General features: G+C 38.4%; 2 protein-coding genes across 5 annotated transcripts; both read left to right on the forward strand.

The window, feature by feature from the left end:
- Positions 1–2,216: 2,216 nt before the first annotated feature.
- GJE1 (gap junction protein epsilon 1) lies at positions 2,217–3,156 on the forward strand. The gene is given in 4 exon segments (XM_075089735.1): positions 2,217–2,340; positions 2,343–2,394; positions 2,762–3,058; positions 3,060–3,156. Coding segments are annotated over 4 exon segments (570 nt in total).
- A 4,776-nt stretch (positions 3,157–7,932) lies between these two features.
- Positions 7,933–52,770, forward strand: VTA1 (vesicle trafficking 1). Of its 4 annotated transcripts, none has more exons than XM_075087787.1 (8): positions 7,933–8,140; positions 22,023–22,117; positions 25,297–25,424; positions 26,079–26,154; positions 31,079–31,190; positions 40,902–41,078; positions 42,918–42,998; positions 51,628–52,770. In XM_075087787.1, exons 1-8 carry the CDS (start codon positions 8,032–8,034, stop codon positions 51,771–51,773), a joined length of 924 nt encoding a protein of 307 aa, XP_074943888.1. In that variant the 5' UTR covers positions 7,933–8,031; the 3' UTR covers positions 51,774–52,770. The 4 variants fall into 4 exon arrangements, with proteins under 4 accessions (XP_074943888.1, XP_074943889.1, XP_074943891.1 ...); XM_075087788.1 differs by having other exon boundaries at positions 7,939–8,140; positions 40,905–41,078; XM_075087789.1 differs by lacking the exon at positions 7,933–8,140 and adding an exon at positions 8,338–8,611 and having other exon boundaries at positions 40,905–41,078.
- The last annotated feature ends 19,319 nt before the right edge of the window (positions 52,771–72,089 follow it).

Here is a 72,089-nt window from a genome sequence, read left to right on the forward strand (position 1 = left end):
CAAGTATTCTTTGAAGTACATTTTACAGTAGGTTTGTAAAAGCAATTCACATTTTAAAAGAATTAAATTATTAAAATTTTACTGATATTAAACATTTGTCCAGCATGCTGAGCCAATTTAGTAATTTCATAGTAATGTGGGAACATTAAAAATTGCTTTTGGATTATAATTAAGCTCCATATGTATTATAAGCAGAAGAAAAACAATTCACTGTAATCACAGTTATTGTATTTTTGTGAAGGTTAGTCACACATCCTGAGAACCACAGTATTTTATTGCAGATCACATACCACTGTGAAATATTATTGCTTTTGGTTCGTTCAATATACACAAACCTCAGCATTCTCTCTATGCAGTGGAGCAGCAGATTGCATTAAAAAAAGTTTAGAAACCCAGTCGTAGTGCTACTAAGACAGCACCTTTTACAGTCCTCCAGGAGATAAGCAGACATTTCATTCACTGCCTGAAAAATGACCTGCGGTAAATAACAGGCACTTATTGAAGCACTTCCACCTTCTTCGTAATCTAGCTGCTTCAGCAGATGTAGAGTCCCTTAGAAGGTTCCCCTTACAAAGCATATTCCGATGTATTACAAGAGTTATTCTAATCATGCCATTAATACAGACCTTTTAGAGCCACAGCAGCCAAATCCACCCATAAAAATGAACCCCGATTCCCACCTCTTCCCTCCTCCTGCCTATGTTTCCGTGCCTGTGAGCATACATCACAGAGTGTGCAATGCTTTCTGTTACATCAGCTTGAAGTCACACTGCAACCAATTACAAGTGAATCTCTCTCATGAGTTTAGAGGCAAAAGAGTAAATGCCCCTCATCGGATTTGGTGGCTGGATTTTACTTCCCTGTGCATCTTCTTCAGCATGCCGAATTAGCTACTGCGCACCAGTGACTGAATGACGAGCTACCTCTTCCCCTCCTCTGGTTTCCCATCTCCACCCTTCCTCTCTCCACCTCCTCATAAAACTCCCACTAGGCTCAGATTAATGCGTCGAGGTGTGTCCCTGCAGCTGTTTACCAGCAGGAGCGTCTGGCGCATGCATGAGCTCCCATGCATAGCTCTTCTGGAGTTCTTGCCTTTGTGCATATGGAGTATGCTGGAAAATTATTAATAGCAATTATTGCCATTAAGTTATTTGTAGCAATGTTGGAGAGGTTAATATTATTTAACCAAATTTCTTTGAATTCAGAATCTTGGACCTACAGCTTCCAAGTTCGGTTGCATCCTTACTTTTTATTGGACTTAGTGAAAAATAAGTTATGAAGCTCTAGATGGGGTAAATTGAACCTGTCGGCAGCCCAGGAGGCTGCCGCTGCACCCCAGCTCGTGGGGTGCGGGCTCCTGGGACCGGGATCTGACCGGGACCCTGCCGCCGGGGCCGGGGCCGGGGCGAGGCGGCGCGGCGGGGGGCCCGCTGGCGGGGCAGGGCTGGGGCGATGCCCGGTACGGCGGGAGCCCCGAGGCGGGGCGGAAGGCCGGCGCAGGGCGGCGGGGCAGGGGCGGGGAGCCCCCGGCTGCGGCGGGGCGGTGCTGGCCGGGGATCGCCGTCTGGCGGCGGCGGCGGCGCCCGCCCGGGGGCAGAGGACGGAGGGAGCCGGGTCGGGGCCGCCTTCCCCAGGCACGTCCCCCGGCTCCACGCGGAGCTCCTCGGGGGGTGTGTGAGCAGGCGGGGGCGGCCCCGGGGCCGAGCGGGGAGCCGGGAGCGGGGCTCCGGCCCCAAACCGCCGGGGATCCCCGCTGCGGAGGAGCGGTGCCGGCCGCCCCCACCCAGACAGGCCCGCCGGGAGGCTCAAAATGCCCCCCTTCGGGGAAGATGAAGTTTAGTTTGCGAGAATAAGCAGCGCGAGGTTCGATGACGGCCTTACTTTGCCGTCACCGACATCACGTAAATCGAATCAACGGCAAAACGAAGGGACTCTGGGTCGGAGCGCTCGGCTCCGTGTGGTGCGTTCTGCAACAGCAGAATACAGCGAAACAAATTAACTCATTTGTGCTAGACAAATGAACGTTCCTATAAAACTGCTAGCAACAATGAGGTGTTCTAAGCCGTTATTTGTCAGAAAGCTATTGCAGCCTTCGTAGGGAAATGCTCTCCTTTTAAAACAAGTAGAATAAAGTATTTTGGATGATGAAAAAGAGCAAGTAGGCCTCCAACAATAATGCTGTTCATTTTTGTTTTCGTGTTGAATAACCCTGCGATATGCAGCTCAGGCCACCAATGGTAACTGGCCAATTCCACGCTCTTTTCTTTGGCTCAGTTCGTATGTTTTTCCTTGGGGTTTTGGGCTTTGCTATTTATGGAAATGAAGCCTTGCATTTCAGCTGTGAGAGGTTAATCTTTTCTGTTACAACCAGTTCAGGCCTGTAACACCTTAGGTAATTCTCTTATTGCAGAAATCCCATGCTAAGAAAATAAACTGCAAAAAGTAAACATATTTGTTCCGTGTAAGAAGTCGTGACTGATGGGCTAATTATCATTTCACTTTTCCATCAATATTTTCCTTTTAATAACCTTTAATCTGTGACTAAATACGGAGTTGTGCTTTCAATCTTTCATAACAACCCTCACGTTTCAGAAACCAACTGAACTTTTCAAATTAAAACATAACAGTGATTCTACCTTTGTTGTTATCCAAGTGTTTATACATTTGTTACGTATTAAAAACAGACTTGCAATATGTGCACGTTTTAGCTGCCCTGATGCAGTTTTAAATGATCAGACAACTACATTTCTGCTACATTTTGGGCATTCTGGGCGTCACAGTGGGTGATTCTACTGGTACCCAAAGCTTTTTTTCACCTTCGTGCTGCGTGTAAGAGCATCAAACAGGAAGATCTCCTCCAAAAGTCATTCTACACCGGTTTTTATATCTTCTCTGTTTTCTTAAGGATTACCCTTGAAGCTGTGGCTTTTTTGTTTCAGATTCCGCTCTTTGGTTTCAAAGTGAACGCAATCCACATGTATGATGTAGAAGCCCTTGGAAAAAATTTTAGCATTACCTGGTGCCTGGTGTCAGAGTACTTTGAAAAGACAATTTTTCTTTGCAATGTACACATTTACTGTGATTACAGTGGTCTCGCGTGTTGCTGGAATTATTGAGATCTCATGTAGAAGGCTATGTTTCTTAAAAACTCGGTGATGTCAATCACCCCTAGTCATTTATCACCCTGTCCGCCTGCAGTTCTCTTACAATGATTTCAAGCTATAACAAAAAACATCTCCTCTCCTCCATGAAGTGTTGCAGAAGAGAACCACACTCATGATTACTGCTGCAGAGTAGCCACCTGACGCTTATTGCTCACCTTTTTGTGAATTCCACCCCATTTTGTGAATAATCTTTGTTTCCATGTAAAGACAAAAGGCAATAAGATTCCCAAGAGCAACACATTTTCATGACCTGCCACATACCTCCAGAGCAGTGTCTGTGTGTGAGGAGGAGTTTACCTGTATATCTATTTTCATTCACAGCTCTTCTGAACACATGCAACTGGAGTGAGTAAGGTTACAGACCTGCCAAGAAAAACTATTCCAATTTCTTAGATGTTCCTATGGCTTGAGAGTTAAGCAGTGACGGCGGATAATCTCTGGGTACCAGAAAGTGTTCAAACATTTTCCCAAGCAGTGCTACTGTTGCAGCCTGCATCTCAGACCTGCATCTTAGGCTGTGGTGATGACATATCCATCAGTATCAACCTTGCAGCAGCCCAGCTAATGTCATCTGCTAGCTGTGAATCTCCTTTTAAAAGTGAAAGACTAGCATAGTATTCTTTGTGCTGACTGGGCTGCCTTAGCCTCATAATGTTTTGGCTTAGGATATTATTACCAATTTTGTATGATCACATTTTGAAGGAGGGCTTTGTGACTTAGTTTTGTAGTAGAGGCTTAAAATTGTCAAAAGAAAATCTTGGGGAAAAGCCTCTTCTGGGTGCAGTCACGCCTTGATTTCAGCGAGAGTTTTGCCTGTGTGTGACTGTAGAATTGAGACCACAGAACTTTTTGCTGTGTCACGCCTAACTTCTTATTGCTCTGACTGAAGTCACTCGAATAACAGTTAAAAAGAAGTCTGCGTACTAAAATTGTTCAATGCAATAAGTGTATCTGGATAGTTTAGGTCTTGAACTTCATATAGGTATCAGATGTTAGCCGGTGTAACAGTTTCTTCTTAAGGACTAACAGACATCTTAAACTTAGAAGTGATTTAATTCCTGGTGCTGAAGTGAGGTACTGCAAAAAAAAACCAAACAGATTTCAGAACTGGAAAGAAAGATGGAGGTAGTTTCCCCTATAGAATATATACAAATAGCAATCACAACTATTAGCTATTTACCATTTGTTTTTCAAATACCCTCAATTTCTAGGAAAAGAAATGGAAGGTTTCTTCCTCTTTCATTATTTTCTACGGCTACTAAATGGAACAATTTCTGTTCTGAATCTCATTGAAACAAGAAACTCAGACTTATCACTACTTAACAGTGCTGCAGGAACCAGCAAAGTCAAAAGGAGTCTATCAGCATCTTTGGACACAGCTTGAGGCCTATAACACTGAGGGAAGAACATCTTTTTTTAAGTTTAACTTATGTGAAAAAAGCACAGTATAGGCAATATTCAGCATAAAAGCATAAAAAGTTGAGATCCTGGTGACAGTGTTTGGGACCTTTCAGGAATATTTGAAAAAAAATCTGGAAAATTTACTACAAAATCTTTGAGCACCAGCTGTTAGTTAAGCAGTCCCAAACAAAGTTGGATTATAAGAGCTTTGTAATCCTCACCCACAAAATTACTCCTCTTTACACATATGGAATTGATTTATTTAGTTGTCTTGGATTTGATTGCCTCCGGGCCACTTAAATCAAAGTGGGTCACAACTAGATGTGTGATTTTTTTAATAAGCTGATCAAGAACAAGATGATAAATTTAAATACTTCACTGTATTAAAGCATTAATGTTGTGCTATTGTTTCCCTATGGAAATAAATTATATGTTGTCTTAAATATATGTCCAGTCAACCCTATCAGATTTGTGCAACATTAAACTAGTAATTTGATATTTACAAGCATTACAAGAGGAATAAGAATCACTGTGCTAACTTCTCGTTTGCATCATATACCATGTGCTTTGGTCGATACACGCTTATTTTTTTGTTGTACACATCGGTACCCATCTGGAATTATTGTTTGCATTTTAAACTTGTAATCTCAGGTAAAAATATTTTTATTTAACAATAAAATACAATCTATATATTAATACTAAAAGGAAGAATTTACTTCCATGTGCTAGGTACAGTTGTAACCAATTGTACTCAAGTCACACTTAAACAGATGTTTGTATAATAATAATAAAATGGCTTCATCATGACCTTGTCAGTATTTTCCCTGGTGCTTAATATCTCCGTTGCTTGTTGTTCTTCTGTAGATTTCAAAGCACTTCAGAAAGGTCAGAGGAGTGCCAAACCCCCCAGCCCCTCAGTGGACCTCCCTGTTACTATAAAGAGCCTTGCAGAGCCAGGAGTGGCACGGGACTGCCTGAGGACCCCTGAGGGGCTCTAGGAGCTGGATTACCCACCACCTTGCCCTTGGTGGTCAAAATCTGGAATGTATCAAAACATGTTCTTCTTCCAAATCAGATACAATGCCCATTTTTTCTGTATTTCTTCTGAAATTAAAATTGTCAAATTCCTCAGTTTCAGTTTTTCATTTAAAAACAAGACATGTGTTATTGCCTTTTAGTGCAAATGTTTTTCTGTGACTGATTCCATCATTAGTTTCTGGAACATGTTGATGGAGATATTATGTCCACGTAAAGAAACCATTTCCCCATGGTTGTCAACACTTCCCTCTCCTGTATTTGCCATTTGTTTTCCTGGCACTCGTTGTATTCTCAGGTGTCTCTAAACTTTTCTCTCTGCTAGTCTTCCAAACTCCCACCACTTTTGTCCTCATCTACGTTGCTTTCTATCAGCTTCCTTCCACCCTTACTCCCTCTGAGATTTATAACATGCCTGCATGTGTTTTTCAGCGTTACACTGATTTTAACTCAAATGCTTAGCAAATATTTGAGATGATCCTGAAAGCATTTGTTGCCATTATGAACGGAATTACATAATACACTTGGGGATTCTTTGATTCAGTTCTATTTCTTTACACAGTGAACACGAAGTCCTGTCTCCCAGAACACAGTAGGTAGCATTTTTGTTGCTTACATCAGGATCACATTATAAGTGTTTCTTTGACTTTTTCATTGTTTTCCACTGTACTCTAGCCGCCTTATATTCACAGACACCACTCAAAGAAATCCCCAGCTCATACGTTTGCAGTCGGTTTTGTCTCTAGCCAGACATCATGCCCATTTCAGTTCTCGCTTAACAAGTCATAATTGTTCCTGCTATCTTCTTCAATGAAACGAGCTAAATACACCCAGTAAAGTGACATGATTACCTTTACATCAAAGGTATAGTTGCTCTGGGCCAGCCAACTTCTAGTACATCACCATCACATCCCAGTCCTATAACCACTCCTTGTTCTGTTCCTTTCTTGTCTTCCTTTCTTCTGTTCAGCCATCATTTTCCTTTCATTCTCTTTACAGCACTTTCCCATGATAGCAATGAGACAATGCAGCCACCTCTCCCAACATGTGCCTCCCTCCTTTCTTAATGCCCCGGAGCATTGACATTCTCCTGCCTTCCAGACGGCCATTTTGAGACCAGGAGGAAGTTTTGGCAACCAGGCCATTTAAAAGAAACTTTAAAAAGACATTTAACTGTGCTGTCAGAGCGAGAAGACGACAGACACTAAAATAATTTATATTGCAATTTGTTAGATCCATCTGAAACCATTTTGCTTCAGTGGTTCCCACTTCTTTTGCTGTTCTTATCCCCTCTCAGCAAAAAGAGAAATCCCTGGAGCTTCCTCTGAGAAAAAGTTCTCGCAGGATCACCACTTCCCAGATGTGTACGTCCCAAGGCTGGAGGGCTTCCAGATGGCTGCTAGGGAGCACCCCAGCCAGGTGAAGGGCCATTGACCAGCCCGCTGGTCACACCAGGCTGCTCCAGTGAGCGGCAGCGGGCCCAGGGGCAGAGGGCTCGAGGGCCGCCCGCGCCCCTGGGGAGCCACAGGGCAGCCCAAGGGGAAGGTTTTTCAGCCTGAAAAGGAGTTTTACATGCAGCTGTACCTCCCGGGGGAGGGTGCAAGGGAAGGGGCAGGGGGTGGCCGGGCAGGGCTGGGGCCCCGACACTATCCCCTGGCTGGGCCCGGGAGTTACCTAAAACATATATATTCTTCTTGGATGAAATGCAATAGCGCAGGAGTCGTTAGTAGTTAAGAAAGGATCACAGTTAGGAGTAGAAACTAACACCTGAGAATTTTAATAAGGTAGTAAATAATGCCTAGGCCAGATAGGAGGGTATTAGCAATGGATGCCTCACTAAGTGGAACGTCCTACACACTAACAGTGGAGACATCCTGCCACAAAGAAGGGTGTGAAGATAAGGGAAGGCCAGATGTGAAGACATCAGTTTAAAAAGGGAACACCTTGGCCCAGAAGGTGCTGAATAAAGTAATGCCCTCTCTTTAAAACACCCAGTGTTAAGGAGTTTTATTCCTGGTTTTCAGAGATACAGGGAAGTCCCGGCTGGCCCGAGGTCCCCAGGGCCCTCCGCACAGCGGCTGTAGGACGCTTTTCAAACACTAACGAGCCACGCAGGAGACAGGTGAAGCTGTACGGTCCCGCAGACGGGCAGACGGGCGGGCGGACAGACCGGTCATCCCGCCCGGCCGAGGCGGGTCGAAGCCCCCAGAAGCCGCCTGCTCCGTCTCCCGCCCCTCCCGTTCAGCAGGGGGCGCTCTTCCTGGGCGCACCGCCACCGGCAGCAGCCCACCGGCTCGCGCACCGCGCAGACGCTCCGGCGTGCCGTGCCGTGCCGGAAGCGGAAGCGGAAGCGGCCGGCCCCAGGCTCGGGAGCGAGAGCCGCCGTCGGCCGCCCGTTGTCGCCGCCTCCCCTCGGCTCGCCGCCCGCGCTATGGCGGCCACGGCGCTTCCCCCGCTGCCGCCGCAGTTCAAGAGCATCCAGCACCATCTGCGAACGGCGCAGGAGCTGGACAAGCGCGAGCCAGTGGTGGCGTATTATTGTGAGTGAGGCGGCCGCAGCCCCGCCCCGCCGGCCCCGAGCCCGGCCCGCCCCGCCGCTGTCCTTGTCTGGGGGCCGCCGCCGCCCCCCCGCCACCAGCCGCTGCACCGGGCGGGGCGCCCCTCCCTCCTTTCTGCCTGGTTGGGTCGCGCGAGCTGCCCGTCCGATGGGCGGGCGCGGGGGGTGAAGTCCCCCCCCGGGGCGGAACGGGGTGCTCACGGCTTGCTCCCTCGCTGCCGCCGCTCCAGCTGCCAGCCCCAACCCGTCTTCCATGTCCTCGATTTTTGCAGACATAAGCCTCTTTGCAGTGGTAGTGGATATGCCAGCAGCCCAAAGGCGTGACTGTGCGCACGTGTGTAAAGTCAAGTCTGTGGGATAGTCCTAACAAGTATCGCAAAAAAGTAACGTTCGAGAGTCTTTTCGGAGTTTTTCTCCTGCTGAAAAGACCTCCTTCTTTCTGTCCTGTCTCTGAGTAAGCAGTTTGGGCTGAGAGTCTTTATTTCTCTTAATAGTGTCCATGTTATTTTCTCTGAGGCTTTGTCACTTCTTCAGGGCGCTCTTAAGAGGGAGAGTGGGTTGCTCTTCTATTGCTTGTTTCACTGGAATGAATATAGCAAAAATAATTTACTGCAAATCTTTCAAATGAACATGTAGATTTTCCAAGCTAACGTATGGCTTCTAAGCTAATTGTTGTCAGGGTGGTCAGTGAGCCCTTCTAAAAGGGTTTCCACAGTTAATTGAGAAACGGAAGCCTGTTGTTAGTAGTCTAAAATTCCTGTCACAGTTAATCACCACACTTGGAAAATTTTGTGGACTAGCAGATCACCAGAAGTGTGCATTTATGTTGTTTGTATTTTTCTTGAGATGTGGGGAGGTCATTTGGGTGGTTTACTTGTCAATAGCTTGTCTTCAGAAAGAGTTAAATGATAAAGAGAATTAGAACTGGTACTTTCATTTGTAATGCAATCATAAGTTTAGAAGGATGAACTCATGAAAGTCAGGCTTCAGAAAGCTCTGATAAAACTCTCAGCTCAGTGTCAGAAGAATAATTTTAATGTGTTTTATGTGTTATGCAGGAATACAGTGCTAATGTGGAAAAGTGCCACCAGAGAAGCGACACAGCCACATATTAGAACACTCAGTGTTCTCAATAGTACTTGCTTTTTTTTACTGGAAAAATACAGGACAAATACTTTGATGGCAGGAAGCACCAGCTGGGTCAAGTGGCACTTTTTGTTTTGTTTTGTTTTTCTCTATTTCTTTGGGGTTTCTTATCAAATATAACACCCTGTCTGACTATGCAATAAAAATATTAGCATTTACTGTAGGTAACAAAATACAAATCTATTTTTATTTTAGACCAGAAGTGTTTAGGTGGCAATCTGTATTTTTCAGAATGTCTTTTCCATTCTGAAACTTAATGTAAGTCTCAGTGTACAGGAAAAGAAATAACTGTGTTGAATAATTAGCATTTTATGTAAAGTGCTTTGCCTTGTCTGTCCTAGGTACCCTAAAAATTTGCATATCTTATTTTTTCATTTGAGTGCTTTAGCACATCTGATTCATTATTGAGTATAGTATAGTCTATATTCTAGAGACATCTTTCTCATTACATTATTACACAAAGTGAAAAGCAGTGATACCTGTTTTTCAAGGCAGGTCTTCTTGCTTGGATCCTTTGTTCTTTTCAGTACACAAAGGAGAAGAATTAATTTTCACCAGTCTTCCACTGATGGCACTTATTTCCTCATATGGTTGATGAGTTTGTCTGTATTGACTAAAATGCAAAATTCCTGATTCGTAGGATTTTTTTTTTGTTATTTTAATTCTGGCTTTGAAGGGGAAAATAAGGATTATGAACTATTAATTTTGAACGTTGTGGGTTTGGAACAATTATGTGGAATCCCGAAGTATTAATTATTAATATTGCTGCTGTCAAAAAGATCTACTACATATCCGTCCAGCATGCTATGAATAGTAAAGGATTTCCTAAAAAGGTAGGCTTTTTAAAAGTGTAAGTCTGGGTATACAAAAAATTTTCAAGACGCTTTTCAGATAAACTCCACAGATTTTACGTGGAGTTAATGCAACGTTCCTCATTAGATGCTTCACTGAAAAAAACTGAACATCTCTGTAGAGTCTTTGGAATGTGTTTCAGAGGAGCTCTATACATTTGCTGTAATGTATTGTGTGGAAGGAATAGCGTGAGGAGAGCTTGGTGTCTGCTGGAACATGTGGTGGTGTCCCCTGAGCTGGTGCTGCTCCGCCAGCCTTGTTTGCAGGCGTGCCTGGCACTGTGCACCTCCTGGGTCCGGGAGGGTGGTGTGGTGCAGCAGCCAGCCGAGGGGACCCTGCTGTGAAAGGTCATGTGATGGGACAGTGCTGCGTGTTTTGTCACAAGGCTGCTTGTGCAGTCAGTGTGTGAGGGGGAACATCTGAATTTTGGTCATATGATGGATGTAACTGTCAGTCCAAGCTTTGGAATGTTGCCAGGAGCGGCTCATCCCTAGCCAAAAGCTTTGGTCCTAATATTAATGTTTCCATGGCACAGTAGTTTTCCGTATGGACATATGTTTGCTAGGTTTTGATTTATGTGCATTTTAGTTCAATTCCACTTGTATATTTCTGATAACAAGAGCTGCTACACAAACTAATTTCAATATCAGAAGCAAGTGAACTCTGGTAAGATGCTTGTGACCTAAAATATTACTTTCTGTAGCTCAGCAATAAAATTGTCAGGAGCAACTATTTACTGCTCATATTATTATTTTTGTCTCTCATCAGCATCCACTTCTGCCAGAAATTCCCGTGCTTCGAAAGCCAGGAATCTGAATGGCAGTTACAGATTTTATTTGTGTTCACCATTTTAATATTTTTTCTTTTTATGTTTTTTTGGGTATAGTTCATTTGAAGCATTAAACTAGCATAAACCAGCACTGCCACCTAAAGATGATACTGTAGTTCTTTTCTGGACTCTCATTTCCAACCCTAACGTGCTTCAGAAGCAAACACTGATATAATTGTATGATGAAAAACAATAAGCTGTTTTTCAGCCAGGCCAATTCACTACCGCTTAAACAGCTATGCTTCCACATGAAGACAAGGAACAAGACACAGTGACTTGGGGAGAAGACAGGAGTCCTACTTTTTTTATATTGCTGGCATATGTTGATTTAAGCAAACAGTAATTTGATGAACATTAATCTCTGTTTTACACAATATGGATAGTTACAGCAGGGATGATTTGTATTTTTCAATGGCCACATAATTCTCCACGTGAAAAATAAAAGGTTGAAGAACAACATTGATGCATTTGTGCACCATAACATGTCACAGATGCTTTTTGTTGTGGTATTTGCTAGAAACATTGCAAAATGTTTTTATTTCCGGTAGTCCTGTGTATTCCTTAAAAAGCCTTCATGCTTAGCTCAATTTTTTACGTATTCAAATTCAAAGTAGCATGTGATCAGTAGCTTTGTATGTTGTTTGTAAACTGTTACTATCAGTGGCTAGGGCTAGAAAAAGTAGATGGACATAATTGAGTAGATAACATGATTGATTGAAGCAATAAAATATGTATTTGCTTCTGCCAGTATGTACTGTAAATTTACGTGGTTGTAAAGTTTGTTATACTCAGAACATAGCCTGCGGAGAAATAAAGAAACCAACCTTATTTAAGTTGTACAGGATGTGATCTCACAAAGTAATTATCCTTTTAAAGACATTAAATGCTTTATGGTTTACGTAGGTGTTCAGCACCGCAGTAATATAGCACCTTCTTTTAAAATGCTTGTCTCCCCATATGATACTTTCACATTTTTATATTATTTTGTTAATCACTGTCATTAAGTATTTCAGGTTCAGTAAAGGTCAGCTGATTCGATAGGTCTAAGGGAATACCAGTAAAGGATGCTACACCAATTGCCTAGCAAAAGGAAAATAAGTGATTAGTTGTCAATAATTTTCTTATTTTAAAAACTTACATGAGTGACTGACTACTTTGAGATGTTGTTCTGCAAACACAAGGAGGCAGGCTTCGATAAAAAATCTGTGGCCTGTGTAATAACTAAATTATATTTCTAACTGTGCCATAGGCAGTTTGACTCAGAAGCTAGTTTTTTAAAAATTGCAAGGTTTGAGAGGTGGATTTCTCTTCTGAAAACTTATGTTTTAGTGTTTAAAGCAAGATTTTCCTTAATAGCTGTTGTTTCAGCCTTTCAGTGGTCGTGTTAAGCTCTCTTCAAAGATGATTGGTAGTTTATTTTATACTTCTGTACTTACTGGTCATTGATGTTCTAATTCAAAAGTATTGAGAGAGTGCCAGTAAACTGCCAGAAAAGCATTAATGTTTCATGATATATAACTTGTAACACACAACAGCGTTTGGATATCCAGTGAATGCAACATGAAATAATAGTCTAGTAATTTTGGAAAAGCAGGGCTGTGATGGTTTTTGCTCTACAGACTGCAAAACATCAGAAAACGTTTGTGTGAGATCAATAGACTTGATGTATTTAAAAAAGGTGTGAAGAAAATCTCCTACAATTCTCAAATTCTTGAGATAGGAAAACACCAGAGAATCCTTCCAAAGGACCTTACTTTTGCATTGATATTTATGTTTTTGCGGGATCAAGCAGGAGAGAAAAGGCAAAAGAAATGTTGTGGGTTTTTTTCACTAGTTGACAACTTCTTGAATCAAAAGTCACGCAGCTTTTAATGGAAATACCCATCTGTTAAATGTGACTGGCTTTTTACTTTCAAGTTTAGTCAGACATCCATGAAACAAGGTTCTCACTTCATACCAATTATAAGACTCTTTTTTTAATTAAAAAAAAAAAAAGAGGACAAAAAAAATAAAGTTTGTGGCCTGACTGAGAACTTGGGAAATATAGTTACTGTGTAATTTTACAACTAAATACTATTAATTTTTTTACTGATCCTTCCTCAAAGCAGAGGACTAATAACAGACAAATATTTTAATTGAGTTTTAAATTTAATCAACTTTTTATTGTATCTTGGTGCATTTTGAATGACTGATTTTGAAGATGCGTGTAATTCAGAAGTATTCAAGGAAATAAAAGTAACTGGTGTTTGCTGTATCTCACTGCAGAGGTTCTGCACATACTGACTTCATTTCACTAGGTCATTGTAGAATTGAAATGCGTAAAATCATGTTCTTACAACATTCCTTATCTACTAAGATCAAATTCTTGAGCTTTCCAGTTTAAACATCCATTTATTGTAACAGTTTTGTATAATCCATTTATAAAAGTACATTTTCCATAATCTCATATTGCTGGTGGCAGAAACAGTTTTATGTGCTATTAATACTACAAATTATTTAAAGCTTATTATTAGAGATTACATATTGAAGACTAGATCTTATCTGTTCCTTACTCAGGATAAGTTAATTGAAATGGTCAAATATTTAAGTAGATATCCATTTCATAGTGCACTGTGGGACTTGTTTTGATTGTACTATGAGTATAAACTAAAAATATTTCTCAATTTCTTTATTTTTCCCTGTGCGTTCTATTTTTTCTGTCTTCAGTCTTAGCTTGTTTGCTCTGATTTCTTTCAAAGATTTGTAAGTGGGAAAACTATGCTCTTAAAACTCTGGTTTGTCTGTGGAGACAGAAAAACAGTGAGAAGCGATTGGAATAACAAAGATAAATACATAAACCTCCACAGTCCTCAAAGCAAACTTTGGGCAGAAGCAAAAATTAAAGATTATGTTAACTGTTGTATAGTATTTTTGGTACTTGCTTTGATTACATAGGTAATATTTAAAATAATCTGCTCTGACAGAGATAGGAATGAGAACACAAAATAGAACAAGCGTGCTTTAGAGATTGAAACTTTACTTCTGAGGTATGTGTATTTGTATAAAACTCCTAAAGTTCAATTGTATGGTGTAAATATACTAACATGCATTTTTTCCACCATGTAATTCACAGTTTTTTGGTGGATCTTTATTCAACCTGAAACTCTGGAAATAGAATCAAGATCTGTTTTTTCCTGCCTGAAGTTTGCTGCTACTTCTGAAGAAGGGATGCATCAATATCAGCATTCTAATTTGCAGAATCACAGAATCATTGAGGCTGAAGGGAACTTTTTATGTCACCTAGTCCAATCCCCTGCTCAAAGCATGGTCAGGACTCTGTCCAGGCAGGTTTTGAATGTCCCCAAGGATGGAGACTCCACAGCTGCTGGGAGCAACCTGTACCAGAGTGCAATTATCCTCACAGTAGAAGATTTTTCTTATGTTTAAAGGGGATATCCTGTATTTAATTTTGTGCCCATTGCCTCTTGTCCTGTCAGTGGACATCACTGAGAAGGGTCTGGCTTTGTCTTCACTCCCTGCTGTCCCCCTTCCCACATCAGGTATTTGTGCACATTGGTAAGATCCTCTGAGCCTTCTCTTTTCAAGACTAAAGTTCTAGCTCTCTGCCTCTCCCGCTGTGACAGATGTTCCTAGCCCTTCGTCATCTTTGTGGCCTTTCCCATGTCTCTTATGCTGGGAGCCTGGAACTGGACCCAGCACTTCTAGTGTGTCACACAAGTGCTGAGTAGAAAGGAAAGATCACCTCCCTCAACCTGCTGGCAATGTTCTCCTCATGCAGCCCTGGATGCTGTTAGCAATTAAGATGAGGCGTGCACTTTGGAAACTTATCTCATGGTCATACCCATCTAGGGTGCTTTATTTCACCTCGCAGAATAGTTTGAGAACACAAAAGAGGTTTCTTCCAGTTTAAACTAAGCTGGAGGGCATTCCACAGGAGTGTTTCAGATTTGTGCTCTAATCACTACAAGCTGTTTTATCTGCATGACTTGACCATAAATAATCCAAAGTAGCTGCCTTCTGCAACTTTTGATTTCTTGAGATCTCAATTACTATAAATCCTACAGTAAGGTAGTTTTTCTGTTTTAATTAGAAATATTTTATTTTCTTTATTACACTTTAGAGACAAGCTTTGAAAAATACTGATAGTTTAAAAAATTGTGCAAAAGCTTAGAAACCTGTGAATTCCACATATAAATCTCATGCTCAAATTTTGCGAGACCAGAATTGGTCCATAAACCACACTGAAGAATGGCAGTGTAGAATACTGAGTGATTTCCTAAGATTCATGATAGATATTATTATATTACTTGTTTCGTCATCTAACCTTAATAATTACCACACTTGTTTATAATTGCATATTTTGTTTCACCTATTTAGTTTGTTTACAAGTTGCTATTCTTCCAATAACAGTGAATTCTAATGTAACTTACTGTAACTTGCAGTAATTTTATGTAAGAGACATTTTACTGGAGATAGTTTCGTCTTGACAAAGTTTGTCTAGCGTGAAACCTAACCTTGAAATATATTGTTACCGGTCCATTTTCCTCTGTAGGATTTAGAAAACTAAGAAAGAATCTGAGGGGAAGAGGGGGGTCATGATACTATCCTTTTTTTTGAGTTTCTTAATTAAATTTGTGTGTAGTCTTCTTTCCCCCCACTTCTGTTTCAGCAATTTTTTTTCTTGCATTTCTCCTTAAACCAATTTTACTTGAAAATTAATATTTAAAAGTAATTTGTTTTCTCTAGAATGCTTCAGATTTTTAATTGATGCTGCCAGCCTAATATTTACCTTGTCTTTTGCCTATTTCCTTCAGCATCGTATAATGAAAAGGAGGTATCAGGCCCTTCAAAGTTTGTTTGTCAGGGCTCTTAAATCTATTTTAAAAAGTCTTTGAATTCAGACAACTTTGATCTAGCAATCTAGAAATGGCATATGTTTATGATCTGCATGCAGAAATTACATGAATGGAGTATGATACATTAATGTTCATGAAAGCAAGAATAATTAATGTTTGGGGTTTTCTTGCAGATGCATTCATTATGAAAGTACATTTGTGGCAGTTTCAGTGCAATCCGATTTAATGTTTTTGTGTCCCGTGCTTCCCACATTTGTATTCCAACTGTTGTCTTCCTGTACAGAAAGCAGTTAACAAATGTTTTTCTGTCAGTGGTTTGACAAAGGAGAGAGGAAGGTGTAGAACATGAATGAGCAATAAATTACAGCCTGAAAAAGCTTTCATCTCTTAATCAGAATCAAAATATGGCTAAAGTTTATGGCAATGTTTTTGTTACTGTTTAATGTCAATCTGTTACTATTAAATGTCAAAAATATTTCAGTTCCTAATAATTTTTTTCCTATACTGGAGAATTAAATACACATGGGGGAGAAGAACTGTAATCTTTTGATCCTGTTAGACCAGGAAAAAGAAAGATGGATAGTAGGACAGAACTTAGAAGACAGAATCAACCTATTGTGCATGCTTGCTGGCTGGAACTTTTGTTCTCCAGTATTTTTTCTTGGCACGGAGTTTAAAATGGGAGTGAGGGGAGTTTCAGTTGTAATCCAAACATAAATCTGGAATAACTTACTGTGTATTAGGAATGAATGCCTGGCACGTACTAAAGACAAAATACTCGCTCTGAAATTGTGCTGTGTATTAGCAAAGGGAAAATAACGTGGTATTACGTGACATAAATAAAAGCAGAAAAGTTTCTGTAAAGCTCACTGTATAATTCCTTCCAGCACACCCACACTTAGTATTTGCTGAACAAAGATTAAGGGCAACAAATCAAGACATAAATTTTGTAGTTGTCCTGGCTAAACATTTTTCTGAGAATGGTTACTTGCCAAGTCTTTATGAATGTGAAGATAAATGTCCTGTCTGCAAACTGAGAGCAAACCCTCTTTTAGTTAATAATTGGCAATATGGTTCTGTCTTCATGCATAAAAGATTACAAACAACTTTAGCTCTACTTGGGTAAATGTTAATTAATATTATATTAGCTCTGTGTAGCTTCCTTTACCTCCTTAGTGCTTTAATTTATGCATATACTACTGTTGTTGGCCACCCAAAAACCTTTTTCTGCTATTTGATTTGGGTAAAGGGGGCAAAAATATAGAGTGTATCTGTTATGAAGCCAAGTGCATAGAACAAGCTTAAAAAGAACTAGTAATTGCATTCATTTATTTGTTTCCAGGTATTCCAGATCTTCATCACAAATAGTGAAGAGAGATGGGAATTACAGGTCACTTAATTCCAAGATTGTCTACATTCTTCAAATACTTCGTTTAGGCTTTAAAAACTTGCAAACTTTTGCAGCTACAATGTATGGGTTTTAGTTGTCTTTTTGTATCTGAATTTTCAGCAGCTCGGCTTTTCACAGAGGAAATTTTTTATCAAAAGTTACCAAGCAAATGGCTCCTGTAAGTCTAGTTGTTTAGTTTTACAGTATATTACTGTGGTCATTAGGGACATGGACTTTATAATGAGTTTTCAATGGATAGAGAGAAGTTCTGAAGAGAAGAACTCTGAAATAAATTTGATGTAAATTGGCATCTCAAATGCGGTATTTTTAAAAGGTGGAATAATGCAATTGATATATGGAACACTAAGATAATTTCTTTCTGTGGTGCCATATCACTCAGGAGATTAAATTCTAGTTATTAGAAATTGAACCACTTGCATTAAAGCAAATTTTTTTGTGACTTAGCAAGCATGGTAGTAATAAATTCCACTGTTTTTGCAATATTACAGAAACCAGAACAGCTGTATCTAAAGGAATGTAAATAATTGCTCTGTTTTCTTTCAGATACGGGGGGGGAGGGAACTGAACTCATGTTACATTTGGCTTTCTCAGCAGAAATGTTGGAGGCAGTAAACTTTTGGCCTCTTGCTTATGAGTTCTTTGCCAATGAAATTACCTGTCAACATAAACATGAAAGACAGTTCTTCGAGCATTAATTGCCAGTTTAAAATTTCACTAATGATGTTAACACAGGAGAAGTGTGTTGCTTTTTGCTGCTGAAAATTCAGTAATGAAGTAAGTTTGCCCGTTCACTGCAAGTTAAACAGGAAAAGGACATAATAGATTTCCTTCACTGGATCAAAGCACATCTTTCAGTTACTATCATGTATCATTAACTTAAGTAATATTTATGTGATAAACTACATGTTTATCCCACATGTAAGAGACTTCTGACACTTCAATTAGCAAAGGTAGTAGTATCAAAACCCACACATTCTTACAGATAGACTTCATATAGAATACTTGGGACATTTCAGATTTAGAGCAGAGGGAAGGATGACAAAGATGCAGACATGGAAAAACTTGCTTTTGGTAAATTAAGATTCCTTGCCTTAGGAATAAGATGTTATAATAATACACAAAAATGCAGAGAGTTAAGACACTTTCTTGTTTTCTGTAATAAGGCAAGGGATTAGTTGTTGCTTTCAGCTTCACTCACATGTTGCTCTTCATTCAGATAATTTCAGAAGCAAAACTTTAAAACTTTAAAAGAATATTATTTTTATTTCAGTAGTGTCTGTAGAGGCAAATACCAAATTATTTCTCTTCATCCTATTCTGTTTCTGTCAGAGGAATTCTAGTTATTTCAGTTTTTCAAGTACTTCGCTTCCTGTCTGCTTGATATGTTTAATGATTGTTGATACACGTCGTCAACCCCCAAGCCCCACCTTTTACTATAGCGGGACAGTAAGGCAGTAAGTGTGCCTAAGCGTACTTAACATTTTGTTTGTCACTGGTGAATTTCAAACACTGGAGAGTATGCTTGCCTTCTGTATCTTCAGTTCATCAACTGAAACTGATGTTCCTGGAGGTTTTGAGTGGTAGGGAATGGATTGCATTTTCTGACCTGCAGGTTGCCTAGTTCATTACAATCAGGTTGTTTTATCAAAGGTATTTGAGTCAGGACTCCCTTTTAGTACTGAATTCCAAACATTGAAAGTTCTTAAACATTGCAGTCGACTCTCTTGTTAGCGTAACTTAAGTGTGCTTTGACCTTTTACTAGTTAATAAGGTCATGCCGGGAATCTCCTTTCCAATTTATATAGACATTGATGCAAATCAGAGTTTGATGGCTAGATGTGGTAAGTGTCTTGCATAGTCAGTCGTGTGGTACAGAGATGTAATTGCTGTGACAGGTGCAACACATTTAATCTTAGTTCAGGTGACATTGTTTGTCTGTAGGATATGTCCATTCTTAATATCTGTAGAGCTGCTGCTAGAGCACCTTTATGTTTTCTTGGCAGTCTGTGTATGCTTTGGATAATAGTCCTTCGATCCTGAATGACCTGAGGACTCTTGGGCACCTTGATCCCAGAGTCTTGTTAGCAAGAAAGTGGGGGTGGTATGGAACATTGCTTGATGTCACCCACAGTGTAAATTTATATGTAGACAAGAAAAACATGTTTATTATCTGTAACTGTTGTTCTTTGACCTGTGTTCTCTATGTGTTCGACTCACTTTTCTGCGTTTGTTTATTGGAATGCATGAAGGACTCTTCAAGTTTTTCCAGTCTCTGAAATCCTAAGAGGGAAGAGGACTGGCTTTTTAGGGCTGCCTACAAAGCATACAGATGACACAGTCCTGCAAATACACCCCTTTGGATATTGTTGAGGAAAAAAATTATCATGCTTTCATTCTTTAAATGGATGTATTTCCAGTGAATGTGAAAAAAAGCCACATATAGGTAACAGAAGAGTAACAGTTAAGCAGATAACAAATAAGCAGATCTTTTAATGATTAAACCGATCCTCAGGACTTAAGACATTTGCAAGATTTCCATTCATATGGAAACAGAGGTCTTTTTATGCAACTGAATTTTGGAAGAGATATGAAGGTGCACACTTCAGCAAGTAAGATAAACCTGTGTCCAGTAATGACCAAGGGTGTTCTGAATTTATGTCACCATAACTTATGTCAGTTTAAAATTAATTTACTTTCCTCTGAAAACATTGATACTTGCATCTGTCAAAAAGAAATAACTGATCTAGATGGCCCATAGGTCTAGTATCCATTGTGTTAATTTCCAAGTTTTCCGTGATTAAATCATACCATGAAATGTGTTCTGAGAAGCTTACAGTCAAGTATGTACTTAAAAATCAGTTTAATTGAAGACTGTAAGCATTAACTCATCATGTGAATGGGGTATTTTAATTGGCAGTAGACTTAAATTGAGTGCCTTAAATACACATCTCTATCTTTCTGTGTTTGGATTTCTTCGAAAGTAATTTCAGCTTTACATGTGCTGTTTTCATAATTTTTAGTATTAATGTTGGTTTCCTGAAGATAAATAAGGTGGGGTTAAGAGTACATATCGGTAATTAGCTTAATGTTAGTGTTGTCACTTGATGAAACCTACATAGCAATTTTTGTTAAAACTGCCATCTTTCATTTGTCGTGGTCAGTTGTAGTTTTCATAGCTTTTATTCATTCCTGAAGTTTCGCTCAGAGTAGACTTTTACTTAGTTGTTCTTCACTTAAAACTTGACTATGAAGGTGCTAGGTTGTTTTATAAATTGTGTATGTAGAAGTAGAGAGGTGCTGGAGGCCGCAAGGACTTTACTTACTTTGGGGGAGTCTATAAATGGTTGGGCAGCCCAACAGCTTTAACATTCAAAATTTTTTCATCTTTCCATTCCCAAATAAGGAGTCTACATTTCGTGTGGTTGGAATAATAAATTGTATATGAGAAGTGAAATACTACTTTTAAAATCCAGAAAACTGAGTTAAATTACGATGCTTACCAACAGAACCTAGGTAAGCTCGGTAGCGAGAGATCTGATTTTATTAGACAGACTGATAATAGATGGAAAAGGCAGACAAGACTTTGAGCATGTCATGCTCAAAATGAGGATATAATGATGTGCTTTTGTGCATATAATGCTTCTGCAGCAAACATCAGGATAAGTGCAGTTTGAAAACAACTGTGTTGTATTTGTGTTTACTGAGATAATTTGATGGGAAAACGCTATCTGTAGTGCGTGAAGAGATGCTTGGAAGGAGATGGTAAAGCTCTGAAGCAAGTAAGGATCACTTGCAGAGCTGAGTATCCTGTGGGAAGGAGGACATTGCGGTATGCCATAATAATTAGCTCATGATAATATTTGGTAGAGTTACAGCTTTTCTTTCTTAAGCTCTGCATCTGAAGGTGTTTTGTAGGACGCACTTGAGGGTCAGCAGTCAGGGTTAGTGACATGGGGGGTTTTTGTGAAAAATGTTCTGCATTTGGTTACTGAATGTTACTGTCAATTTGCCTTTCTCTATATGTTAATCCTAGTAAATAATAGTTTGTTGGTTTTACCCGCAATTTCCTGAAGCACATAAAGTCCTGCCATGTGCATATCTAAAATTCATAGGTTTTTGGTAGTAAAAAGATAATTTCAAATCAGAATATGTTAATCATTCATTTTCAAGATAATATGAAAAACTGGCAGCTTGACTTGCAGGGAAAGTTTAAAGTCTGTCTTGTCAGATTTAAAGATCAGGTTTGTCTTGTGTCTCTGGTGATATCTATGCGTATATATGGGTATAATAGATGCTTAATTCCACTTGTTGAAGTGGAGTTTTAAAGCTAGCTAGTTCCTGCTACACAAAGTTCCATTTTTGAGACATATCCATACACTCTATACATATATGTAAGTCATAGGAAAATTATTCATGTATAATTAGGGATAAAAATCAAGTTCCTGTTTTAGAGTGTTGCAAATGAGGATGGTGATTATTTGCAAAAGCACTTCATATTGCATCAGTGATACAAGCATCAGTCTAAAATCATCAGAAATAAAGAGAAAAATAAAGTATAAATCTTAGAAAAATATCTCCTAGCATCTCTGCAAGACTGAACATACCTAGATTTCACTGTCACTGCTCACTAGTACTGTAGTAGCACATTGTTAAACCCCAAGATGAGTTTGTCTTCCAGATGTGTTTGGGCAGGCATTGCTTTGTTTGCTTATGGGTTTTGCCTTAGATAATCACTTCTGGGGTTTTTTTTTGTGTTTTGTCTCCTTTAAAGGTCGTTTGTATGCAATGCAAACAGGGATGAAGATTGATAGTAAAACCCCAGAATGCCGTAAATTTTTATCCAAACTTATGGACCAGTTGGAAGCTGTAAGTAGAGTTTATTGCTCTTCTCTAAAATGATTCATGACGTTACTTTAATTTTTATTTAAGCTTGTGCAAGTACTACTTTCTCCTGTCATCAGTCATTGATGCAACTATTCTGTATGCAGGCATTCTGTGTGAATTTAAGTTGTATGTAATAACTTGGCAAAGGGATTGAAAGGAGATAAAGCTATATTTGTATGTTTATATGCATGCACAAACATAACTGACATTTCATACAGCAGACGTTTGCCACAAGGTTTTATCTAGGCAACATGAATTACAATTCTTTATTCATACATATTCTCATGAGAAATCGTATTTCATTACAAAATAAATGCAGGAGTTCTAGAAGACCTTTTTCATGGATTTACCTTTGATTCCTTGAAGTCTGAGACAGTTATTTCCACTGCTCTAGGACTGGCTAGCCTAGTTCTTGGTGCTTTTGAAATTTTTGACCTAAACCGTTGTACCCAGGGAGTTTTTTAGATCTTTCTCTGAAAGATAAAGATATTTCTGATCATATCCTCTGTTAGATATTGGGGATCTGATGCTGTGAATTTTTGTAAGCACAGTCTTATCTGTGTGGGTAAGAGATAGCTATGCCACAACTCTTGAGTGGACCCGACAATATTAAAAAGCAAGCAACCTGAAATAGAACAGACTTAAAGAAAGAAAGGTAAAGTCATTGTACAGATGATCGGTTTAAGTTCCAGGAGCTGTTTGTGTTCATATGCTGTAGTTTTCAATAGTCTCAAAGCTAGTAGTATGTGGATTTTAATGTCTAGGTGCTTATTTGGAAGCAGAAAATAACATTGAAAAATGAAGCAGTGGTTCTTTTTGTGTTCCGTGTTAATGATTCTATCCAAAATCTAGCCATAGCAATGCCTGAAAAGTTTGTGTGAAACTAGTGCAACAGCCCTCAATTCTTCAGAAAAAAAAAAAAGAAACGTGAACCATTTGTGTTTTATTCATACCTTGTGCTTCTTGCTACATTTTATCTCTGATTTTTTAGCAATGAAAAATCCAGTATGCAGTGACTTCTTGGTGTGTTATTTCATCAAATTTTAACGTCTATAATGGAACTGGTATTTATGCTCAAAAGGGAAGAGAGGTGGCAGGAGAGATGATATTAAAACTCCAAAAGATTTTCCTCTTCATTCCTTAAGAACTGTTAAAATTTATTCAGTCCCCTGTGGTGCTGCAGCAACTAATCTGTCTTCAGAGTTCAGTTACACCTTTTGTTTCAAATCTGGAAAGACCAGAAAAGCAGCAAAAACCCCATGGTTTCAACTTGCAGTTGCTGGTAAGATTGTCTGTGTGAGCTTAGGCTCAGGTATCGAAGTTCCTTCCACATAGCCAAGTTGTGGAAGGATAGAGAGAGCACTTGTAAGCAGATCTAATGCAGCATTTTGGGGGCTAGCAAGCTTGGGTATGTTGAGAAATTGGACCTTTGTAGCAATTCAGTAGCTGCCCTTATCCAGGAGGGGGCAAAAAGGGCTGCTGCAGGACTGTGCAAAATGTTTCTCACAGCTTTTCTGTGTGTTGCCACAATTGGTTATTTTAGACGTTAAGACAGAAGCTGGCAAACAATCCTGAACTTTATAGTAGCAAAGAATAAAAGTGTAGATGCATCTGGACATTACCAGATTGTTTTTTGCAAGAAACTTCATAATATTCCAAATATGTCAATTAATTAAGTACAGTGATTTTGTATCCAAAATGCATGTTTCGGTCAGAAATGCTTTTACATGTGATTGTGTTGGTTTGCTTTTCCCGTAGGTAACTGTTTCATTTAAATGATTTTAGTAAAATTAAACCAAACTTGCTTGATTTAAATTCAAATTATGAATCATCATTTAAAGCATCAGTACTGCTATACTGAATCACAGATTGTGTGAAGGGTCATTTCAAAAGCAAAAAACTTTAACTTTAGTATTTTTCAAAGCATATGTAACTGATTGTCATTTGTGCATTTGAAATCATCTCCATTGAACATCAGATCAAGTAGAGTAATAAGTTATTTTCTGAGCGTAATGTGTATATATAGGCTACTGAATTATATATATATAAACAAATAATTTTCTTCTTCAATTAACTTCAGTGTTTAATTTCAGTTACATACCTTGCAACTTACAAATTGGTACACTCGCAAGAAAAACAATTACACTTTGTAAAACGCAAAACTATGTGTTTGACAAAAGTCTTTAGATTTAAAGTTCTGTTTGGAAAGTTTACCTTTCACTACTGAAATCAAGTGACTTTTCTGGCAACATTTTATATCTTAAAAAGTTGGCAGCAATCTGAAAAATATGGAAATGCAGCCTGCAGGATTAAATTTTTTTTCACATGCACAGTGAAAAATAAGTGCCATTCAGAGATTGTTTTAAAATCTTTTTTTTGGCAAAATAAAGGCTGCAGGTTAGTATCATACAGTGTTCCTGTTTTTGTTCTCTAAGGATAACCTGAGATTTTCTTATGTGTGAACAGTAAGCCTATTCAGAAGCTGTAAATCCACCTGTTGTAACTGTTAGAGGGTTATTTGCTTTACTGATTTTTATGAGGAAACCTGAGGATTCTTGTACTCTAGCATCTTTGAAAAGAGGTCTTTGAATTGCAGTACACTGCTTACACTGAAAATTCCAGTAAATCTACAGGTCACTAGACTGGTCAAGGTAGGGCTCAGAGGCTTTGAAAGATATAATGAACTGCACTGAAATAAACTTACAAGAGAAAAGACACATGATCACTCTGAGCTACAGTACCTTTCTAAAGCATGCATTACTTTATCAATTGAACTGTGTTGAATCCTGACACAGGCTCCAGAGTGCTTTGTCTTTCAGATAGTAAGGGAAAAAATATCTGTAGCTGTTCTTTCACAATATTGTAGTAGCATTTTATTTTTAATGGTTTTTTTGTTTTGGTTTGTGTTTTTTTAAAGTATTTTGTGATTGAATATGGTGCTCAGAGCTACTTATTCGTAATATTTCTCCCTCCAAAAGAATGTGCTTTAACATGCTACTTTTAGCATCTGTTACGTTAGGAGCTGGAGATTTGTAAAATTATTAAAGTGTATGTTGTTTTTGTACTTGGCTTTGTCTAAATCAGCAGCTTCTTTTGAATTAGACTGCAGAATTGCTAGGGTCTAGCAAGGTAACAAATGTATTTCTTCTAACTTTTTTCAGATGAAAAAGCAATTTGGTGATAATGAAGCAATTACTCAGGAAATTGTTGGTTCTGCTCATGTGGAGAATTATGCTTTGAAAATGTTTTTGTATGCAGACAATGAAGACAGAGCGGGGCAATTTCATAAGTAGGTGAAAATCTTTGTTATCTGAATTAAGATACTGGTCAGGAAATTTGAATATCCAAACTCTTCAATTTGACTGGAAACATGAATTGTGCTTTAATGCATTTATTTCTCTTTCAGAAAACTTGTTACTTTGTTACTACTTGTATGTGTCTAACTTCACACATTAACTGGAATCCTCCTTCCTGTGTGCTTTAGGGGGTTGATCACCGACTGGCAAGCCTTTTAAAACCCCAGGCTAATATGGAGCTTGGCATCAAGCACACTATAGTTTTTACTGTCCAGTGATATTAAAATAGTTGTGATGATACATTATGTGGTTTGATTTACAACAATTACTAAAGCTTTGATGACTTTGCTAGGCTGTTTTCTAAGGTAATATAGGATGTCCTATGTCCTGTGTTGAACATTCCAAACTAGAAACTAAGCGCAGACCAGATGACCAGGTTTAAAAAATACTGAAAACTTTCTGTATAGTAGTCAGGAGACTAGCTAATATATTGCTAAATTTAAACATTGTGAAGTAATGTTAGATTAAAAGAAAAAAAATAGTGATGATTGGATTGAAATAAGCTAGTACGATCTAAAATGCCACCTCTAAAATGTGACCCTGAGAGACTGACACTACAAGTTAGAGAAATGTTTTCTTTTTTACAGAAATATGATAAAGTCCTTCTATACTGCAAGTCTCCTGATAGATGTTCTAACAGTATTTGGGGAGCTCTCTGAAGAGGTAAGTGTTAGGGATGTCAGCATATTATTTGATTGCTTTTCCTAGCACAGGTGCAAATTACTGTTTTAGTTCTGTAAAGTTGTATTTATAATATGTGAATATGTACTTCAGAGAATGTAGGTTCTAATCGTATAGTCAAATGCATGTTAGTTAATCATAAAGCATTGTGCTATTTCAAATAAATTATATGTGAAATATTAGATAACTGTTATCTGTTAGAAGATGCTTCATGACTTAAGTATCAGTTAGAAATGTAAAGTCTGATTATTACTGTAGGACACATAACATTACATTGAGCAAGTAGGAATGATTATAGGGGAAAATGATGCTAGGTTCCTGGCTTTTTCCACCTTCACTTCTTTCACCCTGCAAGCAAGAACTTTAGTGCTAGTAAGTGAGGTGGAATTGTGTACAGTTTTAGTTAGAACAGATATTTTGAGGTTTGCAACAAACCCCACTTTTAAAAGGTCATACATTATGTTTGAAGAATGTTAATTTACTTCATAAAAAATGGCTTGCTGTCAGGCCATTAGGACATGAATGTTTTAATTAAAAAAAATTATCCACTAAAGTAACTAACACAGTGCTCTTTATGGCAGGTAATTTTTTAATCAAACAAGCATTCCAGAATTGGCTGAAGAAGATCATGATTATTTTTATTAAGGCACACCAGAATAATCTCTTGGTCTGTTGTTTTAAAACAAACTTTTCTATTAGATGCATAGTCAGCTTCTCTGTTATTCATGCCCCACAGAAGAATTAATATCAGATATAGAGGAGCAGGTACTCTTGAAGTATTCATTGTTCTGAAAATTAAGTGAAGTTTCCTTGCTGAATTAACTGAATGAGGAGCTCATTTTGAAAATGTTATGGTGTAGCTGATAACTTCTGGAAAAGAAAAAAATTAGAGGAAACTCCTACTGACTCATGAAGACAAGTTTCAAATATTGTTAAAGGAAGGTTTAAATACCTGGAAAAATAAATAAGAAATAGCAATGATGCTGAACAATCTGAGACGAAAATCATCAAGTGCTGATCATGTAAGTGCTGAATATGCCTCAGGACACCTAAATCCACAGAGGTAATCTACAAATATTTTTTTAATCACATGCTTGAGTGTTTTAGGCTTCCATGCTTACACTAGTAAAAGTGCCTTAGAAACCAAAAGTTCTGCTGCTTTGCATGCCCGTAACAAGCCCGTGGTTGGGTTGGTCCCAAACTACTCCATGCCCTACTTGGAATTCACAGATTTGACATCCTGTATGTAAATTGCCAATCTGATAAGTGTGCCTAACATGCAAGCATATTCATTCAGTTTAAAATGCAGTCACCATGGCTACTTTCACTTGTAAATACTGGAAGGAAGGTAAAGGAATGGTTTTGATAGTGGTGCACTTCTTGTATACTATGGCATATAGGAATGTAAGTGTAGCTATAAAAGATAGGTCTTGCCCAAGAAGAACACTTGGCCAAGTGTTCTTGGTTCCAAGATTCTACATCTTCCATAGCCTGAGACCATACCAGTCTACAGTTTTCATCAAGAGGCGTAAATAAGATTGCTCTTTCATGTGTTCTTTTAAAACCGGCTGCTATGCACTCTGACATCCTTGATGATATCAAATAATAATGGTTCCTAGAGCCAGAGAATGAATGCACATTAAATTATACTGAAAAGATAATCATCTTAGTCTGTAGAAATCCAGTGCACAGGACAGTGCACTGATTCAGTGACTCCTCAGAGGTCCTGAAGCAATCCTTCTTGTAGATGGAAAAAATTGTTGTGTCAGTGTGGAATGCTAACAGTGGTATCTTTACTGCTGAATGTGGTTGGGGGGTTTTGTTGATGCTCAAAGGACAGAAGCACTTCATAATTGGAAAGAACCAGAATTATCTAATTTTGATTGTTTAGTCAGGGAAGACATTGTTAAGAGGGTAGCGGAAAGACAGTAGTAGGTTTGTACTTCTGGCTAGCATCGTTATATTTCGGGTTTCCTTATGCAGTGTCACATGAAGGAACAATGGGACAAGTATGACACGTGACTGTCTTAGACACTTGCAGAAGCTTTTGTTAGCCTGAAGTAAGCTCAGCCTGACAGCTGATTATGTAGTTAGATGTCTAAATTTTCTGTCCATTCATATTATTCAGACTGTCTGTGTGTCTTTTTAGTATGTAATTGCCTTCATATGTATGGAATATCAACTATTAAAAGCGTTTTAAATCAACAGCAGAAGGCAGAGAAGGCAGATACTTGACACCTAAAATCAGAAAATGGGTACTGTGAATCGTATGTATTTTTTTCAATTGGCAGGTAGTTGATTATTGGGTAGTATGAATGGGTTGTGTCACAGGAAACAGTGGATGTTCCATATCTCAATATTATTGCCAGGCAAAAGGATTTTCTGGAAGACATATTTACAAAACATAGCTTATGTCAGATCAGTAAGAAGCTGTGTGATAGTAGTGTTATTTCAATTGACTTTATTAGTAATGTTCATACAGTAGGGCAGCCTTCCAGAAAGGGACAGCAGTGCATATTAAAAACAAATTAAAACAAAAAAAAATTAGGTTCTCTGCTCTGGAATGATAAGCTTTGCCGTTCAGATGCATAATGCCACACATCAAAAATTCTTTGTTCCCTTCTCCTCTCTCCATCCAGTGTCCTGGTGGTTTTTTTTTGGTGCATTCTTAAATATGTTTTCCCAGAGGCACCACCAGCCTGGCTGAGGGGCTCAGCTGTGTCCTTCTGTGGGTCTGCTGGAGCTGGCTGTGTCTGGCAGAGGGCAGCCATGGCCTGTCCTCACAGACACCACCTCTGCTGCCCGCCAGTTGCCAACACCTGGGTACAGACACCTGATAAAACAGCATCTTCAGATTTTATCAAGAAATAATTGTGGTATTAGGACAGAGGGGAGATGTATGGGCTTTGAAATCTTCCATAAAGTTATTTTCTAAAACTACCATACTCTGGGTGCATATTTGTGCATTTTGTGGCTTCTAGTGTATTTGTGATGGTATATGAATATCATCACATATAAATATCATCTCATAGGAATATATAAATGACAGAAGAATTAATCTGTAACACTACCTGGCCAGGAGAGATTATTAAAAGAAAATTTTTGACAGAAAGGCATGTTTTCCAATTGTACTCTTGCTTTCTGAGGTATAGCAAATGAATTTAAGAAATCTGTCATTAGGATAGGCTTTGTTCTGGAGAACATTTTATTTGTGAAAACGAGGACGGTATACTTTTCCTGGGCTGCATGAGCATCCTGGCAGATAGCAATGTGTTAAGTATGAGCAAGGAAGCTTGCTGGAGATACCCATTATACTGTCGCTCTCTACCCTGTTGTACAGGACAGTGCAATAGGCTTTGTGAAGTACAATTTTGAATTTCATTTTATTAATTCTCAAAAACTGTGGATGTAATTTCAGTCAGGACTTTTAAAGAGGGATTATTCTGTGTACCTCAGATTCCAAACCTCTTTATTTGTGAGTGTTACTGTGGAAATTTGAGTTCACCAGTACCTTGCAGGTGATGGTGTGATGTGAAACATGCTATCAACCTGCGTTGTTCACTTGGCCAAAGTATTGCAGTCATCCTTCCACATTTCTCATCTCTGTGTATATTCAGTCTTGTTCCTTGAAATATATTACCTTGTAACTGTCAAAACTGGTTATTTCTCTTACAGCTTCTGACAAAGTTTATTTGCATAACCAGTTTAAGATTTCTCGTGACAACTGAGAACTCTTCCTGGATTTAAAAAAACCAACACTGTTGTAACAGTCCCAGGAGATATAAAGTGGCCAATCTTCATTTAATGTTTTGACACACTAAAGTTGTACCTAAAAACAGTAAAGTATATTTTTAAAAATGAAATGGAAAAATCTCAAAATAGTTGAGATTCTGACATTTATTTCAATCACTCATGTTTTGTGAAGAGTTTATGAAAACCCAGGTGAAATGCTTTTCATCAATTCCTTTTTCCCAGAAACTGAAAATAGTGAAAAATCATGTTGATTTTCTTTAAATACTGAAGTTCTACCACCTTTTTTCAATTTCAAACTGTTACTGTGGAAGTAGAATCAGAAAGGGAAGTAGCATATTGCTTCTCACTGCTATTGCTTCAAATTGACTCCATTTTAGAAGATGAGAGTTGGCAAAATATTATATTGACTGTCAATATAGTAATCCATTTTTCTGGGAAGTATTAATATTTTTTCTAATAACTGAACTATTAAACTTGTCATTAACAGTTTATTTAAAGTTGTTATTATCATAACCCCTTGCTCTGCAGGTAGTTTATGTATTGCTGAAGTCCTTCATCTGATTTTTAGCTATGTTGTGAAGATAGCTAAAAGAATCAAAATGTTGTATGTCCTAGAATATCCCACACAGACCACATTAATCTGCAACCACAGCAGTCTTTCTGTATTCATGCTTTTAAATACATTTTTTAAATGTAAAATAATGTAATTAGAAAATATTTTGTTATTGATCAGCACAAGTAGCATTTTAAGTTTCAGATATTTAAATCTAAAGTAAATAATCATCTAAGTTTATGGAGATAGGAAGCTTCCTTTATTGTTTCACATCAGTAATTACTACACAGTGCTGTCTTTCACACTAGATGGTCCTGGTTTAATTTATTTCCTTTTCCTGACGCGCTGCACTAACTGAAGATCTCCACATTTTCCTTTCAAGCTGAGATCCTGTTTGAGCTGTTCTTTTTATATTTATTTAATTCACCTATTAATTTCACACATATTGTTTATCTTTAAAGGGATGTGAAATAATAGCAGAGAAAGCAGTTTAGTTTTATAAACTCTTCTCACGGTGGAAAACCTGCTTATGCATCTGTTTTGAATGCGTTAATTTGCAGAAGTGAGTGGTTAAAATGCGTGGCCTTTTCCCTTCCCCAGAACGCCCAGCACAGGAAGTATGCCAGGTGGAAGGCAGCATACATTCATAATTGCTTGAAGAATGGAGAGACTCCTCAGCCTGGGCCTATTGGAATGGAAGGAGAGAGCTTCGGTATGTGTTTCCCGTGTCTTTTTAAAAGAGCAGGGGGCTGGGCCAGGTCCTAAACGGTGGTATGCACAGTTCTTCAGGGAACACCCCACAGGAAGCGCAGCTTCCCTGTTTAATGTTCCATCCACGATGGGCCGCCTTCTGCTTTTTCTTCTCTGCTTCTCCTACTGTTATTTTTATTGGACTTCACTATTTGATCGGCTTATTTAATAAAATATTGGGGTTTTTCTTTCCTCTGTAGTGAAGATTATTTTGAATACAGCTACTCTCTAGGAAGGCATTGTCACCTTTGGGTCAGAACCATGCATTCCTTTAACACTAGGATTTCCTGCCGCTTTCTCACTCATCCCCCTTTTCCTTGTGTTTTTATTTACTCCCTGTGTTCTTCTGGCTACCTGATTTTCCTGTACAGTATTCCTTGAAGTTATCTACTTAGCTGTTAGATAAAAAGCAGTGGTTTCCAAGGCCCATCCACTTAGCAAAATGAATGTTTATCAGAACAGGTAGTTTAAAACCTCCCAAACTGTAACTTTTACTGTCTTCCATTTAATGCATTCAGGCTGTCTAAACTCTGCTGCAAATTTAAAAGTCTTAGCTCTTCAGTAAGAAATGTTAGGGGCATCCAAACCTTTCTAAGACAGACACCATGACTGTGAGCAGATGCAAGCTAGCCTCTCCATGAAGTAACAGAGCACATACTAAGTGGACTCTGTCTTACAAGAGCACATCGATCACATCCTAACCTGTTCTGAGAAAGACCACTCCATTCTCTTAGGTCATTATGTGTATTTTCACTAAAAATAACTAAACAATCAAAACAGAGCTGACATATTATTTCTAAACTTTATAATGTCAACCTATTTCTAAAGTATATATCCAGAGGCTTCACAGGTACATGTGAGAATGAAATCACTTAGAAAACTTTGTTAAACGGCTGAAACAGATGATAGTATTACAGTTCTATAAACTGACCATGCTTTTCAGTTATTGATAGAAGCAAAATATATGCAAAAAAAAGATGCATTCCTGAAATATGTAAAAATAAAAGCAGTATGTAATTGTTAAATTAACTTTCAAAATATTTTCACCCATTTACTTTTCCATTGTTTGCAGTTTTTCATGTGCTTAATGCTTCGTGAATGTTTAATTCTTTTTTGCATTTCACCAGTTGCTTTTGATAGCAGTTTCATTAATAAGGGGTCTCTTAATTTTCCTCCCCAGTCAGCACAGAATCTTGAAATACAAATTTTAATTGTGAAACTCTTATGGAAATAGGATGTCTTTGGAACAGGTGTTTTCGTTATGCAAATTAAATCAGACTAATTCTGCACAATGACAATAACCTCTATTTATAATTCTTCACAGACATAATGAAACAAGTAAGAACATTAAATTATCTGAAATTTTCCTCTGAGCTACTGCACAAGACCGTGGCTTCAATAAATATCACTTAAGTTAATGCTCATCTCTCAAATTAAGCTTGAATTTAGTAATACAAATTTTTCTAATAAAAAGGATGAATAAGCAAATCTACAGTCCAAAAGAGATAAATCTAACTTGTTAGGTAGTTGTAGAGGTGGCTACATAAAGTTTTATGTTCCTATGTATTAACACTTATGATCCAGGTATTTACAGATGCTTGCGCACACACACAGACATATATATACACACACAGTATTTATTTGTTTGTTTCCATTCCTTCATGTCTGGGGTCTGTACCTGGGTCTTAGGTGGATTTTGAAGTTTGAACCCGTAATTTCAAATATATTATGAATAGGCTTGTAATTTTCCGCACATTGGTTTTATTTAAAATATATCAAAACATTAGGAAACTGGTTTCTCTTCTGGTTCTCAATCTTTTCATAATGTGATCTCATATTTTGAAGCTTCTTTCCTGTTCATCTGTGAAGAAAGAGGAGGATGGGCATGACCCGCTATTTATAGAAAGATTAAACTGGTGGTCTTTCCAGTAAGGTATAGCATCCTGTTCCACTTGGCAGTCGCTAGCTGATGCTTTAGCAGAAGACAAATGTGCAGCAGAAGATAAAAAGTGACAAAGTAGCATGAATAAAAACTGTCTGGCTTACCACCGTTATCAGACAGTGAGCAAAGGAAGTAGAAGGTAGGCAGTCTTATTCACTCCTTCCAAGCCCACCTTTGTTAGAGAGTAGTATATTGTTTGAAGTATGAGAGTTTTCTATTGTCTTCCAAATGTGAACTGAAGAACATGGCATGCAAGGTGAAGTTAAGTGGGTCTAAGAAGAGTTCCTATTGCTGTCTTAAACTGTACCTGGTGGGAGAGTTGTAGAGATCTAAGCCAGACTCTTCCTGCACATGCATAGTGATAGGACAACAGGCAATGGACACAGGTTGCAACAAGGAAAATGTGAGTTAACTATTAGGAAAATAATTTTCATCGTGAATGTGGTCAGATATTGTAAAGAGAGTCCAAGAGAGGTTATGGAATCTCCATCCTCGGAAATATTCAAAACCCCACTGGACACAGTCTTGGGCAACTGGCTCTAGCTGACCCTGCATGAATGGGGGGTTGGACTAGGTAATCTCAAGAGGTCCCTTCCAACCTCAATCATTCTGTGCCCAGAGCAGTATGATCTGTGTTGGTGCTGCTATGAGTAAGGAATTGGACCAGGTAACTGCAAGGGTTCCTTTCAGCCTTTTTATGATTCTTGAAAAACTCATTCAGTAGTCTATGGAGAAGAAAATCAAAGGGTGGAAAGGGGAGAGGGCCAGGTAAGAGTGCTTCTGAGGTTCAGATTTAGCCAAAAAAGTCTGAAAAGTGGATCTCCACAGTGTAATCCCTTATTGTGTATAACTCCTGGCCAACATGACATTCAAAACAAAAAATTAAAACATTATAAAATACATTGTCATCATTTTTCTACAGAGAATGTACCAAACACCCGTCCCTGTTTATCATTAGCCTTCATTTTGTTAAAAGTAAACAACTATCTAAAAGCCTGGGTGCCAATTATAATTTCTTCACAGTTTCCTGGATAAAATACTGTTTGGGTATTAATACTCTAGAAATACTACAACATAAGTAAATTAAAATATTTGTGAACAAATAATGATTATGATACAATTTGATTTCCAAGCTACTGGTATATTCTTGTTGTTATGCTTCCTTACCTAAAGATGCTCTACAGACTTAAACACTGGAATTGCTGTCTTACCCACTGGAATATGCTCCAGTCTAGGCACAGCTATATCTGAAGTGAAGCATTAGCAAACTCATTTCTTCTTTGACATATGATCTTTTTCAAGGCAGTTTTCTTAACTGCTGCTGCAACTATAACGAGAAAGACTTATGGTGCAACTCCAGCTGTGAACATCGTCACATCTTTGTGAGTCAAATTACACCAGTTGGATAATTTAATGGAGAAGACAACATGTGGAAAACAATCTTTTGTTATAGTGAATGTAATGAATAGCCCAATTAAATATTTCTAGCTTTAAATAAGTGCTCTTTAGTGCTCTGGCTCATAGTGTAGTAATGTTTGCTAAGCTCACCTGATTATGTGCAATGAATTAAGAATTCTAAATCATTGCAAAAACTGAATGTCTAAGCAAAGATTACAGAGCTTTTGCTTGTGTAGAAACAATAACTCTTCATAGAATCACAGAATCATTAAGGTTGGAAAATACTTCTAGGATCATCAAGTCCAACTGTCAAACCAGCACCACCATGCCTCCTAAACCATGTCCTGAAGTGCTGCGTCTAGGTGTCTTTTAAATACCTCCAGGGGTGGTGACAGCACCACCTCTCTGGGCAGCGTGTTCCGATGGCTGACCACTCTTTCAGAAAGAAATTTTTCCTAATATCCAATCTAAACCTCCACTGAGGCAACTTGAGGCCATTTCCTCTCATAGTATCACTAGTAACTTGGGAGAAGAGACCGATGCCCACCTTGCTACAACCTCCTTTTAGGTAGTTGTAGAGAGCAATAAGGTCTCCCCTCAGCCTCCACTTCTCCAGGCTAAACAACCCCAGTTCCCTCAGCTGCCTCTCATAGGAGTTGCTCTCCAGACCCTTCACCAGCTTCATTGCCCTTCTCTGGACACACTCCAGCAACTCAGTGTTCTTCTTATAGTGAGGGGCCCAAAACTGAACACAGCATTCAAGGTGTGGCCTCACCAGTGCCGAGCACAGGGGCACGATCACTTCCCTGCTCCTGCTGGCCACACTATTCCTGATACAAGCCAGGATGCTGTTGGCCTTCTTGGCCACCTGGGCACACTGCTGGCTCATGTTCAGCCGGCTGCCAACCAGCACGCCCAGGTCCTTCTCCACTGGGCACCTTTCCAGCCACCCTTCCCCAAGCCTGTAGCGTTGCATGGGGTTGTTGTGACCCAAGTGCAGGACCTGGCACTTGGCCTTTTAAACCTCATACAATTGGCATCGGCCCATTGATCCAGCCTGTCCAGATCTCTCTGCAGAGCCTTCCTACCCGCAAGCAGATCAACACTCCCACCCAACCTGGTGTTGTCTGCAAACTTACGGAGGGTGCACTCAATCCCTTCATCCAACTAATTGATAAAGATATTAAACAAAATTGGCCCCAGTACCAAGCCTTGGGGAACACTGCTTGTGACTGGCCGCCAGCTGAATTTAACTCTGTTCACCACAACTCTGGGCCTGGCCATCCAGCCAGTTTCTTACCCAGTGGAGAGTACACCTGTCCAAGCCATGAGCACCAGCTTTTCTAGGAGGATGCTGTGGGAGACAGTGTCAAAGGCTTTGGTAAAGTCCAGGTAGACAACATCCACAGGCTTTCCCTCATCCACTAAGTGGGTCACCTGGTCATAGAAGGAGATCGGGTTGGCCAAGCAGGACCTGCCTATCATGAAGCTGTGTTGACTGGGCCTGATCCCCTGGTTGTCCTGCACATGCCTAGTGAACTCACTCATGGTGAACCGCTCCTTAATCTTCCCTGGTACTGAAGTCAGGTTGACTGGCCTGTCAGCAGCAACCAGTAGGCTCTTTATTAATTTTATTAATGTGGAGGCAAAGGTAACTAACTTGTGCAAGGCTGCAAAAGAAACTGCTGTAGGAGGGAAAATCAAATTCAGACTTAACTCAAATCCTTACTGTTCATTGCAGGTCATTACAAGTGGTAGGTAGTGTGAATAGGCGAACACTTGCTTTCATTAACAAGTTATGTCTACATACAACTTAAAATGGATGCAAAACCTGAGTGAGGCAAATTTTTAACATCCTTATTGATAGGGAGCCTGCATGATCTATAATTTGGTAATAGTATTTTATTTGTTGAATTGTATTTCATGTAGTAAGATAATTTCTCACACTCCTTATTTTCTGAGCAAGGAAATGGAAAATACTTTTTGATGTTTATTTTTGGAAATTAACTCCATAGCGTAGGTGTCGATAATGTTTTGTACAACCAAGACAAAAATTTTATTAGATTTATTAAAGTTTTTTAAATTTATTATAAAATTTATTAAAGTTTTTATTAGAAGAATCATTACCAAAAAAGTCAATTCTTGCTTTGTGCATTAAAAGAAGAAAAGCAGCATTGTTTGAATATACGTCTGGACCTCCCCCATTCCTTTCTGCTTGCTCATTTTCTTCCTCCTCTTGCAAGTGGAAAAAATCTGTTTGAACAGAGTGAAGCTAGGTCTCTGTAGCTTGGCAAATTACCATTTTTTCCAAAGTGTTATTTTCTTTGTGTTTCTTGAAAACTATACTGTAACTCTTGGAGATGTTTTTACAGTAACATAGGCATACTTTATGCAGTTCTGCTGTTGGATTTATGGATACTTTATGTTAAGGTACCAACATGGAAACCTTAAAACGACATGCTTGATTTATTAATGCAGTTGGAATACAAGTCCTAGAGTACACCTAAAGGTCACTTTGCAGTGGCCCTAGGTCATCCCACAAGATTTTATACTAATGGAGAAAAATCAAAAATGTAATTTCAAATATGAAAAAGTTCCTAAACGGTCATGGTATAACCATAGTAAAATACATTAAAAGTCACCACTTTCATTGCAATATATAATACGTAGTCTACATTTATATTGCAGAATTCCAGGAAACCTTTCCCAACTAGTAGAAAGAACGGTGTATGAAAAGTTGATGGATTTTTGCGTCCGTTTCTCAATGTTGTAGAAAAATAAACATATATTTTTTTAAAAAGCAGCGTTCCAATAGAACCTTACATTGTGCCTCTTGTAGCAACATCTCAAGCTAAAGAGAAACAGTGCAGCAGAATGAGAAAAAATGTTTTAAAATTAAAATTAATACTTACCCTTTTAATTGGAAGAGTCTGGGCTCCTTAAAACTAAAATTTTACTGGTTTTAAATTTAGTGGCCTGGGCTGCTAAAGTTAAGTCATAACCAGTGCTTCCTTACACAAGACAAGGGAATGCCATTAAGCCTTGAGAATCCTCTATTTGTATTAAAGTATCTTTGGACAGATGGTTTTGGGGCCAGGGGTATCAGCCTTATTCCACAAAGTCTTGCCTTCAATAAATAAATAATAATTTAGAAAAACAGACAGATAGTCTGGGTATAGTGTAGCTCTGAGGAAAATCTAATGAGCACATGGATTCATTATGCTGGGATCAAGCACAAAGGCTGCTGAGGTTCCAAGACAAGAAACTCAGCTGGAGCTGAAACTGAATGTGAAACAATTGTGTCGCTGTTTCACAGCCTAGTATTTCAGCATCCTTAAGCAAATTGCGAGGAACTTTAAATTCTAGGTTAGTACTGCCTTATGAGAAATTAATTCTCTAATTGTTTTTTTAGCGTTCATTCCCAGTCCCTAGGAGAGATTTGTTTTTCAATAATGTTATAGATGTTCTAACCACAGAACTTAAAAATGGTTTGTTGACTTAAATGTTCTTTTCCAGCAGCCTACGTTTAAAATTCTTCACAAATACTACAAGCGCTTACCTCAAAATGGTACTAAAACTTTTATCTTTGATAAAGAATATTTTAAATATTTACTTTGCAGAAGGAATAGTTACAATGCTTTGATGATATTTGGGCACTTTAAACACCTAAGAAAAGTTAATTTAAACAAAGCTACTTTTATGTTTAATACAGTTTAACATTTGCCAATTGCATAATGAGCAAATCAAACAGTTGAGCTCGATCTCTTGATGCATATACCTGATTAAAAAGTATATAGCCCTTTTGTGAATTTGCCTCTTAAGAGGCACTCTTATTAAGGGTCGTCAGCACTTCTAACACTTTTTCATGGCTTTTTGTCTTGTTTATAACATTGCCAGACCTTAACCATTTGAGTTCCTATCTTCCATCACTAGTGTTGCCTGCAGCACTGCACATTTACCAGAGTGACTAGAGACCACGGCCTATGCAATGAGGAAGTTTGAAGCTGAAACTGGGAATGTTTTAGAGAGAAGATTGGGAGGTAGTGGGAGACAGATGGAAGTATGGGGCAAGGGGGTGCTGATATGGGAAATGAAGTCTTGGTGCAGAGAGAGAAATCAGAGTGGCACCGAAGAGCCAGACAAGGGCAACAGGAAGCTGCAGGGGGCAGAATAAAGGACTAAATGTGTTAATGTGTTAATGGTGTATGCCTGGGCAGGAACTTACAGGTAATTTCTCTTAATTGAGATACTAAGTGCAATGAAAGCATGTTTTCTCCCACTCCCTCATTCTCAAACGTGGCTTAGTAATTTCTACAACAGCTTTCCCAAAATACTAGCTTCAGGTAAACACCCGATGTGGAAAATCCAACTTCATGGCTACAGTTTGACCAAGCTATATTAAATTGAAAACAGTGCTACAAGTAAACTTGGGCAGCCTTACCTTCAGATGGCATGATGAGTGTTGTGTGTAACTATTTCCTTAATCTTATGTACAGTATGTCTCTGGGATTTTGTTAAAGGAAATTTATTTTCTGAAGCTGTTCTAAAATTACTTTTTTTGTTAACTCTGCAAACACTGAAACATACAGCATTCAACCAATGGCTTATTCTCATCCTTACGTTAAAATTTAGAAGGTAGAATATCCAGTGTTTACTTTTGAATCTCACCTTTTTTTGCCGGTTTTAGCATATTTAATTTTACTTCCATGCATGTTAGCCACGTGATATTGCAGTGTGAGTTACTAGCAAAAAATACAGCTAAGGAAAAATCTGGCACCTTAGGATATCCTTTGCTTTCCAGAAATCTGCCAGGTGTTTGTTTGCAAATGTTAGAAATAGCTTCATAAAGCAACTGCTTGAATTACTGGTTGCAGTAAGTGAAAGTAACTTTCACAAGAGTAACATACAAAAATTTTACCATGTTCTGTGTTTTTATGTTAAGTTTTGCTAGCAGTGCTTGATACTCCTGACAGAACTTCGCTTCTAGGTTTCTTTGCTTTATAATATTTATAAATGAAGATTCTGGTTATTAGACTTTGGATTTGGGGGATTTGCGGATTTGTTTATTAGTACTTGGATGTTCCGAATGCAAGTAAACTACTACAACTTTGCAATATAAACCAAAAATATATTCTTTAACTGTGTATTAAATTCCAGTAAAAATGTCCTAATGACAATAGTGTTGGTTTTATTCTGCATTATAGCTTTTTTGTTGTAGTAAATAGTATTATGAATAAGAAGGTGGTTAGTCATTTTTAGTAAAGGTAGTACCTGAACTTTTTCTGGGAGGAAGAGGACCTTGCATGGGAAAAAATTCTTCTATTTGTAATAGTAGACTCTCTAATTATTAAGCAGTAGAGGTGTTTCCATAACATATAATCTTGTATAGCTGAACATCAGCATGGATTTCAGAAAGAAGAAACATCTATCTTGCGAGCTCTAGACACATACATGTCTTGTGCTTGTTAACAAAGTCATTCCCAAAACTGTGCTTGTTCCACCTGACATTATTGATACAGACGAACATGTGCACAGTAAAAGAAAATCAGCTTTTTTAAATTGGACTGAATTCAGAAATCAACCATATTCTAAATTAACTGGGTCATTAGCATAATAAAATTGGTCCACTAGCTTTCAAAGCGACGTTGAATAAAGTAGACCAGAACCATAAGAACATAACTAGATTGAAAAATAATGTATGTGTTCTTTGTATGTGCTATGGGATAAATTAAACCTCATTATTCTTATAGTCCATTATGTACTCTAACACGTCTAGATACAGTTACGACTCTGCTAAGCTCCATTTCATTTTCTTGTTTGGTATTACTTTCCCAAATTTCCCCTTTTTTTGTTACATATTTGTGGTATGTTTAATTGATATGGAGTGGAAGGATTGGCACTGTCTTTCTTTTTACAAAGAGTTTGTAAGGCAAATAGAGTTTTCTGTATTCTGGTTCATGTATATATTAAAATACACGTTACTTCATATTTATAATATCTTGTTCAACTACTGTGGATGTAATACATGGAAGTGCAAGGGATTGTGCTACTGAGACAAACTGCTGATATTCAGACCAGTAATGAGATGGTCCATCAATTTAAACAGAAGAGATTTTTGAAAGTATGTGAGTTTCTAGATCTTTATCCTATGGTATGTTGCTTTTTACTTTGTCAAATCAACTGTACATGGTTTGGTTGATAAATGCTTTATGTCACACTGTGGTGGCAATTTTTCTACTAACAAAAATTTAAAAGGAGGTTTTAAAAGAAAGCCTAAGTTTTCAAGTGTTTGTACAGAAGAGTTGCAGTAAATCCTATTTTGTGTCATCTTAGCAGATGCTGAAAGGGAAGAAGCAGGGTCATCTTCCCTCCATAGTGGAACAACTCAACCAACATCATCATCTACGTATGAAGCTAACAACATACCAACTAGTAATTACACTGGCATACATATACCACCAGGTGCCCATGCACCAGCCAACACTCCAGCTGAAGTACCTCATAACACAGGTATGCGCGAATCACACCCAAAAAATTTGTGCCTCTATTGAGAGGTGAATTCTAGCCCTCTTTCCATTACATATAGAGTAAAATACTATAGGTGTTCTATGGCAGAAGCAACTTAATAAATTATCATCAGAAAAATGCCACTGGAAATATTTTTTATGTTTTAGTGGTTTTTGAAATACGTCATTCGTATTTTGGAGCGTTCTGCCAGAAGAGATATATGGACTGAAAGAGTGAGTGTTCCTGCAGGCAGAAGGTTTTTCTCTTCACTAGAATCCGGCATTACAACATCTATACTGTAAAGCACCATTTGAGTCTTTGACTTTATAGATGAAATTATATTACTTCATTTCATATTTAGCTTTTCCTGTGCAGATAGACTGCTGTTCTTTATGTGGGAGCATATCCAACGTAGTGCTGAAACTGTTACAACAACACTGTAAAAGTCATGCCTGGTGTTATTCATACCTTTCTTCTACTTGGTTTATGCTCCTTTTCCCATTCAAGTACTTTAGTGTGATTGACCTCAGACAATATTATTAGTGGAAATTTTGTCCCTACTGCTAAACATATCGGCTTCTACATCATCCTTCTTATTCTGTGTCATTTTTGGACCAAAACCAATTTCTTAAAAATCTGAAGTTCTTCCCAGTTGCTGTATTTAAAAAAAGAGTTCTATTAAATGATTTGTGAATGCAACTTTTTTGCCTCATGTTACCTTTTTATCATGATGTTTAATAAGACTAAAAAATTAAAAGCTCTTGATTTCAATCCTGATGATCATTTGATTGTTCAGATACATTTTTACATTGTAGAACATATGTGTCTGTCATACAGCCCCTCCTTTTCTTTTACTCTCTCATTTTAAAAATGCTTCACTGTATGACAAGTTCAGGATGCTCTTTCTTCCAGCTTTATCAAAGGGAAATCCTTCAGATAGGTGAGCTTTTTGGGGGTCTGGGAGGGGGAGAGTGTGGTTTTTTTACATTCAGCCTAGGTAAATGTTTAGCTCTTTCTTTTTACCAGAGCTGAAAATTATGGAATATGTGTCTTCTTGTCATACATTAATTCTTTGCTTACTTAATTTTAACCCCATCAGTCATTCCATGAAATAACAGATAATTTTAAAAAGTGATTATACCATCTTCCTACATAGCAGATGTTGTAGAAATAAATACATGTTAGTCTGGTATGTTCTGGACATACTGCAAAAATACAGTTCTGGATCAATGCAAATGAGAGTGTCTAAAATGTGAACTCAGATACAAGAATTGTTTCACACCACAAAGTGCTGTTTCTTCATCTAGCATCACCTCTTCCCTTTTAAATCTAGCTAGATTTTTTTATTCTCACCAATTGTTTTCAAAGGAATTAGGGAGGAGATAGTTTGCAAGTGTGAGGTGTCAGGCATGGGGCTTTACAAATACAATAATGGAGACTCTCTGATACTAAAAGGCAGAATTTAAACTTCAAATATAAAATTTACTCCTACTCTTCTTCAGCAGGTTTTCCTCAATACTCTAAGGTAACCAGTGTCTTTTGGACTAGTATTTGTTTAACTTTTTTTAATGCTTGAAATTAGATTTTGGTGAAATACTGTACTGATAAAATTAATTACAGCCTGTAAATTCTTCTGTATTATTTTCTAAAACATCCATGGTCTGAAGTGAGGGGTTTAAAATTATTTGTTCCAAACTTTCAGAATTGGGAAGCTATCAGCTGCTTAATTTAAAAATCAGTGGGTCATTAGGTTTACCTGTTCTATTTTCCTATTCTGTCTGCTTATTTTTAAAGTCTATAAATAAAAATAACTCAAGCCCAATTTTTTGCATTGATTTGCAGGAGTAACAAGTAACACCATTCAGCCTGCTCCTCAGAATATTCCTCTAGTTGATCCTTCCCTCTACAGTGCTCAGTCTGCAGGTAAGGTGATGGCATTTTTATTGTCTTACACGGATCTGCTGTGTTGCGTGTATCTCCCCTGCACTGAAAAAAGAAGTTTTAGAAATGATGTCATCAGTATATAAATGCTACTAATTCAGACATTTTAACCAGTGGTGGTTTCTGTTGGAGCAAAATTGTTATCTGTCCTAGCTGATTATATGTAGTACCTGTATTGAATGACATAATTTATAAGGTACTGCTAACGATGTCATTTTGATGTACCATTTAATCAAGGCTTTTATCTTTTAAAATGCCATCTGTCTTTGATGTGAAAATCATGGCTAACCTATATTACATGTATTTTATGTCTGCTGGCATATATCATTCTTCAAAATGCGCACATAAATGCTAACCATAGAGAAACCATGGCCTGTGATAGAGTAGTGACTGACAATAAAGCTGGAATCATCCTAGATTCTACTTTGAACACTGATGTGCCTTTGGACAAATTATTAACTGTTTTCTAGGGATTTTTTGTGTCCATGGAATAGATATAATAAGATAAGTTAATCTGTTTGTAATAATCAGATCTTTGTTGGCAATATGATGTGGGAGTTGAGTGAGAAGGAGGTCTAGAAATCCTCATGTGAAATCTGTTCACGTTGTACCCTACAGTTTATCCTCACCAGGGAAAGCTGATAGTATACGTAATTGATGTTTTAAGTTCCAGTGCCAGATACAGTCAAATGTTGCCTGTTATGACTACCGAGTTTAGATAGGTATATTCTTGTAAATTGGAACTTACAAATATTTAGGTAGCTATTTTAGTTTATTATGTTGTTGAAGAGAGTGTCTATGTTAAAATACCATCTTTGCTGGAAAAGCATTTTTGGTTCAATGGAATGCTATAATAGGAACTCAGTGTTTAGCTTGATTTTAGTCTACTGTCATAAGAATGCTTAAGGATGTGTCCATCTTAATATATTGGGAAGCCATTTTTGTAGAAAATGTCTTAAAAGATAAAAATAACAAAGTTTACCTTTGATAGAGACACACTAATCTTTTGTATTCTCTGGAAGAATAGATGGCACATCCTATTGTTTGTCTGGCATATAACTGTAATGCCTCATGTGACAGTTATTTTATTGAAAACAATACCTCAGACCTGTAGTTGAACCATTTAAACTTGGTGATAGTTTTTGAGTTTTGGGGGCTGTTGTGGGGGTTTCAGTAGCTCCTTAACCAAAACAACTAAAGGCTTTATTTCAGCTTTACTGTAGTAACTGCTAGTTGGAAAGCAAATTTTGTGGTGTTTGGCAGCAAAGCTTTCATATTTAACCAGCTTATTGTGGTTATTCTAACAAGTCATTCTAACAAGTTTTTGGATAACTACTCTGAAAATTTTAGTCATCATAGTTTCTTGGTTTGCACATTTCATTCTAGTTGTCAAAAATGTAATAATTTTGATTTAAACTTTAATTCTTCATTAAGTATTCAAAGTTCCATTATTTGATATCTGGATAGTATCAGTGTGTTGTTCCCTTTAGCCGTCTACCTGTGATAACCTGATTTGATAAGTACATACATAACAATAAAAAGGAATTGAGTTAATTAAAATACCCTGTGTTTGTGAGAATTCATAATAACTACTGTCCTGTAGTTAAGAGATTAAGACCCTCGCTAAGCACAGTGATGAATCTCTAAATTGATCTGACCTGAGTATTTGCATGCCTGCATTCCTCCTCTGCACGTCTGTTGTGTCACTACAAGTTTGGGTCTTGTTACAGCTTAAAGTGTTATATTCTTGAGGGAGTTTTGCAAAAGTGCACCCGAAGAGGTGATAGAGCTCATACAGATCCTTGGTTCTGGAAGACTAGAAAATATGTTGTCAGTTATGCCAGAGTGAGAGGGCATAAGGGATATGTCAATCAGCAGAGATACAGTAACAGTTTTGTTTGCATGAATGAAATTAAGAAGCTTGAGAGCAATGGGAAGTGTTTGTCCTTGCCTGTCACAATCACACAATCACAGAACGGTAGGGGTTGGAAGGCACCTCTGGAGATCATCTTGTCCAAACCCCCTGCTTGAGGAGGCACACCCAGAGCAGGGGGCACAGGACCTTGTCTAGGTGGGTTTTGAATGTTTCCAGAGAATGAGACTCGGCAGCCTGTTCCAATGCTGTCATGCATGCCTCGTTGTCACCCAAAGCATCCTCCCTTCAGCTATACATGTAAGAGTAATAGCAGGTATCATTATTCTCTTCATGCTGCTGAGTTCTTTTTATGCCAACAATACTCTGTTCCACAGTAGCCTTGTTCCCTGACCTGTAAGTAGATTTAGAAATGCCTATATCTCACAACAAATGTACTAAACTGTGGGACCCAGGAGCCTTCCCCAGTTCTGGAGTTGCGATATATATATTCGGGCTAGATCCTGACTGAGTATTGAGGTTAGACTTTGTTATGCACTGTTCCTATGGAACTGAAGTTTTCTTTGGATGGGAAGGAGGGATCAGTGTTGCCCTTCAGTAGATCCACAGAGTTAGCACAGTGCAAAGTACCCTTGCTCCACGATTTAGACATGATGTCTGTGTCTATACTAATAAATTAATGTGCCTGTAAATATTTGACACTGAGAACAGCTGGCACAGAACCACTCACATCCATACTATTAAACTTTTAAACCTTCTAAACAAGGTAGTTTGTGAAGGCTGCCAGTACTGAATAGTCTCTAGCTTGCTCTAACCACAAGTTGTGCCCAGGAATTGTTTGGGAAAGTGCTCGTTTTCATGGGCCAAAACCATACTGGAGTCTGTTCCAGCAGTTTGACAGTGTAGACAGTCAACTTTTGAGTGCTAAGACGCATTCCCTGGCACTGCTGAATAGTGCATAGCCAAACAGGATATTCCACATGTTCCTGCAAGACTCATTCTGGTAGTAAAATCAAATGTATATTTTTAAAATAAATTATATATTTTCTTTCCTTCCCATAACATAGGAGAAGCAACTTGATTAATGCTATGCTGGGAGAGAAATTTGGTGGAGAAGAGTGGAATATTTTATCAAAATGAAATTCACTTAAAGTAACAGTATTCCTTTGGTTTTAGTTAGCATAAATCCTTCAATGATTTTCCTGTCCTGTGGGAACAGGTTTCAGAGCTTAACACTGACTTTTGAAAGCGTCAAAGCTTATGCAATTAAGCATTGGTTAATGTCTCTGACAACAGACTGTAGAGCTACACAATAAGTTTGTATGATGTGTCTATGCACTTCTCTGGTGTAGTTTGCTTAAAAAATTTATTACCCCTAGATTTTGCAAACACTAAATGCATTCATGGTTGTGCTACACAGAGTTTTTACAAAATATTCTTACATTACCACATGCTCCCTTCCACAGGTGGCATAGTATAGAGAAACCATTTGTCCATTCTAGCTGTGTGTATATTAATGTTTGTTTTTCTACACACGAAGTAGAAGTAATAATTTGACATTTTACGTGTTTTCATGATAGAAGAAATTTTTGAGGATTTATATTTCGAATATCTTTATGCTTTAATGAGAAAAAATACGATCTTGTTTCAAAAATTATTTCAGCTACCTTTTCATCACTGTTTTTATACACCAAGTTGCGTTATTAAAATGCTCTTAAATCAGCTGCCTTGTATTTGAGCAACTTAATTGAAAGGAAAAACATCTGATGGATAGAAAAGGGCACCAGAGAGAAGCAGATACATCATGTAAAATACGTATTATTTTCATTCTAAAACGTCTTTCTTTTCCCAACATCATTTTCAGCATCTCTAGTCAAATCACCTTTTGGTTTTCAGTTTGCATTCCTCTTAAACTGAAAGAATCATCCTTGTTGACGTTAGTTATGGATTCAGTATGTCTGTCACATTTCAGTAATAAATGTAACTAATGTTCTAATAATTTCAGATTAACACAGAATCAAGTTTGTTTCATGATAAGTACAGTATACTTTTCCCATCTCAAAGATGGGCTTTTTTAGAGCTCAGAATCACAGGATTGTTGAGGTTGGAAGGGACCCCTGGAGGTCATCTGGTCCAATCCCTCTGCTGAAGCAAGGGTCCTGTAAAAAGGAGTTGCTCAGGACCATGTCCTTTGTGTCTCCCCCTGCCCCTGCATTCTCCCCATAGTTTAATTTGCAGCACTGAAGGAAGAAGTTCGAGAAAAAATGTCACTGTTAATTCAAAAGACAGCTTTTGAATCTCTGCAAGGAGGGAGACTCCACAACCTCTCTGGGCAACCTGTGCCACTGGTCAGTCACCCTCACAGTAAAAAGTGTTTCCTGATGTTCAGACAGGACCTTCCTGTGTTTCACTTTGTGCCCATCACCTCTGGTCGTGTCACTGGGCACCACTGAAAAGAGCCTGGCTCCATCCTCTCTGCACCCTCCCATCAGGTTATTTACACACATTGACAAGATCCCCCTGAGCCTCCTCTTCTCCAGGCTGAACAGTTCCAGCTCTCTCAGCCTCTCCTCATATGAGAGGTGCTCCAGTCCCTTCATCATCTCTGTGGCCTTCGCTGGACTCTTGCCAGGATGTCAGTCTCTCTCTTGTACTGAGGATCCTAGAACTGGACACAGTACTCCAGGTGTGGCTTCACCAGCACTGAATAAAGGGGAAGGATCGCCTCCCTCCACCAGCTGGCAGCACTTCTCCTAATGCAACCCAGGATGCCGTTAGCCCCCTTTGCTGTAAGGGCAGATTGTTGGCTCGTGGACAAATTGGTGTCCACCAGGACCCCCAGGTCCTTTTCTGCAAAGCTGCTTTCCTTTCCTTCAGAGCTACTTAACTCTTAGAATATGTGAGTTGAAGTCAGTTACTAACTTCTGTGCTTATACCTTTGATGTAGGTACAGACATTATAGTTAAGTTTCACACTATTTTGAAAACTTAAGAACACAGATCTGTTTTATTTCTGTTCTGCTTGTCCATTGTGAGGTGCTGACTTCAGTAGGAGCTGAAGCCACTGAGCACATCAAAAGATCAACACCCTTACTGTGTAAACTTTGGTTTATAAATGTAAAATTGTTAACTTTTTTCCTTCAAGTTATGTCATAATAGCATCTGAAGTAGATTTCATAATAAATAAGGCTTTTTGCCAGCAAAACATTAATAGAGCTCATACTGTAAAAATAAGATTAGGCTGGTGAATTTAGGCTTCCTTCCAATAAATTAGTTGAATACTGGGCTGATGCCGTGGCCAGTTTTTAAAGAATGATTTTGTAGTTTCTTTTGGCATCATAGCATAAAGCCACTTTGAGGGGAACTTGGTCTTTTTAATTTCTTAAAGATGTTCAGTAATGTGGTTGCAGATTGACCCCAGCTGCTTTTAGTCTGTGGCTTTATTTAGGTTACAAAATAACCTAAGTGTATGCCTGTGTTTATGCATTCCTTCACACTTATTTACTCACGTGTGTATATGTTAAGAGATTTAATGTGGTTTCACTTATTCAGCAGTAAACTAATGTACATTGCAATGGTAATGAGCCCACCAAGTTGTCACATGCCTCAATATTCAACAGTTATTTTGTGGTTATATTTATTTATTGAAGGGAAAATAAGCAGCCTTCTAAAGTATACTTTAAAAATTGATAAAATTAATCTTAAGAGCACTTACCCTTCTGCTTTTTATTGGGGTCAGGTTGTTTTGAAAACCAGCAGACCAGTCTAGTTTTTCATATTCCCAGGTTTTCCGTTTTATTTGTTCAAAAGCTGTTCTTAAATAATAAGATCAGGGAGAGGAAAAGCAAATATAATAGACATCTTCTGATAAGAACTGAGATTCTTTAGTAAACATTCTCAAGTATTGCTAAAACATTTTTATTTTGAAAGAAAGGGATCCAGCTAACTGAAATTTTACCATAAAAAATGCATTTAAGTATATTCATGTCTTTGCTTAAAATTAGAAAGCTATACTTAGAGCTAAATCTTTGTTTAACCTATTTTATATAAAATCTGTGGTGCATTTTAAAATGCATATTTTCTTAATCTGTGAAATATGTTCATTGCTTGTAGGATGCTGTGAGGGAAACCTATTAAATAAATACATAATTCTTTAGTATTGCATATAATTATTTATCCATGTCCATAAAAATCAGTCTTTTACAAGTTAATTTGTTCTGAAAGAACATGAGTAAAGGTTTTATAATTTATCCATAGGTTATTGGAGTGGCGTGGGATTAGCCTTAAATCTCACAGTGAATTTGTGGGTGGAAGGAGGGACAGTAACAAAACTGTGCTTTATTTTATGCACACATCAGTGATGCTATTCACATATTAAATCTTCTGCCAGTTAGGGCATAAGTTCCTACTGTGCTTTATAGAAGACTCAATGAATGTGTGTGAGCATTACTTTAACTTATGTCAAGAAAATATTTTGATTAATAAATAACAGGTAATTGTTTTATACTATATTATGAGAATATTTTTTGCTAGTGTTTTCTGGTATTACAAAAATGGGCACATTTACAGAATCACAGAATCTCAGGTTGGAAGGGACCACAGGGATCACCTAGTCCAACCTTTCTGGGAAGAGCAGTGTCTAAACAAGATGGCCCAGCACCCTGTCCAGGCAACTCTTGAAGGTGTTCAACATGGCCAAGTCAACCACTTCCCTGGGGAGGTTATTCCAATGGGTGACTGTTCTCACTGTGAAAAATTTCCCTCTGGTGTCCAATCGGAATCTCCCCAAGAGCAATTTGTATCTCCATTCCCCCTTGTCCTCTCCATGTGACTCCGTGTAAAAAGGGAGTCTCCATCTTCTTTGTAGCTACCCCTTAAGTACTGGTACATAGGGATGAGATCCCCTCTGAGCCTCCCTTTCTCAAGGCTGAACAAACCCAGCTCTCCCAGCCTATCCCCATACGGCAGGCTTCCCAGTCCTTTGATCATCTTGGTGGCCCTTCTCTGGACCCCTTCCAGCCTGTCCACATCTTTTTTTTGTATAGAGGGGACCAGAACTATACACAGTACTCCAGGTGTGACCTGACAAGCGCTGAGTAGAGCGGGATAATGACTTCTTTGTCTCTGCTGGTGACACCCTTTTTGATGCAACCCAGCATCCTGTTGGCCTTCTTGGCCGCAGCAGCACACTGTTCGCTCATGTTGAGCTTTCTGTCCACCAGGACCCCCAGGTCCCTTTCCACAGAGCTGCTCTCCAGCCAGGTGGATCCCACTCTGTGCTGCACTCCTGGATTATGTTTTCCCAGGTGCATGATCTTACACTTGTCCTTGTTGAACTTCATAATGTTCTTGCTGGCCCACTCTTCCAGCCTCTCCAGATCTTCCTGCAGAGCAGCTCTCCCTTCTGGAGTGTCTACTTCCCCACTCAACTTGGTGTCATCCACAAAATTCATCAGGCTACACTTGATGCCGTTATCCAGATCACGTATAAAGATGTTGAATAACATTGGGCCCAATATCGATCCCTGGGGGACTCCACTAGTGACAGGTCGCCAGTTTGAGAAAGAGCTGTTTACCACCCCCCTTTGGGTGCGGCCTGTCAGCCAGTTCCCCACCCACTGCACACACCACTTGTCTAGGCCATAACACATCAATTTCTCCAGAAGGAGACTGTGGGGGACTGTATCAAATCAAAGGCCTTGGAGAAGTCCAGGTAGACAATGTCCACTGCCTGCCCCATGTCAACCAGGCAAGTCACTTTGTCATAGAAGGCCACCAGGTTTGTCAAGCACGATCTGCCCTTACTGAAGCCATGTTGGCTTTTCCCAATCACGGGCTTCATTTGACTTGTGGTGGCCCCCAGGGGGATTTGTTCCATAACTTTCCCAGGGATTGAAGTAAGGCTGATGGGCCTATAGTTACCCGGATCCTCCCTCAAGCTTTTCTTGTAGATAGGTGTACCTTTGCCTTCCTCCAGTCCTGTGGGACATCCCCCGTTCTCCATGACTTCTCAAAGATTATGGAGAGTGGCCTTGCGATGATGTCAGCCAGCTCTCTCAACACCCTCGGGTGGATGGTGTCAGGGCCCATTGATTTGTGGGGGTCAAGCTCCTGTAGTAATTCATGTACTAACTCTTCCTTCACTATTTAATGAGGTCAATCTTGTTTTCAGTCATGTTACGTAAAATTGGAAACATAAACATTACTTGGATAAAACAGAAACGTAAAATGTTCAAAAACGTGCCAGTTAGAAACGCCTCTACATTTTGAAAAGTTACTCCAGTTGAGAAGCAACAGTTTCTAACTCCCTATTGTTCCTAAAGAAGAGAGCAATTATACTGTAAACATAAAAAGCACTGTTCTTGTTACTTGCAGGCTGTAATATGATTACAGCCAACTTATTGTCGTTAAAAGCTCTCCTTTGCTGCCTTAGATGAAGAACAGATCTCTTTCAAAGGTACTGACATACTTTTGAAAGGCACTGGGTCATACAAATACCAATGTTTAGAAAGGTCCTCTTATGTTTTTCAAATGCCAGCAGCAAAGAAGTTGAGAACTATATGAATGAAAAGAAAAATGAATGGAAGGAACACCATAGCTTGGTCTTCATAAAATTACCACAAATAGTAGCCTGGTTTTCATAATATTACCTCAAATATAAGTAAAACACAGAAATCGTGAAAGGAAGCATCAGTCAGATTTCTTTTATAGTAACTTTGTAATACTTATGTTTTTGCAGGGGAAGTCCGTTTGACTCCGGAGGACTTTGCCAGAGCTCAAAAATATTGCAAATATGCTGGCAGTGCTTTGCAATATGAAGATGTGAGCACTGCTGTGCAGAATCTACAGAAGGCCCTCAAGTTACTGATTACAGGCAGAGAATGAAGCCTTTTTCCAACAGATTCACATCTTTTGCCTAAAGAACTAACAGCTTATTACTGTACCTGTTAGGGGAGTGGAGCTATACAGAAGTTCTCAATCCCATCACCCATGACAATGAAATCACTGTTTCAGTGTCAGATTAGCAATTAATGGTACAGGAAGAATCTCTGTTTTCATTTTACAAGCTGTGGAGCTAGAACCATACGAATGCAGTGGCTTGGTGTAAGCAAATACTGAAGAAAGCACTGCAAACACTGCTCAACAGTTAGAACTCATCTTGCAATATTTAGGTTATCAGAACAGGAAAATGCTGAATCTGTAAGAAACCTGAGCAAAAGAATGTCTGTTAAAATTCTTACTCTGATTTCATTATTTCAAACAATTTTTAATAAGTGTAATAGCTTTAAAATGGTAACTAAGATTAGCGCTTGCCTCCCGAAATGAGAGCATGTGAGAAGGCTGACAGATCCACAACGGGAAGGAGTTTTTTCTATACATAAATTATTTGGTATTACCTGAGACATAGGTCAAAGCTGAGGCCATTTGTATTTCATTTTAAAACATGCTGGAAAAAAATATCTCTTGATGTTTTTGACTCAGAGAGAGTAATTTTGATGGTGTTCCAACCCCATCCCCCACAACTGTATGGACTGCTACATGTATTCTCGATTACTAGTTCTTGCTCCTTTTGTGTGAACACTTATAATTTTGTATATGTATGGGTAATTAAGAGAAAGTACTAATCTTTATCAGAGATAATCCTGAAACTGGAGGCAGAGATTCTAAACAACATGAACTTTTAGGGATATTTACTTCATAGCTGTTCGATCTTTTTAAGAGGCTGAAAAAAAGGCCTGTTCTTCAGCCATTAAAGCAGTAAAGGTTCATCTCTGGTATTGGTGTCATAGAGCATCCTATTTCCAGCTAATATTTTTCCTGTCTGCTTTGTTGTGGAGACCTTTTGGACTTGGGATTTAAATAAAATATCTTGGAAACTGAATTTTGAGTCTTTATGCAGTCTGCCCTTGCAATTGTAGAGCTCTTTATTGTTAAAAATCCGTCCATACTGTTTGAAAGAAAGAATAAGTAGTCTTTTAACTGACGTGATGTAATAATTGAGTACACCATAAAGCATGTCTGATATATGTCATAATTTTAATGACATATTGTCTGACCTGTCTCTTCTGCCAGGCTGCTGGATCAAATCCACATATTCTTTATAGCTGCACTGCTCAGTAGTGACTAAAGTAAGTCTGATGTTCAAAGCAAAAAGATGAGGAAAAGAAAATCAAATACACGCATGCATTGAAGTTTAGCAGGTCGTATCCTTTTAAGAGTGTGGGGTCGTTGACAGATTAATAGATAAAACATCTGTTATTGTTTATGTTGCTTACTGATATGGGATAGCGTGCGGAATCTGGACGGTGATTTGGATTAGATTTTGTTTGGGGAAATTTAGAATAAATCAGTATGAAAATTTTTTTACAGTAATGCTGTGCAGACCTGGGCAATAAGTCTGTGTTTTGTACAGTGCCTCATGCAAGATAGATCCCTCACTTCAGTACCAAACTGAACTACTGTAAATTATTCCGTGTATATTATTGTGGTGTTACACTGTAATTGGAAAAGCTGCTTTTCAGTTGAAAGAAGGATGCAGAGAACATTGATCCATGTAGAGAGATATATATTGTGCTGCTATAAAAAAATCAGAAGTTGCTTTCATTTGGGCTTCACACCACTATTTTCTAATACCAGCTTCAGTCCCCAGCACTTGAAGGAGGAGAGTCAGTTTTCATGTTTCTATTTGTAAAATAATTAAAAGAACTTTGGGGCTTTGTATTACATGGAAAACCAAGTAAGCTATGATATAATAATGTGTTAATTTGAGGCTTTTCAATTGAACATGATATTATTTTTGGTGGTTGAATGGTATAAAATGGAAGTACATAACTAAGAAGGTTGCAAATGAAAATTTAAGTATTTCTTAAAGTGTATAAAAGATTGTCTGTTGGCCATGATTATGCTGAACTTCTAGGTTTCTCTAGGAAACCAGGGAATCATCAGTGAAAAAACAATAAGCAATGAAAAAGCCATAAGCAGTTTTTTTGAGTGATCATTTACAAATGTGCAACCTCCTTCTGCCTAGAAATAAATTAAAATAAGTGTCTCTTAGGGGAATGGAGGTGGAAATGCTAATGCAAAAAAATTTAAGAAATCCTTAGAGAAGCTATCGGGATATTCTTTCTGAAAAATGTTTAGAAGATTTAGCATATACAATTCTCATGAAATCTGTAAAATTAAACATATCCTAATATCAACCTTCAGACCGCAATACCTGAATATTGAGTTTTATTTTGCATAAAATTATTTTGCTCTGATCATTTATTTAATTGAGAAGTTTTGTAACTTCATCAAGCCATGTTTGAAGCCAGTCTCTAGGCTGCTAACATTTGATGCAACAGACTCTTAGTATTTATCATCCAAACTGATGCCTAAAGTAAATTATAGTAAAACATTTCCATTTCATCAAGTATAGCTTCTGGGACAGCTTTAAATGTGGCAGATAGCCCAAAAGTGCAAACCAGTGTTGCAGAGCAGTTCAAAACGTGTACATATTTGAACATGTCAGGAGAGTGTAGGTAGATAGCCTGCAATTATTCCAAACTGGAATTTGTGGTAGGCACTGGAATTTATGGCCCCATTGTTAATATTATGTGAGCTTTAAGTGTTGACTGATTCGGTTTACAGCCGCTCTGAGTGATAAAGTATCAACCCATAGCTCCTCTTAAGCCAATTCCCAACACGTACGAGTACAGCATTAAATAAAGGAGAGTGCCATTTTTGTTGCATGCTGCAGCCGACAACTCTCTCTTCTGCCTACGTGCTTGTTGGCCTTTTCTGTTTGGATTGTGAGTCCCCAGTCTCCTCAGTCTTGCTTAAGAAAGGAGAAAGAAGCATTTTCTGTCAGATAATCAATGTTTAGTTTTGCTGCTTATGTAAGCTAGAATTTTAGTACATCTGTTCACTGTTTATTACTTAAAAGGCTTTTGGTATTACTTAAATGTTTTTGCAGTTCTTTATACTTTCACCTTTCTGCAGGGGAAGTTCCATATTATACTTCAGGATTCCTGCAGAAATCTTTGAAAAGTGTCTTGCAGAGCAGGTCAATCTTTATGAAGTGGTAAAGATGTGCACTGACTGGATTTACTAATACTGAGGGTGTTCTTTTCAAATTGTTGCAGTCATTTCAGGTGGAATTTTTTAATGATATCCTTTGTAAGTGAAGTTTCAGAAGCACAGACTTCAGTATGATCATGTTGCAAAATGTGATTGTAACTGCAATATTTGATGCTTTTTAATACCTAGCTACAAGAAATTAATAACAGAGAAACTTCCTGTCTGAAGTATGATGGGGGTGGGGTGGGGTGTGCAGATACATGTGTCTGTGCATTTATAATATAATGCATATAAATTGAGTGGTGGGCTGTAAGAATGACTTCTAAAAAACATCATTAGTACCTTGTTTACAAGTATTAGGAAAATGTCAGATACAAATATATAGATACTGCTGGCAGATGTTGTTCTTAATGCTAAATTTTAAATGTACTAGTATATTACGAAAAGTTAGCTTTTAGTTGTGCAGAATTCCAAACGAATGACCTTTGATTTTTTCTTTTTTCATGTCAAGAGTAAAATAGAAGAATGAGAACACAAATTTAGGGGAAGTTAGATTTATAAAAGATCAAAGATAGTTTCTGTTATTGTCAAATCTTTGTGGTAGTGTTCCGATGGAGACTGGAAAGTGCCCTTGATTATAAAGTATAGCTCTTGCTTTCTTTTAAAATGTCCTTTGTTGTGCGGTATATGGAATTAGAGCCTGAGCCTGGATATCTGGATTAGGAAAACCTGAAGTTTGATGCTAAGTTTCTAAACCACCAGTACATCCTGATACCGACAGCAACTGTTCTTCACAATCACCTCAGAGTACTTGTTTTTAAATGTTGGGATTTTAACCAAGTTTGTTGGGAAAAGGAGCAATGCTTTCTTCTTATTGCATCTTCACCTTTCAGAGCACAGCTGTAGTAACAAGAGAACGGGAGAAAACATGAGTTTGTGTTACATATTTCCCTATCAGCAAGAAAAGAATATTATGTTGCTGGCAGAACTCTTTTTGGCCTACAGGAGTATCAGAACAGTCTGATCATACAGATTGTTCTGAATGTAATGCCCTAAATGACCTCAGAATAGGAACTTAGTAAATAAGAGCATTGAAAACAAACTTGAAAGAGAGTGGAGGCCTATGCCAGAGGAGAAAAAGAAATCATGCTCTCCACAGAATGGGGGGGGACACGACACAGAAATGATTGCGGAGGGAAATGGAAGCAGTGCTTACAATCCCACGTGGGTTGGGAGCAGGGCAGTAACTGGAATGGAGTTGGCTGATTTCTTTAGAACCTTGAAAGAGATGAGAAAGAAGCTGGAGCTTAAGGCAAAAGATTACACGAAGATAGAAGACGTGGGGAGGAGCATTAGAGTGACAAAAAAGCACAATTTTTAAGTGCAAATTGGGAAAAATGTGAGTTACAGCACAGGAGAAAGTTAACTTAGTTGAGGAAATGACAGCAGAGACTAAGTAGCTCTAAAAGGGAATAAAAAATGCAGGTTGACAGCATTCTGAAAATGGAGAGGCAGATAGTCTCATCCTTGGAACCTTTGCACTCATTAAATATGTCATATTTATTAAATAATTAAAATTGACTTGATGTGGCCCTTTTGGAAAACTTGGGAAACAGCATAAATAACTGCATGGTATCTGCAGAGAACGACCAAGATCCATGTTTGTCCTTAAAATGCTATCTCCTGATTTTGTGCTTTCCTTCCTGTTCTGATTTGCCTCCCCTTTTTCACTGTATTTATTCTGTGGTGTTCCCATAACTAGAGGGGAAGTTGTTGTGGTTGAATACAATGCTAAGTATGAGTGATAGCCCACATGTTTAGACATTCTAGGGTAATTTGGGAAGATTAACAGGTCTGGGTTTTACCTGGTGTGTGCTATGAAGAAAATGTGTCGATTGTACTTCCTTCCCGAGCTTCAGAGGCTCTTTGGCAGCAGTATGACTAAACTATTTAAAGAAAGATATGTGGAAGACAACTCTGCTCAGAGCCACATTCCCAGTCAGAGCCTAACAAACTGATCTCCAGGAGTTTGGAGACCTCCAGTTAAGCAGTTGGTGAAATTGTCAACTTTCCCTTGCCTCAATTAACCCATCTGTAAAATGGGTTGCTTTAGATTTAACACTTCTTAATATAGTCAGGATTTTTGTAATCCTGACAAGTAATGACAAGACAAGGGTTGATTATGGTAACAAGTTCCCAAAATAAATATAGTTTTTAGGGGAGGCAGAACAGGCATTAATATGTAATGAGAAGATGCATAATGAGAACAGAAGAAATGGGAAAAAAATTCTTGGTAGGATAATTTAGGGGATAATGGCCAGGAATGAGGAGATCTGAGATACAGAGACAGTGTAGTTGTAAGTCATGGGCAGCAATTTATGTACAGTAGTAATATCTAATGCAGATCTAATGCAGTTGGATTTATCAGAGGACCAACATAACTTCCATTCTACAATACTGAAGTAAGTATAAATCCAGTAATAAGAACTTCTAGTGGATCTCTAAGTTCACAGTATTTTACAGCAGAAGAACAGCAAATAAAGCAATTATATTAAAAAGTTTTGATCAACTTCAGACCTGTTAGTTTAGCCACAAGGTTAAGCAGAAGCTTTCTTCAGATTGTGAACAAAAGACTTGAAGTTCAGACATGGGTATGACAGCATATAGTATGTTTTCTCCTAGTCCTTTCATTCTGCCCCTCACCCTGGGTGGTTTGGGACACTAAGTTTTTAGAAAATGAGTGTGATAATTTAATTTACTGAAATAATGCTTGACAATAAGGTTCTAAAAATACTTAGGTGGAAATAGATTAACATGAGAATTGAAAGATGGATTAAAGCTGGTGAAAAAAGAGATTGCAGTAAATTCTAAATTATTTCCAGGATGGAAATGGAGAGAGATCAGCCTAGGGACACATCCTGTTTCATGTATCAGTGACTTAGGTCGAGATCACCATCTAAGTCACATGTAATTTGTGGGTGAGATGAAGTTGGGGGCATTGCAAGTACTGCAGAGAACTGGGAAAAGTTCTGTGACTTTGACTGAAGGACTTACAATGGAGTGAAACTGAAAGCACAAAATACAAAGCCACTGACTTAGGTTCTAACAAGATAATGTTTTTTAATAAAAGGATACTGGAAGCTGCAGTAATTCTGATCAGCCTCACGTGGTTCAGCAGCCTAATGCAAGTTTAGGATGCATTGGATGAGATAATTTCAGTACAGAGAGGAAGTACGCTGTTACTTAGAGTACTGGGTTTGATTCTGATCACTGTTGCTGAAAGTTATGCAAAGAAGGGCCACTGAGATGATTATTGTGTTATCTATTGATAAAAGATTAAGTCTAGTTATGGAATGGCTTTCCTAAGCACTAATTTATTTTAAGGCATCTTGATAAATTTATGGATTGGATTGGGTCACAAGATTGAAGTGGTTCAGAGTTAAAATTTCAGTTTTCCAGAGCTTTTGAGAATATTTTCCTGGCTTCTGCTCAACCTTGAGTTATGGTGCATCTCCCAAAATACCTGGAAATGTTATTGTAAAAAAAGGTATTGCAGGACCTGAGATGTGATGACCTGATTTCTCCCAGTGTATTTCAGTGACACCTCATTTTGTCCTTACCAGGTCCAGTGTTTGTTATGATGCATTGTAAACATTTTGTGACCAATGGTGAGTGTGGGGCAGAATGAAGAGATTTTTATGCATTGTGTGAATTTGATACCTAGTGTATGTTTGCTTACGACTGTAGAAGAATATCCACAGTTTTCATGTTCCTGAATGGAGACACCTTTTAAACTTGCAATATGAAAAGCTTATCAAAGATTTAGATGCGTAGCATATTGCCAAGATACGGCGCTGCTCAAAATAGAGGCCATATCTCTCGGTGTGAATACAGCTTTGCAGGAACTAGCCCATATTGAAACCCTGTAAGCTGTTGTAGAAAACAGCAAATATTTCACTTGTGCTGAAGGTAATCAACTGCATCAGCACAGTCTTGGGAAAAATTCTTTGTTCAGTGTACATATTAAATCTGTATTTGTAAAACAGATATGCAGGTACTCATGACCGCTGCACTTCAGCTTAGCAGCCCTTTGATAATAGAAGCTTTACACACATCTGGTCTTTATCCTACCCTTACTTGCCTGAGTAACTTCACCCATGTGAATGGTCCCATTGAGGCAGTAAGAGTACTCGTGTGCGTAAGCGTTTGCTGTGTTCGGATAGAAAGCTTTGCTTCTTGTTCAGTAAAATATTGCTAGAACAATGGCAGTGGCTTTAATGGATCCAAGTGTGGTATGCTGTTAGTTCTCCAATCTGAGGGTTCTAATCTCATAATCTTTACACTGACAGATTTTGAGACAAGTCTTGACTATTTCCTATTTATGTTTTCTGTTGGGAAATGCTGATGTTTTATTTGTGCTTTATACAAAATAATAATGATAAATCTTGCTGAACCTAATTGTACTAGACTTGCAGAAAAGGGTAGTACTCCTTTGAAGGCTCTATGAGTGTATTTTGTGATACAGATATATCTAAACACAGGTCCTATTAGCTAAGAAATTTTGATTCTCAGTAACACCTGCAGGAATGTACACAAGCCCCACAGTGCAGGCCCTGCCGTGTATTCTGCAGGTGGTCGTGGAAGAGGGCAACTTCTATTCTTGTTCACTCTCAACTACCTACCTAAATCAGAACGTTCAGCTCTCTTTCAGAGAGAGCATTGTGAACGCTGCTGAAGCTTTCTTTCCCTTACCACGCCGCTTTAGATGATATATTTCTCCCACAGACTCTTTGGAGTACTTAGTAGTTGTCCCCGCTGAAGCTCAGGTGAGATACAAACAGCATAAAATGTGAAAGTTTCTTTCTACAGCTACTTTTCATAGTAACTGTGTAATATTTGTTGGTACTGTTCAGTCTGCTTTATGTGAAGTAATCTGTAAATGTTTCTACCTGTATATGTCAGGTTTACAGATCCATGTGTATTTGGTCCAGTCACTAAGCTCTTTGAACCTAAGCTGACTGGAGTATGCTAAACACCTTGCTGCTGCATTTTTAGCACCTGTGATTTCTTCAGTTTCTGACAACGGAAACTATCAGGTCTACTGAAATTCCACAACTACTTCTGTCACAGTTCATCTTTTCAGAGTTCATCTTGCCTCTTTTGACTGCTTTGATCAGTCGCAGTCACTGCAGACACAGATGGTGCCTCAGACATCTGTTCGCTGTGCAAATCTTCAGGACAAGCCTCAGAACAGCCCGCTTTTTTTTTTCCCCTTGGTTCACACAGCTCCAGCCTTAGATTAAAAATAACATGACTTTCTACAAGCATTCACTCTCAATGACTTGTGTTCTCTTGCCTAGAAATGTCTTGATCTTCAGTCAGCTTCCTTGTCTTTTTAGTTCTCAGATAGGCAAAATGTAAGAGGTCCCTAGAGATAACATCTGTTTATGCCTCCCAGCTTAAAAGCTCTTTCACATTCAGGCCTTTAGAAAAGGGGAGTGCAAAACCACAGGGTGGGAAACTTGAGTTTTCCAGACATAATGCTTTCAGAGACTGAAGAGTCTTTGTCTTTGTAGGGCACTCTATAGAACACCTGAGGGCATCAGCCATTTTTCTGAAACTCTTTGTCTATTAAGACTTTGATTTGAAGTAATTTATTGAGATTTTGGCAAGCAACTGGCAGAAGTACTTTGCAAGGATAATCTGTGGAATCAGTCCACATCTTGGTAGGTTCCTCCATCATCACTCCAAAACAAAGGTCTTGCTGACCGGCGCTCACTGGGTGGCTAAGTTCAAAATACTCAACATTATACTCAAATGTCTAGGAACTTTGACAAAAAGTGCAAAAGACTGCAGAGGAGGCTTGTTTTGTTCGTGTGATCAAACGCAGTAGCCACCATGTCTACCACAGCGTTTAAAAATTACCAAAGCCAATGAGTGGCTTTGTTTATAGTAGAAGAATGTCAAGCACTCAAAAATGTGATAACATTTGAAGACTCACTAAATGATTTCTTCTGGGATTCAGATATTTTAGTAGCACAAAGCTGTTGTCATACAACTCCCTAGGCCTCCCGGGAGGATACCAGAGCACATGTGTTAATGTCTGCCATGTGTCCCTTGATTCCTGAAGAAAATTAATCCTGCAGTGAGAAATCATCCTTTGAAGGAAACCAGGTTTAGCACCTGTACCATGAGGTTGTCATTTTGGTAAGCATAGCTACTTGATACTTTTTGTTTCTAGGGGACCTCCCTTCACTCTAAAAAATAGTAAATCTCTTGTATATGCTATGATCTCTTGCCCTCAATCTCCCAAATTCCACACCGGCGACTTCCTGCAGACTCCATACAGGAACCTCCATGAACTCTGATGTTACACATTCTGGCTATAAAGGAATTGTTTGGAGATCATTTTGTGGAATGCAATCCAAATTGTTCATCCTCTGCATACTACGACTGGCCTCTCTGACCTAGTGTCATTTTAGATGCCATTTATCTCTTGTGTTTGACAGCTGGTAACCTCAGACATGCTCAAAATTATGAAACAGTTTTTCTTCACTACATTTGAACCATTGTTCTTTTGTTTCTCTTCTAGAACTCCTCCCATGAGACTCCCATTACCTCATTAGACTTGCTAATAAAATTGGGCTCAGAATATACCTAGGAGAAAGGAATTTTACAATTCTTTCTTGTCATCAAAAATGAATACATCATAGGCCAGTCTTTAACCTCAAAAACACGAATATATTTCTGAGTTGTAAGTGAAGAATATCACAGATGTAATCTACAGTGCTTTATATTTCTCAGTTAAATCAGACTGATGAGGACCATTCCAGATAAAAGTCCCCTTTACAGTCCCAGAGGGTGGTCCTCTTCGCTCTCCTGGGAGTAGGTCAATGGATCAGTTGCCTCAAGCATTGAACACAGAAGCCAAGGTGCAGCTGGTGGTTGTAGCTGCAGGTTTCTGAATATTCTCTCCTACTATGTTTGAAGCGTTTGGTGATGGATTTTCCTCTTATTGAAAGCCAAGATCTTTACTGTGACTTAATCTTGTCTTTGTGGTTTTGATTTACCAGCTTTTTGACCAAGGGCTAGTCCGTCTCCTGTAAAAAAAGGGCTTTTTCTACTAGCTGTCCACCAGGTCAGGAAAGTAGGAAAGAGTCAGTTTCTAGGGTACAAATGTGATGTTCTACATCCTGTGAGGAGTAGGCTACTTTGAGGATTCGCCATAAATTTTTTTCTGAAAATGAGTATCAAAGTTTCACTTGAAACCGTTGTCCGTCTTCATCCCTACAGCTATTCACAGAACTGAGGCTAGGTTTAGGAGGAAGCTCTATTGGCTTCGTCTTTTTCTGTTCGTAGGAAAGGTTTATTCAGGTTGACCTCCTGTCTGTGTTTACAAGCAATTGGCAATTGGTGTGGAAGTTGTCTCAGTAGACTGTGACAAGGTGATGTGGAAAGAGAACTATGGATGACAATGGGGCAGATGCTGCTGAAAATGTGCCATTGTAAAGGAGTGGATGGAGATGGTTGAAACCAGAAATTCACTAGCTAATGCTCCCATATCTGTAGGTAATATATCTTGGATGAAAGTAGTTATAGGTAACTAATCTCTTTCATACAAGTTTTTAAGACACCTTTTCATCACTAAAATGACCATAGAAGATATTGTTGATGAAGATGACAATGTAAATTATAAAGTCAATAGACATGCAAAATATAATTGCAAATTCACGGTAGATGTTCATATTGATCCTTCTTTCCAGCTATACTCTGGGCAGTGCCCAGCAAAAGGACTTTATTTGGAAGGCACATCCCACACAAAAATTTCCATGCAGAAGTGGATGGAAGAAAGAAAAATGGACCCAAATTCTAAAGTAAAACAAATGTTGAAAATTGAACTGTCTACATCTTTACTGGGGGGTGGGGTTGGTGTTGTGTATGCTAATTTCTGCTTTCAATATAATAAGCTTCTATTTTTATTCTGTGTGAGCATCATAATAAGATAAATATGAGCTTAACTCTTGTAGGCGTAGTTTAAATTATAGGTTTTAATGTAATTAATATTTGTCTCTGTCTAGATATAATTGAAAACAGAGGTTTTATGTGTTTGAAGTCTCAAAATAGTAAAATGTAAGAGAGGCTAGAAGTGGGAGAGGAAACTTCCCCAGGAAAATTCATTATTTTCCTCAGTGGATTACACCTTAGATTCATTTGATTGTCCAGAATGAGGGAGATTTGAAGAGATGTTTTGCATCCAGACTTTTTACTAAGTTAAAATGCTCAGCTAACTACTATTGTACTTAAAATTGTATTTTAGACCAGATAGAGGCAAAGTAAAAAGTTTGGGAAATGTTGGTGCAAAATTCTATTTTGCCTCATAGACGTTTAAACATATTCCACACTTGGGATGGGCGGCTTTATAAGTTAGCATGGCACATCCATTTTTATCTGATATTTCTTTAGATGGTACACTTGCCTCCAAATGTAGGTTCAGTACGCGGGTTACGGCATTTGCAAACAAGCCGGCATGCCTCATGTCACACTAAATCCTGGAGTCTGTTGCAAGCATTCAGCTGTTGAATGCAGATAAAGATTCCTTCAGTGGTTCCCTTCCCCAGCACCACACATTTTGATTAGTGTCATCAAAATAGACAGGGAGGGAAGAAAGTGGCCTGGTCAGATTCTACAGGAAAAGAAAGCTAATAAAATTCAGCATATGAATAGTGGTCTCCAGCTTAGTAATGTCTGATTTTATCATACCTGATTTAGTCTCTAGATGTCGAGTTTTCTGCTTTATGGGAGGAGGAATCTAGAGCCACAGAGATCTTTCACTAAAAGTCTTAAATTAGAACTTCCCTGGGGATGAAATCAGAACTTTCAGTAATTACGTGGAATTCTGTGCAGAGAAGATTATACAATATGGATATTTATGTGCAAGAAAAATTATTCTGTTATTGTTGTTGTTTAGCGCTCTCTGACTGCTTTCAATTACTGTTTCATGCATGGAGCCAGCTCGTTGGTTCCTGGAGTTGCCATAAGTCGTGAACAAATCACATAAACAGTTTAAAAGAAACCTGATCCCACCCCTGCAATGTGGCAACAGTAATGGCAGGTACTTTAGGCTTGTCATTAGCTTTTTTTAGTCAACACTATGTTGTATAAATTATATAAGGTGCTTGCTGGTGAACGGCTTGCTTTGTTCTGAGATGGAGCATCTTTGTACATACGGATGCTGTTTTAGGCATTGCTGCAAGCATGATTTCCATGAATCTGTATAATTGCTACAGGAATGGTAGGTTCTTGGAGAAGGGACAGATATTCTTTGGTGACGTGTGACTGCAGAGCATGTAAAAGAGAAGTGGGGAATCTTCCAGGGATGGGGTGGGAATAATTTGAGGATGCTGGAGAACTTAAATCCAGGTGGCCCTAAGTGGAAGCAAAGATTATGAAAAGAGGAAAATACTCTTAACAATCAGTTCAAAGGTTTAGGACTTAATTTGTTCTGAAGATTTTAGTTACTGAACTGTGCTCCTAAAGCTTTTTAACACAGGCTTATAAATTTATACAGACTAAATGTCATCAATGGCTATCGTGATTTTGTCCATTTGCTTTGCAATACTAGGGTCTGGTATCTGTAGAGCATATGGTATAAAAAGAACTATGTAAATGTTATGAGAAGGCTTTTGTGTGTCACGTTTGTTCAGATATTCCGCTTCCCACCGTTACTGTATTTGCCACTTCCAAGATTTGCTTGGGAATGGAAGTTGTCATTATCAGCTGACAGACGCCCACCTGGGCACTCCGGGAGAGTGCAGTTTTCTGCCTGCGCAATTACATTGTTGGCATGCTATAGAGTTTCCATGTTTTCTTCTGGATACAGGTTTCCACAACTTCTCACTTTTTGATCTAGATCTGCATTCTTGTTCAAAGCAGCCTAGCTCTGGTTGGAAGGATTCGCTTATTTCTGCGTCTTGCCATCTCTCCCAGAAGTCAGCAGACTAACCAAAGATTATTTTCTTCTCCTCCTCACAGATTATCTTGAATTTATTTTTCTTGAGCATCTTACACAAGACAAACAATTTGTAAACTGGAAGGGAAAAATTACAGAGCTTTACATGATTTTTTGTATATAGCCTTATTCCACATTGGCAAATACTGTTTTTTCAGTTTGTCTTTCCATTATAATTTTGGGAGTGTTATTTCTTCACAGGATACATACCTGTTTATTTTTTCTAATTACAGTTTTAGATGTGAAACTTGATTATATTTGCCAAAATTACAATCCAGTGAACCAAGACTAGTTTAGGGGGGAAAAGGCAGGAGTCAGTATTTTGCAGACCAGGCTCCATTTTGATTAAGTTTCGCTTTGTCTTTTGGAAGATTGTTGGGTAACAAAACATTAGACTACAAACACAGATGGACCCAGGCAGGAGATGGGGAAGGAGACCGCTGTGTCAAACGGCATCCCTCAGCTTTGCATCGCTAGCCGTCATTACCCTGCATAACAACCGCCAGTTTTCTATATCTATTCAACAGGTGTGCTGGGATTTGTTCCTGTAGTTCTAACTAATTCCTTTCAAATAGGAGCGCCGTTCTGAAAACAAAATAAGATTTCAGTATGTATTAATTTTGTCTTGGAAGCTGCTCTGATGGGCATCCAAGAGCAGTACTTCTGACCACAGTATGATGCATTACGAAAGAAACAGGATGTGAGCATGCCAGAGTTTTACAAAGCACCCTTCTTTTAAAGATGGGAGTGTATTAATGTGTTGAAGTATATCCAGTGTCAAATAGACTACAAAGCCATCTCTTTGCAGACTAATTAGACTTCCTACTCTTGCCTAGTTGGAGTCAACAGATATTGTGTACTGCTTCCTTGGCAAAACTAGAAGCCATGTAGAGAGGAGGATCAGAGCGAACTTTGACATTCCTACCTTCCTAATGGATCTGAACCTCTAAAGGGAGAGCTGTGCATTTTTATATTTAACTTTGATTACTTACTTTATGTACCATCCCTAACATGGGACTGACAGCACAGAAAAAAAATATCTAGCCTTTCATTCAGTGATGGATTTCTATTATAGGGTTTAGAGTTTTCATTTTTATTTAATTTTACTAGTAAATTCTTCTGAGACTCATTCAATTAGTGTCCCTTCTTCTATTAAGCATGTTTTCTGTCTTCTATAGCACAAGCTCAATAAAACTGATAAATTTTAAGAAAAGTTGCTGCTGAGGGGAACCAAAATCATAAAAGGTTCAACAACCAAGTGCTTCTTACTTCATCTGATACAATTTATTAATAATTTATTAATGATAAATTCTAATTTATTTTACTGTCTTCCCAAAGGAACTTGCTATTGGTGTACAAAAGATAAAATTAAACCACCTCCAGAAAAGAGGGATCACCTCTGTTCCTTAATCATCCATAAGTAACATACATATTGGAGGGGTTCTGACTTTCCCAATGCGCTTCAGCTGGGAGAGAGTTCATTTTCTTCATAGTAGCTAGTGTGGGGCTGTGTTTTGGATTCATGCTGGAAACAGTGGTGATAATACAGGGATGTTTTCATTACTGCTGAGCAGTGCTTACACAGAGCCAAGGCCTTTTCTGCCTCTCACCCCACCCCAGCAGCGAGCAGGCTGGGGGTGCGCAAGAAGCTGGGAGGGGACACAGCCGGGACAGCTGACCCCAACTGACCAAAGGGATATCCCACACCATATGGCATCACGCTCAGCACTTAAAGCTGGGGGAGAAGAAGGAAGAGGGAAACGTTTGGAGTAGTGGCGTTTGTCTTCCCAAGTAACCGTTACACGTGATGGAGCCCTGCTTTCCTGGAAATGGCTGAACACCTCCCTGCCCATGGGAAGGAGTGAATGAATTCTTTGTTTTGCTTTGCTTGTGTGCGTGGCTTTTGCTTTACCTATTAAACTGTTTTTATCTCAACCCACAAGTTTTCTCACTCTTACTCTTCCGATTGTCTCCCCCATCCCACTGGGGGGCAGTGAGCGAGCAGCTGGGTGGTGCTGAGGTGCCAGCTGGGGTTAAACCATGACACTCAACCAATCTCTCTGCTTTTCTGCAAAGAGAGTTGGCAGTAAAAGCTATTCATAAGTTTTTAAACAACAATCCTGAAATGCACAATTAGAATGTGCTATTGCGAACAGTATTTTCAGCACAAATTCTGTTCTTCAGAGCTATTTTTCCTTAGGATCCCTCCTGGCATGCTTGCAGCAGGGATGCTGGTGTAGGTATGAGAGAGGCAGTGGTTGGGGCAGAGGCTGTCACTCACCACTCAGACTGTTCCCTCTGTGTCTAACCAGACTTCTGGCTTTAACAGAGCAGTGATTGCGCCCGTTTTCCTTGCCGGGCTGGAGCTGGTATCCAGCACTGTGATAGATCACTCCAGTGAACAATTTAATCTGCCTTCTCTGTTTTAATCCCCTCTTCCAGTGTTTTTCTGCTTTTTTCCTGTAGTTCTGCCAAACTTGAAGAAACATACATGTTCTAATACATATTTTGTATAAATGCAGGACTTTTGATCCTGAAGTATGCTAACGGAATAAATTTAGATATAAATGACACCAATGCTGAAGAAGGAAAACAAAGTGGGAAACAACGTATTCTGTCCAAGTAATTTGAGGGGAAGGTGTCTGGGTTAATTCTACTTTCCATAACCTGTCACAGGTTCTAAATCTTACAGAAGATTGAAGCACTCAGCTTCATTAAGGGACTACACAAGAGGACCACAGCTGGTTCCACACAGCACACAAGTTATCCAAATGCTAGAAAGAGAAATAAATCGTGCCTGGAATTCAGCAAGTGTGGTCATTCTAGAAAGACTGAACCAACCCTTTCTTTTCATTCAATAATGAAATTAGATTGGATAGTAGGAAAAATTTCTTCACCAAAAGGTTTGTCAACACTGGTACAGGCTGCCCAGGGAAGTGGTTGAGTCACCGTTCCTGGAGGTATTTAAAAGATGTGTAGATGTGGTGCTTGGGGACATGGTTTAGCGGTGTACTTGGCAGCGCTAGGTTAACAGTTGGACTTTATGATCTTAAAGGTCTTTTCCAACCTAAAAGATTCTATGATTCTGCTGGTGTTTTAGTTTTAGCTGTGCTTTCGGCCTGGCCATCACAACTCCCAGACTAAGAACAACCGAACAAGGTGTTATAAATTAAGGCTTGGTACTACCATACACTGTGGAAATTATCACAGTGAAAACAAGTAAATGAGGTTAATAGAAATGATCATATTGTGCAAGTGAAGTAAGGAATTTACGAATGTACCTTTTTAACTCTCTAGAATGTCAATTTTAAAACCGCACCTTTTGAACACACAAATTCTGGGCAGATGCACAGAGACATAATCTGAGAATGACCACGGGTAGTCTAACAGTTATTTTCAAACACACTGAATAAGCAGGAGCTTCAATTGCCCTCCAGTTTTTCTCTTACATGACTAAAGACTTCACTGGGAAGAAGTAGCTGTAGTGAAATACAAAGTGCCATGTCATAAGGTAGGACTGGATAAACTTTCTGCATGTGCAAAAAAAGGATAAACTGCAAAGACATAGTGTGAATTCTTCTGCTGAAGGAACAGTATGGGGCTGCAATTGGAATTTACTGCACATTTTCACCAATCAAGAATTAAAAGTTTCATTTTTGTCACTGTTCCTATTTCCAGCGCTTCTTATATCCAAGTGGACAGGGTTAATCATTCCATGTATGACAATATGACACAGTTTAGAATAAAACTTTAGAATCATCATATCCCATTCTAAAATGCCTATAGAGCTGCGAAACCTTTGCATTTCATTGATACGTACTATTTAAAACTTCTCTGTTTTCAAAATACCAGACAGATGCCAGTTCAGTTTAAATTACCTATCTGCCTGGGTGGAGAGCTGTTCCAGGCAGCAACTTCCATATAACCCCACGGTTCTCGCAACAAGGCAAGGAAGCTTCAGGTATGTGTGGTCTATGAGAACTATAGCTGTAAGTGTAGGAACTTTGGGGAAAGTGATATATTTATAAACTCTGCTATCTTCATCGTTACTAATCCAACATTGTCCACTCTAAAGGCAACCTCCTTGTTTCATAGTAATATTCCTCATCTCAGTGATAGTTTTGATGACACCGATAGCTTTCTGTAGATAAATTCTTTGCAAAGGTGAAAACCAAGTGGTATTCTCTGACATATCTCTTCAGTTGTTACTTCACCAGAACTGTTGATGTTGTTGTCTTACATCATAATCTTGCCTAAGCATGTGGAGAGAAAAAAAAAATCAATGAAGTAAATGAGAACCTGATCTTTAAAGTATTTGTCTGTAGATAACTTGAAGTAGATGAATGGCTCTGTACACACAAACATTTTCCCCCTGTTTAATAACTAATATAATAGCACTATCATTTATGAAGAATGATTAGCTGAGTACCTGTCACATGAATTCAAATCCGGTTCCCTTGCTGCTTATCAGAAAGCTAGAGGCGATAGGCCATTTCTGGTGTTTTTTGTTCCCAGAGGAGTCAGAAGTGCTATAGCTGCAGCAAATGTAAACCTGGCAAACACTGGAGACAAGGAGAGGGAAGGAAGTACGTTAAGTGCTTAAAGTTGGGTAGTGTAAATATCCTTTTCCCACTCCCCATGCCGTTGAAATCCCGAATATTCAGACCAACTGATAAAGCCAAAAGGGAGCCCTTTGTTTCCACGTGCAAAGCAAGGACATGTTTGAAGGCTGTTTAACTTCACGTGAGGAGCATTACTGCAACAAAACTAGCCGTACCTAAGTTATATTAAATACTGCTAACAGCAAAGTTGTGGCAGCTCGGATTTGAGTGTTGCTGGTTGTCTGTGCTGGCCTGAGGACAGAAGTGCCAGTACAGCAACTGAAGCCTGTGCCCGGGTGCTTCACTGCCATCAGTACTGCGGATGGTTGCAACAAGCGGGTTATGTGTTAAACCAATAAGTGGTTTAACAAGTTTATGGTGCTTTCTGGACCTGGGTTTATCAAAACATTAGTCTCTCGAAGTTACTTTTAAGTAGTCAGATTATGCTTAAATCATTAAATTAGACTGGTAAACAGGTTCCTCTGAACAGTGAAACAACAGTGTCCTCAATTGCTCCTTTGTCTGTCAAATTAAGCGTTTTGGTGATGCCCTTTACTGGGGAAGAGCTTGCTTTAGGAATATTACTTCTAATGCATTAAATCTACATTTTCTACTAGGGCAGAAACTTTAGCTACTGATCACGTTCTACTTTTTTCCTCAGAACAAATGTCTTCGAAGACCTTTTTTTACTGCTATACAATAATTGTTCTATTTTGAAACTGATGTGCACTGAAACACCTTTGGAGCCACACCAAATCCAGTTTATTTTGCCCAAATATTTTCTGTTTTTCAAAGGGTACATGCAAAAAGCCTACTAACAAATCAGATGTAGAGTGTATTTGGCATCAGCTATACTTCATTAGTATATCCCTATAACAGAAATGGGAAAATGTTTTCTTTTTATATTTAGGTACTTTTAAAGTAAGGTATTCATATGAGTTGCCTACACTTCAGATAAGGTACTTTTAAAAGAACTGTGTCTTAGGGGAAGAAGGGTCTTTACTACCTTTCATACTTTGATACCAATGCGGAACTTGCACTAAAGAAGCAAATATAATAAATGTAATTTCATTGTCATATAGATACACTACAGCTAAATGCAATTTTCAAACACAATGCAGATGAAATTTCACTCAAATTCACTGAAGCCAAATGAGCCACTCCAGCAAAATTCATGTAGCATATTCCCATGACAAGCTGCACTGTGTTTTCCGCGCTGACTTTTAGCTTGCATCTCTATATACAGCGGGAAAAGGTTATCCACCAAAGCTAACTTAACCCTAGGGAGGTGAACTTTCCTACAGTACATTTCTAATCTTCAGTTCCAGGTAATAATATGTTCCTTTTCAATATTTAGGCTTGATTCTGGAAATTTTGCTGAAGCTGTATCCAGTCTGCTGAAGGTACCTGAATACCTGTTAGCTATAGAATGTAGTTGATTCTCATGCACAAGGTACTTATTTTTTTTAAGTGAGAAAAGATGAACTGTAATTATAATTCGACTGTTACCTGAAGAAGTGAGGAAGATAGAGGATTTTACCACAAAAATCAAAGGAACTGACTAAATCTCTGCTAGGCATTAATTATTAGTTCTAGAGAAGATAAATAACGTCAATTTTCAAGGGACCTGTAAAAAGCCGTCAATGCAAATGGTTTCATTAACAGCAGTGCTCTGAGATTAAAGAACTGTAAACAATAACGGGAAATAGTAGATTAGGCATGGAAAATAAGTCCATCTTTAAAATTGACTCTATGCTGCTCCTTAAGTCTCTTCCTACTGTTTGAAACTGTTTAATTAAATCTTGGTGCTGAGGGCCATAACAATTATAGCATTGATAATGACAGACCACAGCAAAGCTTTCTTCTTCAGTATCCTCACTTTATGTACAGTTTCTCAGACTTTAATATTGGGAGAAACAGTGTATCTCAGTTGTCCTGGCTCTGGTTTTTATTAAATAGTAGCTACATCAGACACAGTAATTGTGTAGCTGATTTGGGTGATTTAGATTGTATTTGGTAATAGCTTTCAGCAACATCTTAGGTCTGGATCTGTATGATTTCTGTTTTGGTAGAACTACTTAGAGTGTTACATCAATACAATGCCTTTTGGGACCATCAATATGCTTTTTCATTAGCATAGTTTAGTCTTCGCTCCAGAGGGATGTAAATTATTTCAGCATTAACAGGTCAGTGCTAGGGAATGATTGTACCAGTTGTCTCAGTTGATGAAGTGCAACAATCTTACTGTGCAAAGACCTATATCCTTTTTCTTTTTTGGGGTCTTTTTTTTCAGGGACTATTCTTTTCCTCTGGAATTACCCTTCTATTTAATCTCTGTATTTTTAAATCAAATCTTAATGAATAATACTGCATGACATTTTTAATTTGAAACTGCCAACTTAATAACCAGGTATAGATTGATAGTTGCACCTAGCCAATATAAATGTCTTTTACAACAAAACAAAGAAGTATATGAAAATCAAGATGTGCACAGGGATCCCGTCTGCCCAGTGGAGTGCAACGAAATCAACA

This window comes from Phalacrocorax aristotelis, chromosome 3 (assembly GCF_949628215.1).
Source record: "Phalacrocorax aristotelis chromosome 3, bGulAri2.1, whole genome shotgun sequence".
Lineage (NCBI taxonomy): Eukaryota > Metazoa > Chordata > Aves > Suliformes > Phalacrocoracidae > Phalacrocorax > Phalacrocorax aristotelis.

Coding starts and splice junctions, on each gene's coding strand:
- VTA1 (XM_075087787.1), top strand. CDS start 8,032: ATGGCGGCCACGGCGCTTCCCCCGCTGCCGCCGCAGTTCAAGAGCATC. Junction 22,118..25,296: donor TTATGGACCAGTTGGAAGCT/GTAAGTAGAGTT, acceptor AACTTTTTTCAG/ATGAAAAAGCAATTTGGTGA. Junction 31,191..40,901: donor AATGGAAGGAGAGAGCTTCG/GTATGTGTTTCC, acceptor GTGTCATCTTAG/CAGATGCTGAAAGGGAAGAA.